General features: G+C 41.8%; 1 protein-coding gene across 2 annotated transcripts; it reads left to right on the forward strand.

Annotated features, from left to right (window-relative positions):
* Positions 1–14,490: 14,490 nt before the first annotated feature.
* LOC149015741 (uncharacterized) lies at positions 14,491–37,795 on the forward strand. 2 transcript variants are annotated; one of them, XM_089155244.1, is made up of 9 exons: positions 14,491–14,688; positions 30,131–30,514; positions 30,624–30,788; positions 30,883–31,041; positions 31,942–32,106; positions 32,297–32,413; positions 32,521–32,628; positions 32,749–33,317; positions 35,721–37,795. In XM_089155244.1, the coding sequence occupies exons 2-8, from the start codon at positions 30,131–30,133 to the stop codon at positions 33,193–33,195; spliced, it is 1,545 nt and encodes a 514-aa protein (XP_089011370.1). In that variant the 5' UTR covers positions 14,491–14,688; the 3' UTR covers positions 33,196–33,317; positions 35,721–37,795. The 2 variants fall into 2 exon arrangements, with proteins under 2 accessions (XP_089011370.1, XP_089011371.1); XM_089155245.1 differs by having other exon boundaries at positions 35,728–37,795.
* The last annotated feature ends 34,294 nt before the right edge of the window (positions 37,796–72,089 follow it).

Below are 72,089 nucleotides of genomic sequence, written 5' to 3' on the forward strand. Positions count from 1 at the left end.
TCACACAACATTTATGACGAATCGAGAAAGCTATTGTTACAAGGTTATGCCTTTCAGATTAAAAAATGTTGGGGCAACATATCAAAGGGCAATGAATAAGTTGTTTGCTAATCAGATCGGAAGGAATATGGAAGTTTATGTTGATGATCTTCTCGTAAAAAGTCAATTCAGATCTGATCATCTCACTGATCTAAAAGAATGCTTTGATGTACTCAGAAGGAATGGAATGAGACTTAACCTTGAGAAGTGTGCATTTGGAGTTTCATCAGGCAAATTCTTGGGTTATATGGTCACATAGAGGGGTATTAAGGCAAATCTAGAAAAAATTAAAGCCATTCTGGATATGTCAGCACCCAGCAATATAAAGGAGATCCAGAGTTTAACAGGAAGAGTTGCAGCATTGAGCAAATTCATATCCAGATCGGGGGATAAGTGTGCACCTTTCTTCAAGGCGTTGAAAAACTTAAATGCACTTAACGAATTCAGATGGTCAGAGGACTGTCAAAGTTCGTTTGAAGAATTAAAAAGGAGGCTGACCACTCCGCCAGTTCTATCTTGGCTGAAGTCAGGGGAAGCCTTGCAGATATACTTATCTTCTTCGAAAGCAACAGTAAGTGCGGTATTAATCTGGGAAGAAGGTACGGTCCAAAATCCTATCTACTTTGTAAGTCATACATTGTTAGATGCAAAATCTAGATATCCAAAATTTGAAAAACAAGCCTTAGCTTTGATAATAAGCGGCCAAAAAGCTTAGGCCCTATTTTCAGGCTCATCCAATTATTGTTCTTACTAATTGGCCTTTAAAGAAAATATTACATAAGCCTGATCTTGCCAGGAGAATGGTATCATGGGCAGTAGAATTGACAAAACATGATATAGACTACAAACCCAGAACTGCGATAAAGGCACAAGTCCTAGCTGATTTTATTGTTGAAAGTATTTAATCACAGGAAGATCAGACAAATTCTATTGAAATACCTACTGGATGGATTCTTCATGTGGACAGATCAAGTCATTCTCAGGGATCGGAGGCAGGCGTGATTTTACAAAGTCCATTTGGATTTGTAATTCAGAATGCTCTTCGATTTAACTTTCATGCTTCAAATAATGAAGCAAAATATGAGGCCCTCATTGCGGGATTGCGACTGGCCAAATCCTTATGTGTGCAAAACATCGAAGTTAAAAGTGATTCTAAGCTGGTGGTCAGCCAAATTACGGGAGTATATGAAGCAAAGGATGACAGGATGATCAGATATCTTAAGAAGGCGCTGGATTGTAAGGGATGGTTCCAACAATTCTCAAAATCAGAACACGATGGCAGATTCTCTAGTGAAGTTAGCATCTGCCAAATTTACTTCTCTACCACAAGCTGTATATATCGAAGAGCTGGATATTCCGGCACATTTGGAGCCAGAGATAATGGATGGATCCCATTATACAATACCTTAAAGAAGATTTTCTTCCTGAAGATAAAGAAAAAGCTAGAACGTTGAAAAGAAGAGTTGCAAAGTTTATTCTAAAGAATGAGCTATTGTATAAAAGAACAATTTCTTGGCCACTTTTGAAGTGTTTAGGACCATCCGATGCACAAGATGCTTTAGCAGAGGTTCATGAAGGAATCTGTGGGAGTCATCTAGGTGGAAAAGCTTTGGCCTATAAAATTTTGAGGCAAGGGTTCCATTGGCCACGAATGCAAGCTGAAGCAATTGAATATGTAAGGAGATGCCATCAGTGCCAAATTCATGCTCCAATCCAGAACCAACCAGCAGAACAACTGACATCAATTCTCAATCCCATTCCATTTGCAATGTGGGGGATGGATTTACTTGGTCCATTTCCTATTGCGTCTAGAGGAAGAAAATTTGTGGTAGCCGCAAACCCGCGGATGTGACTCACGATCCATGGTTTTAGTCTATCAATAATAATAAATACAAATCGATAATCAACAATTGCATATTTCTTCAGTCCATCTCCATTATCCATCTCTCAATGTAATATCGAGTTTGCGGAGCATATACTAGATATCTTCATCTTCGGGAGGCTTCTGCTCTCCAAGTCCATGACCACTTCTCCACATCAGCTTCAAACGAGAGGCTCTTTCATACGAATCATCTCCAACTTCCGACGTTGTGCACTATCTCGTACAGTTTATTAATACATACAATGAAGGAATGATTCCAACGAACTCGTAGGAACAAGCAATTCTCATATATTGTCAATACAATCCACGATCACATATGAAATGATATGGATGATATGCGTTGATGCTACTGATCTAACTATGCAAGTCTCTATGGTGACATGCTTTAAGATTACACCGCCCTCCTTTGGGTAAGTCTCATCACTCATCCCGCCTTACCTCTCGTGGATCCGGGCGGGGTAGTCCACCCGCTCTCAAACCGTGTCTGGTTGTCAACACTCTCTCACCACGACCATTGGCAATGAGTCCCGCATGTCGGGTTTCTAATCCATGCAAGGTCATATGGTAACATACTATATGAAGTCCAGATACTTCCCCTTGGCCCAACCAACTCGGTTCGTCCTTCGCAACCTAGGAGTGTGAATCCTCACTGACCGGCTACCTCTGTTGGACTCCACTCCTTAACCCTATGGTCATCCACATATTATTGGGGCGGATGCTCTCTGACTCCTCGCGACACCCGGTCCGCTCCCCGGACGTCCATGACCCAACCCTAACATATGCACCCTACCATTACATGACCATGTGCCACCGAGTCTCCCACGGCTGTTACCGCTGTTGGTGAACATAGTCACGTCACCATTGTCACGGGTCCCCGGCTTCATTCCCCTGCGGGGTATGCTGTGGGGTACCTAGCCTGCATTCTAGACTCTCCTAGTATGTCATCCGTAATCATGATAGTGTTGGACATCCGCTGTGTCCCATTCCCACCTTCCGATTCCCGCCAAGATATCCCATGGAATACCCTTCCATCACAATCCACTACATCACTCTTTATCATTCATGAACAACTGTCAATATCATAAAGATGAAGTACATCGGAATACCACAACGCGTATACTAGATTCACATGCTTTATACAATTCGCAAGATACATGATCAAAGAATAGTATAGAACCGACATCTGTATTGTATTGCATATTAGTGCATGTCCTTACCTGTATTTAGTAAAACTCCTCTACTTGAATTCCGAAACTATTATAGACTTCTACTTGAAACGAGACACCTATATGAGGGTTACAAGATATATAGTCACATAAACCAAATTGAATCAAAACCGAATCTATTTGGTCATCGTTTACCATGTCCGCTTGTGCCGGTCGCTTAGGTTAGCGACCGCCACTAGTGACCGCCCACAGTGAGCTTCATTCAAACTCGGGCTTCGATTACTCGATTTCAATCCGGTTTTCGAGTAATCTCATCCTAAGTCTCGAATTACACTCCCTGCCGGGTGCAATCCCCTATCTCTGGATTATCCCTACCCTCTCCTTTTTGGTTTTCCATCTCCGTCTGTTCTTTATTTTTCTCTCCGGATGTGTCCGGGTTCCTGCGGGGTTCCTCGGATGTGACGTTGCTCTCCTCCCCGCCGGCCTCCTCCCCCCTCTCTCCCTCTTTCATCTTCCCCGCCCTCTTCTCCCTTCTTTTCTTTACTTCCTTTTTGTCTCGGCTGGCTCCCCCCCTCTCTTGGCTCTTAGTTCGCCCCCTGTCCGCCCCTGTTTGCCTCGGTCTTTGCTCTGGGGTTGAAGACCGTCACCACCCTCTGGGGAGTCTGTCCTTCTCATTGGTTTGTCGAGTTGTTTTCATCATTGGCTCATGGTTTGATCCAGGTGTTTTTCTCTCTGTCTGTTTATGTTCCTTACCCTGAGGTTTCCCTCCTTGGGTTACGTTTCCTCTTCGGTTTGTTGGTTTCGATCTTTGCTGGGTTGTCTTGATGATCTAGTCTCATGATGAATCATGGAATAGTGGTTGCGTGCATCTCTTCTTCCCGTCTCGCCGGTTTAATCCTTTGGTTACTGGATCTGGTTGTGATCGTTTGGTTACACAATTCCCCGGCCTCTTCCCCTGGCTCCAATCTGTTTGGGAAGTTTCCAACAATAAAAGACATAGGTTTCATATATGGTTACCTCTCATAAGAGTTGGTTACCTCTCATGAGAGTTACCCATAATTATTCTCACACCCCAGTGTGGATCTCTTGTTTTCTTGTTTAAGGGTCTACTAATGAGAGAAAATAGGTTCTCAATTAAAGTGAAGGGAAACAAATTCAAATCATACAATTAGGGATTTACTAACAGAATCCGTGTATCCCACAAAAAGACTAAGGAGAATAAAGATTCACCCTTAGGGCAGGAATTTACAATCGAAAGGTTTTGGGAGGGTCCAATGAATTAATAGAAAATAAAAGGGTTGCCAATTGTTCCAAAGAAAAACAAGGATCAACTCCTCAATCATGAGGACACAGGAAGGTCATGGTAATAATATGAGACCTTCCCCACATAATAAGATAGGTAGGAAATTAGGGAAAGTATCATTAAGAGCTTTGGTGGAACCAAAATCAAGGATCATCGCCATATGGCTTCAAGATCATAGAGTGAATTGGGGGATTCACTCTAGGGCTAAAAGAATTAAAGAAGAGGTCATTACAGTAGTGTAATACCCTTCTCATGATCAGAAAATCAGAGTAGAGAAGAAAGAATGAATTAAAGAAGAGCATTGAATACAACCTTTTAGAAGAGAACCGTGAGAAACCCACATACTTGATGATCTTTCTGGCTTCAAGGAGAGGTTCTAGGGATCTTCCCACGTTCTCCCAAGGCTTAGAAACAGATTGAGGTGAAACACTTGGAGTTCCCCCTTTTAAATGCACAAAGAGTTCAAGAGTTACTAGGGTTTCACCAAACCGACCAAAATGACCCCGTGGTTGATTGGTTGCAAAAGAGGAAGTTCAAAGGTCAATCCCACACTATCTAGGGTTTAGAAACATGGTGGGAATAGTTTACCACGAAATTAAAAGAATAAAGCTTTTGAAAACCTTCAAAACAGATATTTACCAAAATGCCACTGCCTGGCACTTGTTCAAAACAAGGATTTAATGGGCCAAACTTCAATATTTTTGGATGGGCTTCTTTCAATACATCGTACTACTTACCTAGTATGGAGGGATGTCTTCAAACCAGGTCCAACTAAGCTTTAGGTCCACCAACCAAGTTCTTCTTCACAAATAAATAGTTCAACACCAAATCAAGTAAGGTTTCCATAAGGAAACACCATCATCAATATCCATGGGTTTTGGGTCAAACACCATATCTTCTACTGAGACGGCCCACAAAGACATCTTCCTCATTTTCAAAGATAGTGAAACTGAAATCACGGTCAAACTTCAAAGTCAACATTAAACAACCCTACTTCCGCAACAGTCGGGTTTCCGGGCTGGATTTGGGCTGGGTGTCACAGAGATAACTAACAGAACTCTCTTACAGGGAATCAAAAGAAGGCTAGATGAAGCAAACAGCCTATGGGTTGATGAGTTACCTCATGTGTTATGGGCATATAGAACTACAGTTAGAACACCAATGGGAGAAACACCTTTTAAGTTGGCGTATGGATCCGAGGCCTTGGCTCCAGTAGAGGTAATCGTTGGGTCAGATAGATTAGAGAGGTTCGATCCAGTAACTAACGAAGAGGGACTGAGGGTATATCTAGAGTTTTTGGATGAAGTTAGGGAGAGGGCTCTGTATCGAAATATAGAGTACCAGAGGAGAACAGCGGCATACTATAATGCTCATGTCAGGCCTAAATCTTTTAAAGTTGGAGATTTGGTCTTGAGGAAAAAATCAGCATCAGGCCCGAGAAATTGAAAGCTCTCTGCAAACTAGGAAGGACCATATGTGATAACAAAGACTGTGAGCAAAAACACATATTGGCTCAAGGATGTTCATGGAAGCTGTTTGAGGCAGCCATGGAATGTAATTCACCTCAAGAAGTATTATCAATAGAAAGGGAGTAGAATTTTCTGATATTCTTGAAGAAATTATTTCTATCCACCATTGTCACCAAAAGATTCTTCTTCAAATTGCGCAAAAGGTCTTTTTCATCGAACTAGTTTTCTGATCATGCTTTCTAAAGCTGATCCAAGATCATTCCTTCCGAGGGTGATCCACTGATCCCGGCTTTCCGAAGTCAGGCTCTAGTAAGCCAGCCTTCCAAGGCCTAATTATGCTAGTTGATCACGGATCATTCCTTCCAAGGGTGGTCCCGACTTTCCGTAAGTCAGGCTCAAGTAGCCAGCCTTCTGAGGCCTGGTCATGCTTTCCAAAGCTGATCACAGATCATTCCTTCCAAGGGTGGTCCCAACTTTCCGTATGTCAGGCTCAAGTAGCCAGCCTTCCGAGGCCTGGTCATGCTTTTCGAAGCTGATCACGGATCATTCCTTCCGAGAGTGGTCCCGACTTTTCGTAAGTCAGGCTCAAGTAGCCAGCCTTCTGAGGCAACCTCTAGAGGCACGATGCTAGCTTAATCATGGATCATTCCTTCCTAGGGTGGTCCCGACTTTCCGAAGTCAGGCTCAAGTAGCTAGCCTTCCAAGGTAGCCTTTCGATCAAGGTCAGAGGAGTTGATCAAAGGGATTTCTCACAAAACATGTTATATTGAAGATTCTAATTAAATTTTATCTGTTAATTTTTCCTAAGAATACTTCATCAGCAACTGATTAAAGATATAGCAACGGATCAGAAATACAACAAGAGGTCAGAAGTATAGTGTGTGATCAGCTGTGCAACAAGTCAAGGATTGCTGCCACTTTTCATGTTTATGATCAACGTTGCAAAGGTTCACTTCAAAATATTATTTAATCAAAGCCACAGGGAGCAAAAGAAAAGAAAGGGAAATTCTATTGATAAAAAAAAAAGGAGATTAACAAAGTCAAAGCCATTGTATCAAAAGGTTAACAAAAAGGTATGTTAAAAAGACAAAGGAAAATATTCACTTAGACATCTGGGTTTGCTGGTGGACTGCTATCAGTAGCAATATTCTTATCATCTTTTGGAGGCGACTCATCATCATCATCATCATCATTGGAAGAATAATTGTTGTCAGAGCTGACAGTCTCATCTTTCTCAAAATCCACGTCATCCTCATCATTAGCATCTTCTGAAGAACTATCACAGAATCTGGATGCTTTAAATTTCTGAGATCAATAAACTTTCTAGATGGGAGAAACTCTGGAGGCAACAGCTTGAAATCCACATTGGGGCAAATTTTTAGAATTTCAAAAAAGATTTGATTAGAACAGACCTTTACCACGTTCTTGCATAATCCAAGGAAAGCTGGATTATCTCCTACCTCCTCCATTGATGAGGTAACTAAACTAAGGACAACCTGATGTTCATCATGAATTCTCTTCTTTTCTAGTTCAAATCTTTTCCTTTCTGATTGTATGTCTTCAAGCATAGAAGTTTTATCCTTCAGAGTCTCATCCAAAAGAACATTCAGATTTTCTTATTCTTTAGAAATCAAATTTAAAAAGACCTTGAGATTATCTTTTTCTGCAGAAGCCTCACAAAACCTCAATCCCAAATTGTTGTTTTGATATTCCAAATCAGATTTTTCCTTCAAAACTGAATTAAAAGCTTTCTAATGATACTCGTGTGCCAGCTCCCAAGTCTGCTGTTAATTTTTCAGTCCTTTCAAGCTTCTCTAGGAGCTCACTTTTCTCTTTCTCAAAGCCTTTCAACCAAGCAAAAGCCTTGGCTTATTTTTCTCTAAGATCATCTCTCTCAATTGTAGCAAGTCTAGCCCTTTCCAGAGCATCATTCTTTAATATTTCGATCTGTAGAAGCTCATCTTTGTGGTTTAAAACAGAGATCCTTAAAAGAGAAACTTCTTCCTGCAAGTCAGTGCATAGGTCAGAGCAGAGTTGGAAATCATTTTGTAAATCATCTATTTCATTGCACAAATCCATCTCTTTGAATTGAGCAGCTGTCAATTTTCTCTCTGAAGATTTCAAACTATTTTTGGGTTCTTGTACCTCATCGATCAGTTCAAAATTCCTTTTGATCAGATTGTCATTTTCCATGGAAAGAGTTTTTTCTCTTTCCAATACTTCAGAGAAAGCATTAAATGCAGCACCAAAACATCTGCAAGCAAAATAATAAGGACCAAATAAAATGAATTAAAAATCACCAATAAATCAATTTCAAAAAGAGAAGTAGAAATTAATTCCTTACCCCCATGCATGAGAGTAAAGATCAGGATCAGTCATACGAGTTGTCTCTCTTTTATCACGTGGGATTCTACCCTTTGTTCCCCATTCACGGGCAACTTCCCAGTTATGGCTAGCTGTATGGTTCTCCTTCAAGTTCCACTCAGGATTAAAATGATTCCCCGAATCAGCAACACTCTGGGTATCATCTAACTGATCAGGAATTGGGTGAGGATTGGCGGCCTCAATTATATCATGAGGACCAACATTTACAGCCGCATCATTCGAGTCAACTTGCATATCAAAATTTCCGGCTGCAATGTTCTCCTGGTCTCCAAGACCAATTGGAGGACCAGCTAGCACATTGGCTTCAGGGGGAGCAACATTAACCTCAAGGGGAGCTGCATCAAAAGCTTCTTCATTTGGTGGGATGTTTTGGGCATTTTCTTCATCAATAACAGGAGCAATACTAATGTCTGGAACAACATTATTCACAGTAGGATCTTGTAAGGGGAAAGCAAAAGCAGGAGTATCATTCACAACAACATTCTCATTTGAGGAATATTTTCAAAAATATTCTCTCTAACAATAGTTTCCAAAAAAGGATCAGGCACAGAAATATTCTCATCAAACAACTAATCAACAATTTGTTTAATAATGTCACCGGCGCAGTGAGCAAGGATATCTTCAGCAATTTTCTTCAAATGGTCAAAAGATTAATCAGGAATTTCCTTACCTTGATCTTCATTCTCAACCATTTCTTCTGGGAGAATAGAAGCATCATGGGGTAATTCAGCTGATGTAGGAGGAGTGCAAACTTCTTTCCTGGGAGGAAGTATAGGCTCTACAATTTCTTCAATAATATTATCAGTAGCAGTGGGGGCTTCATCCTGAAGATCACTTTTTTCAATAGGAATTTCAGCAGGAACGGAGCCAGATTCTTTCTTCTTTCTTTTCTTGGGACCAGACAATTCCTGACCAGAAGCAGGACCTGTAGACCGGAGTCTACATCTCAAAGTGCTGGAGGTCCTGGAGGTTCTTGTCTTTACAGCAGGATTGTCACTAGCGACTATTTTGACAAACTAAACATCAGGATTTTCTTCACCAGTTTCTTCTCTAACAGTGTCTTCTGGTGCCTGGTTTGTTTTTCCCGACCCAGGCGGAGATTTCTTCTCAACAATCTTTTTCTTGGAGGGTTTTTTATGACTACGGTCACTGGAAGGACGGATGGCAACATGCTTTCTCTTCTTAACAGATTTTTCAAGTTTGAGATCAGGCTTCTTTTCTTCTGAAGCGCCTTTCAAAGTTCGGAGATGCTAGGGACTTGATGAACAATAGTTCCTATATATATATATGTATATGTAGAGAGTGAAAATAAGGTCAAAAAGAAGACAAAAAGTTATATTAATAAAGGGTCTGACAAGATAAAGATTTCAACTGACCTGCAGGATGATTTGGGGGCTGAGCACAGTAACTTTAAGATTATGAAGGATGGTTTGGTTATCAAAAAAATTGCGATTTTACATAAAAGATGAACCACATATCAATGTTCGAGTTAATGATGATTTGACAACCTGAGGTTACAGTTTTTGAAAATCATAATTTTTTGGGAAAAGTTATAAGATATTGATCCAATGACGATTAGCTACGTGGAAGAGGAGATATAAAGGTTAACATGGAATATCAAGAGTCGATATCCACGGAGGAAAAATATGAAGAAAATCTTTATTGAACGATCCTGATTCAACATACATAATCTTCTAGCCAGAGTCAAATACAATATTCTGGAGTTGCTTGGAAGTAAGATTCAAACCTCTTGACCAGAGTCTCGTATGAGTTTGACCTAATCAGCAGGCTTGGGGGCTCATGTTGAGACTAAAATATCCCAATCCCAATTTAGGCCGGTTCTCTCTAGACCAATGACAATTCGATTGGGTTCAATTAATTAAACAAAGTAATCTATGGGTCCACCCAAGATCTACGAAAAAAGGCTAATCATAGCCATCTAGTCATAAGCTACAATCCGACGGTCACAGTTGAAAACACAACAGGCGGGAAAATCTATATAAAAAGGAGCAAAGAACTCGTCGAAGGTAAGTCTCTTAGATCAATCCAAACATTGGATTCTTTTCCTGGTTTTACTCCATTAGAACACCTCAGAAGCTCCTTTGAGCTCTGAAGCATTGTCTTCATAAATCTGACTAGACCGTCGGAGACGCGATTCCGATCAAGACGATCGGCTCCGTTTCTCATTGGTGTTTCATTTTCCAGGGAACGAGAGACTAGTGGAGGAATCAAACGAATCAGATCGATCCAGATCTGAAGAGCTTGGTGCGAAGATTACGGTTCAAGATCTCCGACAAATTTAGGAACAACACTAGCCTATGTTTGTTTAGGGTTTCTTTGGTAAACTTTGAATCTATTATTTGGCTTTTCTCCAGAGTTTTACGAAGTTAACTAAGGTATGGACGTTCGTTTACAAATAACTAAATTACAAGTTTGCTAATATTGGAATTGAATTGCATGATCATTCTACTATTTTTAGGACTTGTTTGTAATTATATTGCTACTATAACTACAGTAGGACATTGCTCATGTAATTCACTTATTTATATTGAATATGAATGATTGGTTATTACTCATGTGAATGGTTTATCAGTATGATTATGAATGACTGAATTGAGATGTGATTGCCTAAGTTGTAAATGGGGAATGGGGAATGTCTTTTTGACATTTCTCTCTTTGGACACCAGTGGAGGTGGTATGGGACGCTTTCCTATGGTGCCCCTTGACGCTTTCCCTAATTATTGGTTGACATACCTAAGGCTTGTCTAGCAGTGTTTGGCTAGGATTACCCTATTATATCAGACCCTATCGGAGGGGAATTGAGACCAAGTGACTCGTGGCAGCAATGGGGATTTGTGAGCGCTCAAGACTGGCAATCAACCTGTGAGAAGACATAAATCACATTGTGATGGGCCATTCATTGGTAGGGTTGCATTTAGTACACTTGGGCTCATGGGCGCTCAAGATTGTAACCAACCTGTGAGGGGACATGAGATCTTCTCGTCTATTATTTGTGGACGACCAATAGGGTTAAGAGTCCGTAGTCCGAGTTGGTTAATGCCATAGGATACGATGACTCTAGTGGGCAAAATACTGAAAAGGATCGCGAGAGGCAAGGAATGGAAGTATCTAACCCTAAGTTGATATAACTAAGTAGATGACTTGCATTGGGCTAAGATTAACCCTAACATGCGCCAATACTCAGACCAATGGTGGTGAGCGATAGTGTTGACTTAAACCCCAGCCATGGAATGTTCGAGAGGGATGCAGGACCCAATTACCACCGAAGAACCTAAGATACCGAGACGCTTGAGGGAGAGTGATTTGAGACCTACCCAGAGGAGTATGGTGCCATGATTTAAAGCATGTCTACCACTAGAGACCAACATACATAGAGTTAGAAGCATACTTGCATATTTGTCTTATATCATATTGCATCCTGTATGTTTTGCTATCATGTTATATGAGTTGTTTGTGGAATGAACTCCCTTGCTGAGTTCTTTTGAACTCATCCTTTTTGGAACAAATTTGTTAGATCTTTCTACAGGTACTGATGATTATAAGAACCAGTACTACGAGACCATATCGGATGACTCATACGGTTCCCAAAGTGCTAACTGTTATGACTAAAACGGTGAAGACTACCAGTGTGAAGATGGAACTTATCAAGATTAGTCGGACTTTGTTGCTTGTGTGTCGGCGTTGGGATACTGAAGTCTTTACGTTTGGAGATACCTTTTATAGATTTGAAGAGACTTATAGAGCTTCAAAAACCCTAAAAACCCAAAAATTACATATAAGCCCCTGTCACTAGGTAGTTACTTGGCAATCTAACTTTTCTCTCAAGCCTCTACTAGAAGTCATCTCCACCCTCCATCTGATCAGATGTGCATCTAAGGACTTTGAAGCATCCACTATCTCTTTAGGTATGGATCAGCTATATAACCCAACACAATGCTTGGGCAATGGTAAGACTTGAACACTCTAGCCATTACTCCTCTATAATCATTCTTGAAAAACATTCCTTCCTTCGTCTCCTCAAGCATTTATTCCTCAAGAGGAGTCTCTGGTTTTCTTACTTGGACTGATTTAATTATTGGAGGTGGCTTTCCATCCCCAAAGACAGCCCACTCTCACCATTGTTTTAGTCTTAGGAACCAGATCCAGATCAAGAACGAACCAAGGAGCTAAGAGAACATTTTTCACCCCAACAAGAACCGTCTTCAACTTGGGTTTGAAAAATAGAGATTTAGTATTAGATGGAGCAATTGATGAAGAAAAAAAAAGAAAGCAATGGGGATTTGGGAAAGGGTCTGATTTTATAAATTAATAAACTTTAACCCCCTAAAAATGTAAATAAAAAATAATATTTACAAGTAAACCCCATCCATTTTATTCTCAACCGTTCAATCCTATTTTGATTACGTATCACAATTACCACTGGTGGCAACTGCGGCAAATAAAAATCCAACTTAAATAGCAAGCGCAAGCATGTGGCAGCTGCGGCAAATAAAAATCCAACTTAAACAGGAGCTTGTTAGCGTTGGAGCAGATAAAAATCCATAAATGGAGATTTTAATAGTATACCAAGGTAAATATAGGGTAATTTTCATCTGGACCCCTTGAGGTTTGGTCCAAGTCACTTTTAGTCTGAAAAAAAAAATCTCTTTGCATATGGCTCCCCTGAGGATTCTAAAAATGACTATTTAAGGACAAATCATAATTTGATGACCAAAATACCCTTATGGTGCAATGGTCAAGATTGTACCATTTATGTCGTTCCAATCTAACGGTTTATATTAAAAAGGCAAATTTTAATTGTTAATATTTTTATTTTATATTGAAGGGTCTTAAGAATTCAAATTTACAAACTTATACCCTTTGATTAAAACTCAATGCAATCCCATTCCCATTACAAAATAAAAAAAAGCCATTAATTAAAGGGTAAAAGAGAATCGATTTCTAATGGCTTTATCGATGGCGAAGATAAGAAAGACGAAGAAGAGAGACGAAAATACTTGCATCAACGTAGATCTCCTGTGTCTCCATGAGAGCAGAAAATTCTTCTTCAACAGAGCATTGTATTGTTCAATAAGTAAAGGAAATCCCTTCTGCAAATCCACCATTTTCCCTTTCTTACTCTTCTTTCACTCTATCTCTCTTGTTCCTTTTGAGATTCTTATACTCTTCTTTCACCTTTTAAGGAAAAAGATGCAACCCTAACGGAAATTGCAGAACGGTATCCAAAGTCAAAGTTCTTCTTCCAAAGATGCTTCTAACCCGGTTTTATACGAACGTGTTCCGGCATTGTCAGGTGAAAACTAGGATAGGTAAATTATATTTCGAAACTAGCGGCAAAATCGAGCTCTTACGATGTATTGATTACGGTTTCTATTCAAACGCTCGAACGGCTTTAGTTGATTCAGGATAGAGAGTGGAAATGGAAAACCTCAACTTCTGGATTTGGTTTGACTCGTAATGGAGGTGAGATAGATCCCATGAGTTCATCGAAATCTTTGAAGATGAGTCGTAGTTCAGAAGCTTCAAGATCCGGGAACCAGGATATTGTTGATAAATTTGGTTTTGAGAAAGTAGAAATGGTTTTAACTTGAAATGGATTGTAAGATTGGAGAAGGAAAAAGGTTGCTTATTTAAGTTTAGAAAATGAGGGTTTCTGAGAGAAAAGACAGGATAACGAGGATACCTTTCAAGCCGAACTCCAGATCAGAAGCGAAAAGCAAAAAATGAGGAGATCACGCATGCTAGCAAAGCAGGTATTCTGTTCACCTTTTGTGAGTTCCCGTCCTTTGCCTTTTTATTTTCTATTCTTGATAAAGAGTAATCACATGCCATCTGTGTATATTGATGTCGTAAATGGCTTCTTCCACTGTTTGAGTTTTAATCAAAGGGTATAAGTTTGTACATTTGAATTCTTAAAACCCTTCAATATAAAATAAAAAGGTTAAAATTACAATTATAATTTATCTTTTTAATATAAACCATTAGATCGAAATGACATAAATGGTACAATCTTGACCATTGCACTATAAGGGTATTTTGGTCATCAAATTATGATTTGTCCTTAAATAGTCATTTTGAGAATCCTCAGAGAGCCATATGCAAAGAGAATTTTTTTTCAGACTAAAAGTGGCTTGGACCAAACCTCAGGGTCCAGATGAAAATTACCCGTAAATATATATGTCAAGGGTATTCTTGTCAATCAAAAGGGTAAAAAGTGGAAAACTCGTAGTAAAAATCGGTCGGCAGTTCAAACTGCGTCTTTTCCCTGGACGAACCTTCAACCTAGCCGCTGTACTTCAGAAAGGGATATCTCTTCATTATCTTCTATATATCCGGTGATCGGTTCATCCAAATTAGATTCCCTCCATTTTCTTCGTCTCGGCGTCTCCTGTTAATCGGATTGCGAGAAGCAGAGCCGTCCAGGTCAGTGAAATAATTTGTTTTTCCCTTTAGGGTTCTTCTATGCTCATAGTACTCTTCTTGTTTTCGTCTTTTCCCGAAATTTATCAGTTGTGTTTTTCCTCTTTATATGGATCCTTCTCTGTTCGTATTTTGTTGTTTTTCCATAACTGATATTTTAAATCGAATCAACCTGATACAGCCAAATATATGCGCAATCCGTAGTCGATATGGGTTATCCATCGATTACTAAGTTTTATATCCATGATGTATAGTGTGTGAACGCGTTGTTGGTTACGAATCGAGAAAGTAATAGAGACAGGGACTAAGGGACCTACCGTTATTTCATACTTCAATGAGTACTGAGTAGTGAATTCATCCCACCCACCTTTCTTTAACCGGGTTCTGTTGTCTCTTCACAAGGCAGAATTTCATGAAGATAAGCTTTGCCTAGAGATTGGGGAAAAGACTGGATTTTTATTGCTTTTTATCAGAACTATTTTGACATTGTGATGAAGGATTTCTTTTCAATTGGAACGGAGAGAAAGAAAAGAAAGGTCGGCTCAGCCACAAGATCAGCTGTCTGATTCAAATTCACGTTGAACCAATTGCAAAATCAGCCAAAATCACTAAAATCAGGTTGAACGTTATATATCAGAGCCAAGCAGAATCCAGAATTTGATTCTGCTGATTCCACGGATTCCAATTCAAATCTACTGACATTATGACATGATCTTTATTTTGTGTATTTCATGAATTATATGATGGATGTTGTTTAAGTATCTCTTTGATAAAAAAATTGGGCTAGAGAATGCTATTACTTTGTTTATTAAGTATTATTTCTTATTTGGTAGCCATATTAAACTCATATTTCCTGCTCATTGCCATACGTATCTTATTTTCTGCCTGATTTTTGCAATTGTTTATTGATTTCTAGCCATTTAATTTGGGTACATATCTAACTCATATTATTTGCTTTTTTTAATTTTTTTTGGATGAATGAAATAATCATTAACCAAAGCCCCAGAGTGGGGGAAAAAAAAGAACGTAGAAGAGAGAGAGAGAGAAGTGGGGAAGAGGGAAGATTACAATAGAAGGCAATAAAAAGGATCCTAAACCCTGGGAGACAATGATAAGCATGTTCCTTGGAGCCAAAACTGGGGGATGGGGGAGAGTTTGCAATCTAGCTGAAGCTTCAAAGCAGATGGCTCTCTACATCAAGTCTATGGATCTAGATTTGGAGGTCCATCTCCTAAGGTTCCACTCCCACCAAAGGTGAGAGATCAAGGTGTTGAACACCAATCTGCCTACAATATTGCAAATGGAAGATCTTGCAAAATGTCTATAAGATGAATTCCAATTTCTAGAGAAACCATAGGAGCTTCTGGAGTGAGGCCAAATGGAAATGATGGCTTTTGCCTCATAAGGAGTGAGAGAAACGATAGGAGAAGAGGAGGTGGTCTAAATCTTTGGGGTTGTTCCAGCCAATATTTGAAATTTCGTTTTGTTTTTCCATTTTGACTTTGGACAAAAATGGCGAAACACCAAAATTTCGGTGAAATTTGGTGGAAAATTGTACTAGATCTTGATGGTAGATTTCAGCCGGGGGGGGGGTTATGTTGTTTTGGGTTGGCTTTTTGGTGTCCAATCTAACTTGAGGCCAATAGACACAATGGAAGTGTTATTTTTGCCTTAAACCTAGCCTAATGTGGTGTTCTTGCTTGGCACATACTTGGTTATATGTGGGCGAATCTGAAAGTTTGAAACATGCATTTTTACAATTGTAAAGATGAATAATATGCAACATAACACCAAGAATTTCATTAAAATGAAACAAAAAATACAAGTAGAATTCAATATAGAAGTATGTGTTGGATTGTATCCGTCCCTTGGGTCATGAAGGAGTACTTTGAATACTCGACATCAGTAGGTCATGACATGTTATGAATGAAGTTAACCATATAGTTGGTCATTGCCCTTCTATAGGCAGCATCATCAACATAAAGTAGATATCGTACCCCTAGGGTTGTGTCATACGACCATGGACTATAACCCGGTGGCTTAATTGGCATAACTGGCTGTGATGATCCTAATGGATATCCAAAGATGGAGTCCACAAATGATGCATCTGATCCATCCCCATACCCATATGCAGACATGCTGCTAGAATTAACTGATAAACCACTATATGCCCCACCATATCTATATCCATAAGCCCCATACGGTACAACCATTCGGAATTTTCAAAGTGTCACCAACATTCCAAATTATTGAAAATTTTGAAATTTCACCGGAATTACTGTTTCGGCGAAACTTTGCAGTTTCGAATTTAGACATCCATTTCATTTTGGTGACTACCGAAATTTGCTGAAATTTTGCAAAATCTTGTACTATGGTTCTAGCATAGGATACAGTTAGGTTAATGTTAAGGTGCCGGTGGACAAGGAAGGCTTGACTGGGAGGCAATACTTTTTTTTTTTTTTGGTCAACGGAGGCAATACTTAAGAGCTCTCCAGGCAATGAAGGTGGTGCAAACCCAGATATAGGGCTAAGGGTATTTGAGTAATTTCCCTAAATTTAATGTCTGACCATGAATTCCAGAAATGAAGAATGAAAATCCTAGGGGTTTATAGGGTGTTTTAGTACTTTAAAACTCTGCTGTAATGTAGTGATGGATCTGAAATTTGAACAAAAATAGAAAACTAGGGTTTCTAGGTATTGCGGTTAGGATAGGATAAGCTCTACCCTTTCGGTTTCTATAGATTCTGAACTGAATTTCAGTGATTCAAAGGCTTGGGTAGGTCTGAAGATAATAAAGTTAGGGTTTTTCAAAAGTTGGATAAGTTGCAGAATTTCTAGGTGAAGGAGATGAAGTGCAAGATTTTTAGAAACTTGAGAAAACAAGGTCTAACTAAGGGATGCACTGCAGGTTTAATTCCTAAAGGGTGGTGCAACCCTAAAGGAGAAGAAAGGGAGGTTTAAGGGGCTGGGATTTGAATTCTGCAGGAGAAGGGGTCCTAAGGGTGCCATAGGTAGCAGGAGGCGTTAGGAGACTTAAAGGTGCTAGGGCAGTGGGGGAGGGGCTGGGTGGTTTGTGGGGCTTAGGGGAGGTGGTCAAGGGAGTCGTGGAGGGTGGGGGATGCTGCTGTTGCAGTGCAGCAGCAGGGGGAGGGGAAATCCTAGGTTCACAGGTTAGAGGAAGGGTGGGGACGGCTTGAACTTACTTGGGCTGTTGTGATTGCTTGAATGACTGCTTGATGATTATTTGTAAGCTGCTGAAACTTGTTTATTCACCCGGGCCCCCCTAAACTAGGAACCCGGGTCCTCAAACACAATAAACTTTGTTAATCATCAAAACTGAAAAATTACATAGAATGCTTGGTTATTTATGTCTTTCAAATACTTCTATTTGGGAGGGAATCCTTAATAGACAAGGAGCCTGCCACTTGACCAAAAAACTCCTAAATTGACTTGGAATCTACTAAAGACACATGCTAATAAGTAGACTTTAACTTAAATAAGCACATGCTAATTTAAGATAAAACTTTGAATCAAAATAGAACTCCTTAAACCAAACCAAACTCAACTTAACTCAGGTATTTGAATTCAAATAAATTTCTGAAATATTTTGGAAATAAATTTGGAATTAGGGGCGTGGGTGCAAAATGCCCAAAATACTTCAAAATAGGGGTTCGACCAAGTTAGGGTGGCTTCTTGGAGCCATCTTGGGGCCCCACTTAGGGTTTTGATTAGTGGGGGTCCTTGTGTTCACATTAGCTCTCCCCTTCTTGAAGACATTTATGACAAAACCAGAATCTCCTATTGAGGTGCAGCCATAGATGAGAAGATGAAATAGGGGAACTAAAGAAGAGAAGAAGAGGAGGCAGAAACGATTCTGCTATAGCATCGTCTTTGTCCTCAAGTTCCTTTATTATAGTTGAATATTACAGCCCTACCAAACCCAAAATCGATGGGAGTTCAGCTGATGTAAACCCAGATTTAGGGTTAAGGGTGGTAGTGGAATTTTCCTAAATCTAAGGGCTGCCCAAGAATTTCCAGCAAAAGAGAATGGTTTTCCTAGGGTTTATAGGGTATTTTATTATTCTAAAACCCTGCTGTAATGTGAACTCAGATCTGAAGTCTTAACAAACATGTCAAAAAACCAGGGTTTGGGTGTTTTAAGGCTTCTAGGGTTGAGTATGGAATGAGTCAAGGGTTTGGTTAGGCTAGAACTAACTCTGATTTTGTTGTTTTACAACTTCAGATTTAATCCTTGAAGGCTATTGTTCAAATTAGGTTTCTTTCTTGGCTTAGGACTCTTGGTCCAATCGGGTTGAAATTAGGATGGAAGGTCACTAGGGTTAGGGGAATAATGTTCCTAAAGTCTGGGGGCAGATCTAAGGGTTAGATTTTCGTAGATCTGACCTTGAATTTAGGGTCTGAAAAAAGTCAGAAAATTTCTGGAAAATAAAGAAGAGGTATGTGGGGAGGTGAGGAGAAGCTTGCGGGTGGTCTAGAAGAAGAAGGAGGGCGTTAGGAAGGGGCTGGGATTGCTGTTGAAGATAGGCTGCAGTGAGAGTTGAAGAAGATGATGGAGGCTTGAAGAAGATGCTGGAACTTGAAGTTGATTGTTGATGAAGAACTCTACAAAAAGCCATGGCTCTCCCAAAGAGAACCACAATCCTGTGTCTCACACAACTTTAATTTTATTCAATCCAAAACTGAAAAATTACATAGAATGCTTGTCTATTTATAGCCTTCAAAGACTCTTACTTGGGTGGGAATCATTAGTAGTCAAGGATCCCACCACTTGACCAAAGCTCTTAAATTGGAATCTAATTACTTAAAGACATCAACCCTGGATTTGAAATCTACTAAAAAACACATGCTAAGTTAAATAAGCACGTACTAATTTAAGATAACTTAGGGCTCAACTAAGTAACTTTGAATCAAAATAAAGTTCTCTAAACCAAACCAAACTTAATTCGACTTACTAATTTAAATTCAACTAGAATTTTGAAAATAATTCTAAAATTTTAAAAAGGGGGTAAAATGCCCAAAATACCTCCAACTAGGGGTTTGGCTAGGTCATGGTGGTTTTTTGGAGCCATCCTGAGGGCCCCACTTGAGGTTTTGGCCGTGGGGTCTTTGTGTTCAAATCATCAACCTACTAGTTTTAGATACATTCTAAAAATAAACACCAGCTTGCTAAAGGCCTAAATCTATTCTAAAAAAGGAAATGCAACCTGCTAGAAAATTAGTGACAGAATCTTCACTTTCTAATTTTGTAGAGCACCTAAACTTTCTAGTTCTGTAACAAGGCTAGTGAGCTTGTTCTCCAAGATTTCTGACCGTCCTTTTCTATCACACAAGAATTGCAACACCCCCCTCAAGCTGGAGAGTATTGATCACAAACTCATAGCTTGCGGTTCCTTCCACAAAAGCTGGACCAGGTAAGGACTTAGTGAAGATACCTCCAACTTGTTTAGCAGAAGCAACATGGGGTGTAGTTATCACTCCTCTCATAACTGCGTCTCACACAAAATGCAAATTCACCTCAACATGTTTGGTCCTCTGATGAAACACTGGATTACTGACGATGTAGATCTTTGCTTGATTATCACAAAACTGGCTCTTCAACTTCAATACCAACTTCTTTCAGGAAGGACTTGACCCAAAAAAATTCTGACACCATGTGAGCCATAAAATGATGCTCTGTCTTTGCACTAGACTGAGCTATAGTAATTTGCTTCATACTCCTCCCGGTGACCAAATTCCCTGCAAGAAAAGTACAATAAGCTGTGGTGGACCTCCAATCATCTTGTGACCCATCCTAATTTGCATTTGAATAAACACACAGCTTCAGATGTGCTTTTCTCTTGTACACAAGCCCTTTTCCTAGAGCTGTCTTCAAATATTGTAAGATACGCATCACGACATTCTAGTGAGGCTTCTTAGGTGAGTGTATGAATTGGCTAACATCACCTACAATATACGACAAGTTTGGATGAGTCACAATAAGATATATAAGCTTTCCTACCAACCATTTGTATCATTGAAGGTTTGCAAAATCCTCTTCTCCGTCCTTAGTGAGTTTGATATTAGGGTCCATGGTTGTATCAACAGGCTTAACTAGTTTTAGTTAGCAAGTCCAGCACGTACTTTGGTTGGAAAAGGTTAATTCTGTGAATGCTCCGAAGAATTTCAATTTCAAGAAAATACTGCAAATGCCCCTAGTCCTTTATTTGGAACTAGTACTCAAAAATTTCTTCACTTCATCAATAATTGCATTATCACTCCTAGAAACAATTATGTCATCCACATAAACAATGAGTAACACAATTCCATTCATTGTCTTTTTTACAAAGACAGAATGATCCGAATGACACTAAGAAAATCCCACTTCAAATGATACTGAACTGAACTTTTCAAACCATGCTCTTAGAGATTGTTTCGGTCCATAGATTGACATGTGAAGTTGACATACTTTTGTAGAATTCCCCTCAAGTAACAAATCCAGAATGTTGCTCCATATACACTTTTTTAGTCAAATCTCCATACAAAAAGGCATTTTTGATGTCTAATTGACAAGAGGATGAGTCTACATTAGGGATTTCTGGAGAATTCAATCAACACATTCATCAGGAGATGAATGCTTTCAAGAAGGGGAGAATTGATGTGAACACAAACACCCCCCCTGGCCGAACTCTAGAATTGATGTGAACACAAACACACACCCTAACTGAACTCTAAGTGGGGCCCACTAGATGGCTCCAAGAAGCTCGCTTGAGCTGGCCAAACTCCCTAGTAGGGGTATTTAGGGCATTTCAGCCCTCTTTTATCATTTGGAATGATTTCCAAGTTTATTTTCTAGAGTTAGTGTTGGTTTTTATTTCTTAACTTGAGTTGTGTTTGAATTGGTCAGATTGTGGATAAGATAAGACTCTTGTATAAAGAGGGTTCTATATTTTAGGAGGGATCTTATCTTTTAAGAGTTTACTATTAATTAGAAGTTGTCTTGGTTGAGTGTCCCTGGGAGTTTTTTTTCAAGTGAGATTTCTTAGATAGAGTCTTAAGTTAGTCAGTCTTTTATTTTCAACATGTGTCTTTAATTGTTAGATGCCAATTCAAGAGTCAAGATTATGTGGTGGGATCTTTGTCTGTTAAGGAATTGATGTAACCTGGGTCTGGGGTTGGGGGTAATTAGCTAATTTTCCTAGACTTAAGGTTAGCCCAGGAACGTCCAGTGAAAGAGTAAGACTGAAACAGGGGGTTTTGGGGTTATTCTAAGGCTCAAACAATGGCTGCACTTGGGGACTCAGATCTGAAACTGATCCATTTTAAGGGTTGAAAATTCTGCAGAAAATCTCAATGAAGAAGATGAGTTGCAGAATTTTCCAGATTGGTGTAAGAAGGGCTGATTGCGCAAATACTTGTGGGAATAGGTTCTATAGCTTAGGGTGATCCTACGGAATGTTGAAAGGGATCTAAAGAGCTTGGAATCAAGGTAGAACTGGGGAGGGGTTGTGCTGTAACGCAGGGAAGAAGAAGGAAAAGGGGAGGGCTACAGTGGATGGGGGGAGGGTTAGAAGCTGGCTGAAACTGAAGGGAACGGCAGGGAAGGTGTGCGATAGGGGTGGGGCAGCTTTCTAATTCTAAGTTAGGGCAATAGGGAGAGGGACTATTCTTACTTGTAGACTAACAAAGCTTGCTGGAATTGTAGTGTGAATGCTTGAAGTAGAAGATGAAGAACTAGAATTGAAGACTCAATAACACAAACCCCTCTGCGGGTCACCCCTAGGGATCCCACGACCCTCTCTGTCAATTTTCTCAATCAGATTTATTCATCAAATCAAACCAAGTGTTTACATTGTCTCTAGGCTATTTATAGCCTTCAAAAACCAAACTAACTCAAGTTATGATTCCTTTAGTAATAGGGATCCAACCACTTTAATTCTTGGACTCTAAGTAACAAATACTTACTAATTAAGGACTCAATTAACTGACTTCCAAGCAGGAAACAACTCTAAAGGTAAGATCCCTTTGGATAAGGAACCTTATCACAACCAATTAACAAACCTTATCACAACCAACCAACTCCAACTCAACTGACTCTCAAGTAGCTCAGAATTGACCAACCCCAAATAAAAATCTAAAATTAGATCCTTGATCCTGGGGTCGAGGGTAGTAAAAGTGGACCCATATTCATCCATAAAAGGTTAGGGGGAAATGACCAAAATACCCCTAGGGTATTCAGCCAGCTTTAAGAGACTTTTTTGGGTCTGGTTTTTTGGCCCAATTTTAGGAGGTCCAACCTAGGTTACATCAGTTCTTCCCTTCTTTAAAACATTCATCTCCTAATGAATATGCTTGTCATGCGAATGAGACTCAACCCTTTGAAGGGCTTCCATGTGAAGTTCTCTCATCTTGCAGTGGGGGAGGAAGTAGCAGATGTGAAGCTGCCTGCACCTTTCCTTAACAGAACCTTGGTGAGATTGGATTGGTGGCAGTGAAATCTTCAATTCTAGGAGCCTGTGTGGGCCCTGGGAAGAAGGATCCAATCGATGGTCATGCCTTGTGAGCCTTTCTTTGCAACACCTTTATCATAACTATAGCTTTAGCTTTGAGGTGTGTAGTGTCTTCACCAAGAAATGGGAGACTCAAAAGAGGTCTAGTTGGCATGGGAATGGTGCTGGTATGGGCCTGATATCTGTCACCTCTGGTGGAGTGGGTGCCTCGACTTCTTCTTTGGTTGCTAGGACCTTAGCATCATGGGCTAGGGCCTCCTCTGTCTTGGCTTTGTCTATGTCAGTCTACTTTTCAAGAATTGGTGGCTTGTTCAAGGCTTCATCTTCAGTGGCTACTTCTAGAGGTGAACAAAGGACCTCTTCAAGAACTGGTTTAGGGCTTTGGGAGGCTGTATCTCCCCTTCTTTGAGGATATTCATGAGCCAAGTAATCCTTGTTGGTGTAGGATCCCTTGTTGTACTCTGTTCTAGGAGGTTGTGAAAAGTTTGAAGGAGAATTGGTGGTGGTGGCCCTTCTATGTACAGTCCTTCGATGGATGTGTACCTCTTGATTATAATTTTGAATGTAGTAAGGCTTGATGTGGCTAATATGGTAATCCATGTTTCATGCTTTTTTGTACCAATCCTGCTGATCTCTTCTATCAAACTTACTGAGTTTTTGGGAGTAGGGGAATGGTTGGTGTCGCTTGACTTGATGTTCTTGTGGGAAAAGTAATTGGCTCAACAACTCTGACATTTATTCCCAAGTGTTTGGTTCAATGTCTTTGATAAGATCCTTATAATATCTTGGAAATTAATACAAAGTTGCAAGAATTAACAAGATAGACTCTGGTTTCTATGGTGCTAGTCACCCCCACACCCATGGTGGGAGATCTCGCGAGATCTCGCCGAGATCTCGCGAGATATCTCGGTTTTTTCATAAACCGAGACGAGATCATCCCAAGTGTTTGGTTCAATGTCTTTGATAAGATCCTTATAATATCTTGGAAATTAATACAAAGTTGCAAGAATTAACAAGATAGACTCTGGTTTCTATGGTGCTAGTCACCCCCACACCCATGGTGGGAGATCTCGCGAGATCTCGCCGAGATCTCGCGAGATATCTCGGTTTTTTCATAAACCGAGACGAGATCAAGGGCGAGATCTGCGAGATGGGATATCTCGCTCGAGATCTCGCCATATCTCGCTATATCTCGCCATATCTCGCCATATCTCACCATATCTCGCCATATCTCGCCCCAAATCTCGCCATATCTCGCCCCAAATCTCGCCATATCTCGCTGGAACTCTCATTTTTTACCAAATTTTTTGTAGATTTCAGCCAAAGTTTCACTTGCAACTACTCTTAGCACATCTACAACATCAAAGAAAGCTCAATCATCCTCTACTTGTCTTATGAACTTATGCGTTAATGACTTATATAAAACTTCTAACGGTTGTATACTTTTATCATTCTATTCTCGAAAGTTAAGATTGTAATACTCATATGAATGTTATCTTGATGACATTGAAGTTATTTAATGTATTTGATACACATGATTTTCATTTATATGCCTTAAGGTTTTATATTACATGTTATATAACCTTGCATTCTCTAATCCTATAGCATTAATGGTTTTATATTATATGTTATATAACATTGCATTCTCTAATCATAGAGCATTTCGGTTTCACAATATGGGTAGACTTAGAAATCATACTTAGGGCTGTTTTCTCACAAATCCAAGGCCACTAGTGTGTTCAAAAGGCATCAAATAGACTAAATACCGAGTTTTAGCCTAACTGGGACCCTGAAACCCACCGAGATGGGATACCGAGTTGACCCAAAAAATGGCATATCTCGACCGAGATCTCGCCGAGATGGTCGAGATCTCGGTTTTTCATGGTAGCGAGATCTCGCTCGAGAGCGAGATCTCCCACCATGCCCACACCTCACGGTGTCCCTCAGCCTACGGCTGCCTAAGAAAGCTCTCATAAAATATTCGATGCCTCTCCACTCAATTGTCCCTCTCTTTATAACCTTCAACTAACCCTAATTCTCTCTCTCTCCTTCACATGGCCTCATCCTAGGGTCCTAACACTGCCGGCCCCTCGAAAATCAACTTGTCCTCAAGGTGATGGAATTGTTGAAGTTTAGTCGTGTGATGGTGCCACATCACCGTAATAATTCAACATCATCCTCCCAGGCTGAATAACACACCCACTGCCCAAAATCAGACTTGGAGCGAAGCACTTGGTTGGAAATTTTATTTTTCCGCCGGCAACGAAATCAATCCCCATCGCACCGCTGCAACTCTCACGAAGCCTGCGTGCCGTCTCGATTCTGCGAGGTTGAAGAAGATGATGCAACTCAAGAAACATTCTCAGTGAAAAACCAAGGGAACAATGCACAATATGCCGAACAATGGTGTGCTCCTGCATATTTTTTAGTCCAAGCGCCGTTGATGCAGGTCACACCTCAGTAAATAGTGCTGCTGTTGGAAGAGCTGAATGATTGGAAGCCCGAATTGCACTGGATGTTAATCGAAGGATGAGGGTTTCACTCGCCGTAATGGAGCATTGCATCTCCCCCTCAGTCGCTGCAGCCCCAACGTTGCCGCCTCCCTTTCCATTATGCAGTCCAGAGGTTGAAGACGATGGATTTTCCTCTTCTTGGCTCGGTGGGACCGCTGGTTTGGTGTATCGTTGGTTTGAACTGAGCCTTGGGTTGAGCCTTGGTCTGTTTGAGTTAATTGGGCCCAAATTAAAAATCAGAAGAAGTGGACTTTGGGGTAACAAAACGAGCCAGGCCCATGATAGATGTGTTAAATGGGTGGGGTCCAAATACAAACTATGGCTTGTAATGTGAGTGTTGTGTGGGGTGGTGTTTTTTTTTTTGTTGTGTTTGTGGTGTTGGTGGTGGGGGGGTTTTTATATTTGGTTGTTGTTTTTTTTTGGTTTGTTTTCTTGTTTGGGTTTTGTTCTTTTTTTTGTTTTTTTTTTTTTGTTTGCCCATGATAGATGTGTTAAATGGGTGGGGTCCAAATACAAACTATGGCTTAAGATAAATGGGTGGAACGTTGGTTTGATGGGCTGGATTGGGCTTTGGGTCTTGAAAATGGAATAGATTAAGAAATATGGGTTAATAAAATGTGATGGGCTTGGGGTTAAAGAGATAGGTTGGGCCCAAGGAGGTTTCTTTGGGAACCAGGCGGCCCAATCTTTATATTTGGTTCGTTTGGGCCCTATGTGGGAGGATAAGTGTACTGTAGTTGGGCCCAATTTAGAAGAACCTGTGCTCTTAAGGGGTGAAACCAACCCAAAACCCGGTATGGGGTGAACCAAACCAACCCTAAAAACCCTCCAACCCCACCATCGTCTTCTCCCATTTTTGCGAGCAGAGTTTGTCGCCGCCGCCTGCTGGTTTCCACCAAGCGTTTTCGTTCGTTTTCCACTCCACGACGTCGACGAGACTCCCTCCATCGTCATCGCCCCCATCCACGGAGGCTTCGCCGGAGCCCGCGCCATCCAATCAATTTCCCCTCTGTTCCAGCGTGGTGGCTCCATCATCGCTCCAATTCCAGCGACTTCGACTTCTTCTTCCTTTGCTGTAGAAGACTCTATCAAAGCTTCCCTGCAACAAATCCAGCTATTCTCAATGCTAGGAGGAATACGAATAGTGCCAATCGAGCCGATTTGAGTACAGGAGGATTCACCGATGTCAATCTTCTCGTTCGACTCCAAAGTTTCAGCTGCAAGTATTCTTGGATCTACTTGTGAATGATTCTCTGGTTTCACGAGTTTTTTAACATTGAACAGTTGAATTCTGGCCATTGTTTCGCCATTGTTTCTGATAAATCCAATCAAGTGCATCTCCATCCAAATGCTCGAGAGCTATTCCGAGCCAATATTCATGCTTAATTTGGTGTCGCTTACAAAAACATTCGACTTCATTCAACCATTCTTGCACCTTTCCATCACCAGAAAACAGAGACAAAGCCATTTCACCTCCCTAGATCGTTACAGCTCTGATGCCAGTTGATAAGATCCTTATAATATCTTGGAGAATTAATACAAAGTTGCAAGAATTAATAAGATAGACTTTGGTTTCTATGGTGCCAGTCACCCCCACACCTCACGGTGTCCCTCAGCCTATGGCTGCCTAAGAAAGCTCTCATAAAATATTCGATGCCTCTCCACTCAATTGTCCCTCTCTTTATAACCTTCAACTAACCCTAATTCTCTCTCTCTCCTCCACATGGCCTCATCCTAGGTTCCCACGACTCTCTCAGTCAGTTTCTTGAATAAAATTTACTCATCAAATCAAACCAAGTGTTTGCATCAACTGTAGGCTGTTTATAGCCTTCAAAAACCAAACTTACTCAAGACTCAAGTTAGGATTCCTTTACGAATAGGGATCCAATTACTTTAATGCTTGGACTCTAAGTTACAAATACTTACTAATTAAGGACTCATTTAACTGACTTTGAAACAGGAAACAATTCTAAAGATAAAGATCCTTTTGGATAAGGAACCTTATCACAACCAACCAACAAACCTTATCACAGCCAACCAACTCCAACTCAACTGACTCAAATAACTCAAGATTGACTAATCAAAATAAAACTATACAATTAGATCCCTGACCCTTGGATCTAGGGGAGTAAAAGTGGAACCGATATTCAGCACTAAAAGGGCAGGGAAAGTGACCAAAATACCTCTAGGGTATTCGGTCAGCTTTAGCAAACTTCTTTGGGTCTGGTCTTTGGGCCCAATTTTAGGGGGTCCAACCTAGGTTACATCAGGAATCCCACAGTGTTAAAGAGTCTTTTGAAGGCTATAAACAGCCTAGTATTCTTTGTATCTAGATTGGATTAATAAAATTTGTTCAAGAATTGCGGCCAAGGAAGGTGCAACAGGGTCCTATTTGGGTAGGACCTTGCAGTTATTTAGATTTCTCAAAGCTCTCTCTTCTTCCTGCGATCCAGCAAGAAATTCCAGCCAGTCTTCATCAAGTGGGTTGAACCCATACCCAACCCCAGCCCTACTCTCTTCTTTCTTTTCTTCTCTCTTTACCCTGGGACTTCTATTAGCTTCTGTTTCAGGCCAAGAAACTTCAAGAAAACCCCTTCTGTACCCAACAGTAGCACCAATAACCAATCCCCACCTCTTCAAAAAACCCTGCGGAACCCACCCCGGGCATTTTAGATCTTGCGGCACCTTTTTCCCCCCTTCCTTTCTCCCACAGCTCACTCTCTCTCTTCCAGACTTGCGGCAGAATTACAAGAAAGAAAAACAGAAAAGAGAAGAGAAGAAAAGAAGAAGAAAGAGAAGAAAAGAAAGAGAAAAAGAAAGAAAAGATTCGAAAGATTGCCCAAGTTCCATCCAAGAATTCACCAATCTTTTTTTGAACCTTTCCCATATCCCTAAAACCCCTTCCTTCCAGCTCTATGTTAATTTTGGGAATCTCAAACCAGCCCATATAGATTCTGTTCAAACCGTAAAACTATCCTCTCACTTTCTGTTACCCAAATCCCACAGCCTAGTCTATGCCAAGATCATTCCTAAAACCTTCCCACACCCTTAGGAAGTTTGATACAACCCATATATCATATTATAAAATAAATTCCATCTTGGGTGTGTTAAACCCCATACAATTTTCGTGTCTTCCCAAATAAGTTTTGTTGTTCGCCTCTTTATCTTGGATCCAAATTTAACCATCTTATTCATTAGACTCTGGAAGATTCTGGGGAGCCCTTAATTTTAGGGAAATCATCATCAAAACCCAAACCCTAAAATTGGGTTTACTTCTAGAAGTCTTCTTTTTATTGTCATTTGTCTATTCTTGGTGCTCTAAAATATGTCTGAACTTCTCTATTCATTTTTCTTGTATGTTTTTCCACCTGGTTCTATCCATGAATATTATTTCCCCACAGCACCCCTCCCAAAATAAAACTCTGGTTTATTTCCCCCGCTTGTTTGTGGCTCCAATTATGGTTTGATGATTTATTGCATTGATTATTTTGTTGTTCATGGCTTCATATTTAAGACCTAATTTGGCACCTATTATTTTGTGCATTGTCAAAGAGTGTGCACTTGTTGTTCCTCGCTTCATATTTAAGACCTAGCACTACATCTATTATTCTATAGATGGTGAAAGAACATGTGCTCACTCAATATAAGTTGTTACTTATTTAGCTAGGAAACCTTCTGTTCATTGCTTCATTAAATTTTTTCCTTTTAATATCCATGCTTATCATATATATGCTGCTTCCGGTCCTTGATTACAACCTTTCTCTTAGGTTTTCTTACTTCTGAATAACCTACCTATCAACCTTTGTTGGACCCCAATTCTGTAGGTTTCCCCTACATCAATGGATGTTTTCATGTCATTCAACAATGCTTTGTTCAAACCTGAATTTGTTGAATCATATACTAATGATGTTTCAGCCTTATGGTTTAACTTATAATCTGTAAATATTATAGATATTTTTAATTTGACTTCTTCCCTTTTGCTTTGTATTAACTTTCCGTGTTCTTTTTCTTTCTCTGTTGGTTGCATTGCAAGATTACATCAATGTAATGCTTGATAAGTCTATCATGGATTTTGGTTTATATTAGATTCTAAGCTTTACGTAAAAAGTGAAATTTATGTGCAATTGTTGCAAGTCCACCCCTAATATTTAATGCGTCTAAATAGATGAATTTGTAAAACAGATTTCCAATTCCATGGAGTTGTTAATTTTTCCTATAATCTGGAAATGAAATTCATGACTTTTGTGATACCATTTTGATTGGGGATTTCTAGATCCTGGAATCAAGATGCAGGTGGTCTCTTTCTCTCTCTCTCTTTTTGGGTCTGATATGAGCTTATAATCTATTTGGCATGGGAGCTACTTGGAGGTTAGATTCAGCTTCTGTAATCTCTTAATTCATTTTGCTTTTCTGCTGTATGTGCAGATGGTGGTGAGAGACAAGATGAAGGGGAAGCTCAATCTTGAATATGAGGAAGATCTACAAAAGCCCATAATTGTATTGACCAGTAGTGATGATGATGAGGCAAATGAAGATCTCAGCCTTCAAATTGTTGAAAAAGCAAAAATCCAAGAGATGAAGAGGAAAAGAAGAGAGGGTTTTGATGAATTTGAAGCCAGTGAGGGTGTTCAATCTGCTAAGGTGATTGACCTCTCGTCATCATCCTGTGAAGTCGCTGAAGTAGCGGCTGGTCAGTGTGGCCCCACTGACAGTAGAGATGTGGACTCAGTGGGGGCAGCGCCTGAGGTGAAGAAGAAAAAAAGGAAAAAGAAGAAGAAAATTATGAACATTAAACTGGAAGGATGGAATGTGAGGTTCATTCCTTTTCTCTCTTTAGTCTTTCTTGGGTATGGTTCAGTTTTAGATTGTGCATATTTGCATTGATGATTCTGGTTTTTATGTCGTATATTTTTTTTAGGTGAATACTGGTAGTACAGAAGACCATGCAGATACAGCTGAAGCTGTGGAAATTGTATCATCAGTTAAAATGGAAGAAGAAACCACAAAGTCAGTTGAAACGGTTAAATCCATGGGAAAAGAAGAAGTTGAAGTATCTGACAATATTGTGTTACGGAAGCTTCTTGTGAGTTGAGTTTTTTTTATTGTTATAAAAATCTGTGAGCTGACTTGATTTATAAGTGAATATGTTTCCCCCCTTTTTCTTGTTTCTTCAATAGCGAGGCCCGAGGTATTTCGATTCTCTTGAAGGTGATTGGCCTAAGTGCTATAATTGTGGCAAGGAAGGTCATGCTGCATTGAATTGCGTGTCACAGGAGAAGAAAAAACCATGCTTTATCTGTGGGAGTTTGGAGCATAATGCGAAGCGCTGCATAGAGGTATGCAGTACCCTTCTTTGACTACAACTTCTGTAGGAACATGAAATTTATTTTTATTGAGGGGTTTTTTTTTTGGGGGGGGGGGGGGTGAAGAACCATCCAGGAGGTCCAAACTAGAGACCTGGTTAGCATGGGCTTAGTAGCACCACTGTGCAAGAACATCAACATAGTGTAGCAGTTGCTGTTGGATCAACTAGTCTCTAGAATTGTTGAATGTGGTGTTAAAAGATCATTACCTTTTGTTAATGATCTTTAGGGATCTTTTGGTCATGGTTTTATGACGACAGAGCTGAACAGAAAGAAAAATCCACAAGGTATCAAAATGTAATGACTGTAGGGTGGTAAGGGTGGACTGTGGAGGTGATGCAGGTCCAGCCCCATCTGGAAATTTCAGAAAACTTTATGTTTGCTACTTTCCTATTGTTGAACATGTGAGGTTTGAATCTAAGAGATAGCTGGCCCTATGGTTTTAGAAGGGACTCCAAATTAATGAGTGAGGTGAATGCATGTGAGGTGTCCAGATGGCATTTTCCATTTGGTACCTAGCTTTGGGGTATTTCATCTTGATGCCCACATTCATATATGTAGGCTTACATAGATAAAGATTCACCTGACTCAACAAAGGGGGCCCAGGACCTATCCACTAGGGGGTTTCTTGTGCCAAGTCCTCCATGTGGCTTATGATAAGGCTACCAACAGAAGATTCATTTAATGACTGAGGCTGGACAGTCCCTGATTTCTGTCGGGAGTTTTGGAATGCCTAATCAATAGAATAGGAAAAGAAATTGATCCTTTGATAATCTTCTTTACTAAAAATTCTGTAGGATGATGAATTGACTTGCGACTGTTTTGTTTAGTATTTAATCGGGCAGCCATCGAATCTGTTCCAATGTCTTGCAGGGTCAATATTGCTACATCTGCAAAAGAAAAGGTCATCGTAAAAGGGATTGTCCTGACAAACACCAAAAAAAGAGTTTAGAGAGCTTAAATATTTGTCTAAAATGTGGAGATGCTGGGCATGATATGTTTTCTTGTAGGAATGGTTATTCTCCTGATGATCTGAAGGTCAATTAATCTTCTGACATTTCTTTGATTATTTTTTATGTGGATTTCAGATCCCTGTGTAGTATGTAATAGGCCTTCTAGTAGTTATCTTGGAATGGTATAGAGTTTTTTTTTTTTTTTTTTTTTTTTTTGGGCTGAGTAAGAGTTCAAGTTTCTTAATTTATCACTTTTACTTGGACCACTTGGACAGGAAATACAATGTTATACTTGCAAAGCCTTTGGACATTTCTGTTGTACTGATTTTATAGATGCTGGCCCAAGAGTTGTTTCTTGTTATAACTGTGGTCAGTCTGGGCACACTGGATTGGTAAATCATACTTTCCATTTTCCTTAATATACTTACATTATTTATTTAATGGGTTGTCTAGTATCAATAGATGGCTACTGGTTCTTAGGGTATTGCTATTTATGCAGGGATGTGCAAAGCCTCGTGGGGAGACCCATCCTGCAGGTTCGCCTACTGTATGCTACAAATGTGGGGAGGAAGGACATCTTGCACGGGGATGCACAAAGTACTCTGAGGTGGTTTGAACACCTTTTATTTTATTTTATTTTTATTATAAATTAGTGCATAAAGTAATCCTTTTTCAGTGAAAATAATTTATTTATCTGTTTATGGGTGGATCTTTTGTGTTTCTCCAGTCTGCTCAAAGGGTCAGTGGATTCTCAACACCTAGAAAGAGATTTCGCAAGGAAGGTAGTGACATTGAATTTAGATCTGCTCATAATCTCGGTAGGTCCTTCAAAAGGAAAAGCACCCAGCATGAGGAAATAGAAATTGCTGCATCGACAAAATCGAAGCGGAGGGGAGGGTGGATAACTGATGATCCAGGGGAATTGCTAAATATAAAATCCAAAGCACATGGTTGGAGGTCCCCTGCAACACCAGCCAAAAAGGTTCACAAGTTTTCCTATTCAACAGCAGGAGGTGACCCCTCAAGTTCTCGATCTCCCTGGAAAAGTTCCAAGCTTCCTCCTCTAACCCCCCCTGGTTCACGTGGTTCAGCAAACTCGCATCATCCCAGATTTTCCGCGTCAAGGTTTGGCAATTCCAGTGTGGGCCAATTCAGGAGAAATTATGATTGGTAGGAAGTAGGAGCTATTAGTTATTACTCCTTGATTACTGGTAGAAGCAGTAGAAACCGAACTTGCTATAGGAAGCAAAAATCCACGATTTTCCTGGTGGAGGGCATGAAACTTGTTGTAACCTTGTAAGTATATATTCTTTGGTTATTTCATTAATTGCTTTGGCGTGGTTCACACAGTCCTGTGGTTATATTCTTATAATCCATGTTGAAAAAAGAGTCAATTCTATACTACTTAAGTAGGGTTTTTTTTTTTTTTATTTTTCTGGGGTGGGGTGGGGGGTAGAAAAACTAAAGGGTTCCTTGTTGCTTTTTGCACATTGAACAAGTTGCAGCTACCTTTCCATTGGTTCTAGACATGCGTTTTGCCTTGAATCATAGGCATCCTATCCTACTTTCTTCAGAAAGGACACCATGATCCATTGAAAAATTATGGGAAAAAATGATAGATGTTTTCTAGAATCAGTTTTATTTTCTTTTCCTTGGTCCATCAAATGGTGAGGTTGAGAAGTCTTGGATTTTCTAGGCATTGCATGGGCATGGGAGTGGAGACATTTCGTATTTCAACACCCTGAATTAACCATCTCAGCATAAGAACATGTATTTGTTCAGTGTTTTGATGCACTAAACTTACCATAGCTTATTCTTACCCATGTATGATGTGTTGCATATGTGGAGACCTGGTTTCCTTCTCTGTCCTTTTCTCTCTTGCTGTAGTAGCATGTGTTGCACATTAGTTGGGCTTGGTTGGGACATTTATTCTTACTCTTTGTAGAGATGTCTAACAGAAGTGCATTTGGCACCGCATAACTTGTGGATGTCAAAAGTGTCCACTAATTCAGCTGTTAAGCTCACTTTGATCTCATACATTTGCTGAGGCCATTTGTTTGGCGGTGTGGGTGCCATCCCCATGCATTCACAGTGGAGCAGGGGTGGGGTTGGGGAATGAGGGTTCTTTTGCCTCCTGAAAAATTATTGAATGTCAAAGAAAACTGTTAATTTGTGCATGACCAATGCATCATGTGTTCTTGAGTTTGTACTATCGTCACTCACTGTGTTTTGGGCAGAGAACATTACTGTGTTTTTGAGTTTATAATATGATTAATCATGAAGCATGAATAATTCTGAAGCTATGCATAACTAAAAGAACTCAATCTCCCTGCCCTGATACATGATGCCATCGGCTGAGTTCCCTGTCCTCCCATGGTGAAGAGAGAAGCCCTTCATATATCCCCATTTTTTTTTCTGATAAGAAAAAAGATAACTTCAATTAGGTAAAGGTTTTGCAGTTACATCCATTATGAATCATAGTCTCTAAAGAGGGGAGTCCTATGTGATGATTTGTTAAACTAAGTAGCCAGATTTTTTGCCATATCCTTTCTTAGATTAACCTTAAGTTTGGTAGTTATAGGTAGAATATTTGTGAAAATAGGAAATAGAGAAGGGGATAAATTTTGTATCGCTTTTCCTTAGATCAGATATGTTGCCATGACTTCATCCCACCAGATTTGTTGGGGTTGTATTTGCTTCAGTTGTGCTGTCTTTATTGCTTTCCAAATAGCTTGTAGTAGGGTCTCCAGAAGTTATCCTTTGGGTAGTTAACGTCTATGTTCCCTTCCCACAGCAGTCCCACACTCCATTTGTCTCCTCCTAGTTCATCAGATAAGCCTACACACATAAGGATTGGTTAGTACCCAAAATTATTAGATGTGTTTGAGCATCTACAGGAGGGGGGGGGGATTGTGTTCTTTCCACATTGTTTATTTCCATTCTATTTTTAGGGAAAAGCTGTAATTCTCCAACACACCTTTTGATATTAGCAAATAGTTTTAGTGGGTTTGGGTCTTTATTATTATAGACCTTAGAATTTCTTTCTATCTTGATATGATAGCATGTGATTATAAATATGAAGAAGAAAAAAAAAACCATATTTTAGTCTCTTTGTCAAGTTCATGACGAACTAGAAAGGAATTGCATAAGTTAATGAGAGAGTTATTGTTTATCATTTCCGTTCTCAGTCCCAATGGTCCTGCTACCCAAATTCTCTTCGTCAAGCTGCATGAAAGGAAAATGTGCCAGAGAAATTCATCATTGGTATTGCAAAATTCACAGATTGGATCTATTCCTGCCCATTTAGAGGACTGAAGGTGGATCTAGGTCCATGAACTACAAGGGAGTGGGAGTTTAATAAATCAGGATTATTATCAATAGCATCACTTCACAAGGGTGAAGGAGAATTTAACCCTGATGTTATTTGAATCTTTCATTGTTATGTCTTACTTTCAATGGTCAGGGTTTCTGTATTATGTTTCTGTATTATTTGAACAATTTTCAATGCAACTACTGGAATATCAGTGAGTTCTTCTAACCATACAAGCATTAATTAATTGGCTGTGGTAGAACTTCCTCCATACTGAGGGATGTCTCATTGTGATGGGTGGATCCTGCTTTTGGCTTTTTATTCTTGATCTTTTTCCTTTTTGTTACATCTGTGTCACCCGATTCCTGATTACATTTGGGTTCTGCAAGGGTGCAGGTCGAGGTCTCCATTTGCTTCTGCAGGTGTCAATTGGAATTCAGTACATCATCAGATGAAGAACTGTTGAACTGAGGGAGGGGGCTGATTGCAGAACTGTTGAACTTCTGATTGTTGACTCCTTGCTAATTCTCGGGCTTTTTGGAAGCCTTTCCAATATTGATTTTTGTGGGTAATCTTCCAAGCCCTTCCCATAATGAGATAAACATCTGCAAATGTATTTCTATGTAGGTTTTTGGGTTGGTATGCAACCCTCCGTGCTTCATGCTTGATTGAAAGTTAGAAAGAATGACAGTTAGGAAGTTTAATGATAGTGTTAATATTTTGAATTTTCTGGTAAAAAAAAAAAAAAATTAAAGAAACAAAAAGAACATTTCTATCTAACAAATTAATAGTTAATTTTCTGGTATAACAATGGATAGAGAAAATTGGAAGAAAATAAATTTCAGTATATAGTAGTGATCCATTTTACGGTGGTGCGGCAAGGGTGTTAAGGTACTGAAAACGAAACTGCTACTATAAAATCGTTGTTTTGAACCGTTTAAAAAACGGTTTCTATTGCTGTACGTTATGGTAACGGTTTTGGGTGCGGTAGGGCGATATTATAATAGTATTGCATAAAATTGCTTGGCATTGTTTTTTGTACCGTTTGTATAAAGCTTTGTAGTGTTTATATTATTTTTGTATTATCTATACCGTTTATGTATTGTTTGTATATCATTCGTATAGTGCAACTGTACCCTACTGTTTAACTTTGTATATGTACCATTCGCATATACCATTTTTGTATTGCATCGGTGGGTTACGTTAAGGTCTTGTAAATGTAGATATTAAATGGTGTAGTAAGATTTTAGTTTTGGGTATCCATTTTCTTTACTGTAGTGAAAGTGTGCGGCATTGTCGAAATCGTATTGTTTGACGTCCCTGAGCATGACAACCAAACCATGTAATTTTTAATTCCACAACTGGATTTTTTTTTCTTGGTCGGTAGATTCACTAGAGAATTGTACTCCAACTGGGAATGGTTTTTTTTTTTTTTTTTTGTTGATACAATAGAATAGTGACTATGATTACATATTGTACACTTCCCATGGTTCTTGTAACAAGGCTATTTCAGCCATCCTTGCAGTGTAGTTTATGACCTCTTGGTTATTAGATGTGACAATCTCTATATTCTCTATATTAGAGGCTAACAAAAGTAGGTCCTGGACTGTTTCAAACGGCCATTGTTTTTTTTGATTTTGGTAAGAACTCCTAGACCTGCTCCTAGTTTGTTAGCATGCCTTCTAGCCGCAAATTGTATGTTAATGCAAATCTCATTCCCAAAGCTAGCCCCCTAGCAACTGTCGGTATAAACTTGTATCATCGGTATTTCCTGTTCCAGCAGTAGATGATCTTTCCGCATTGAGCTACTCCCCAGCATCATCCTGTTTCGTTATTGTATCCTTTATCTGTCCCTGTACAAAATAAGATTGTGAGATTTGTTGATATTATTGATTGTAGTTTTAAAAACTGCATTCCCCTATCATCTCTATTTAGAGATCCGGGTATGCCATTGTCTAAAGCCCCAGGTGGCTTTAGCTTTAGGTTATGACACCATTTATTAATGTATGATAACACATCTTTGGGATCCGCTTTAGCTTTCTTGAAAATAATTGCATTTCGCAGCCGCCACGCGCTATAGCAAGTCAAGAGCAACCCGATTTAAAAATGGGGTTGACTGCGTAACCCTATTGGAACTATCGAGACAGGAATATGATTGTTTTTTCATGCAAGTGTGTTTTTTGTAGAGAAAAAAATAAGGGATAGAAAGGTTTAAGAGAAAAGGAAAGGAAAATGAAATGTTTGTTGAAAAGTTAAAAATGTGTCTGATGATAAATAAAAATAATCTTATTTTTGTTATTGTCCTCTCTTTTTTAATAGAATCGTACAAACAGGACCATCAAAAGAGATTTGGAGGGAAATTTATCAGGTCCATTTTTGACAAGGAAATGAACCATCTATTTTTAATTATATGTGTGACATGTGTCATAACATCACATTAAATAGTTGAAATTCATTTATAAATGACACCAAAGAGTTCATTGATGTGACCGGTAAATGGATTTTTACTATTTAATGTGATGGTGGAACACATGTCACACATCTATAAGGAAATGAACTAAGGAAATGAACTGAATTGGAAAAGGATAAGGCTCTCTTAAACTGGCTTGGCCTTTGTTTTGTTTTCCTTCTTCGGATGAAACTAAATCGATTCATCCTCTTCTACTAAAAAACTATTCAAATGCTTAAAGAGAGCTTGGGTTACAAAGCACGGAGATTTCATTGATGTCCTTGACCGCATGGGAGTTTAGCTAAGTGAAACCAATTGAAAGAAAAACGTGCTAATGGACTTGTGAGTTGTGACAATGTCCTGGGTCCACGCAGTACAAAAATTGGATTGCGATCAAATCCAATTTTATACTATTGCTTTAACGGAGATCTTCTATTTTATTATTAAATTTTTTTTGGGTACTGAAAATGGGGATTAAATCGAAGAGAAACCATTAGGAGGCTGTACTGTTATCACTTATCAGCCTAGAAAAACTCATCTAAACTTTGAGGATGTTCTTGAAAGTATAGCAAAAGATTTTCTTCATGAGGTATAGGGATGTCAACGGTGCGCTTTTGGGTTGGGCTTTATGGTTTCGGGTTAAAAAACACTAAGTTCAATGGCTTGTTAATAAAATAATTCTTTTGGGCTAACTAACAATTTGGGCTAATAATTTATGAAATGCAAGAAAAAGAATAAAAATAAATAGTCGAACATCCTACAACAAGAACCAAAATTCCATAGAAAACAAAATTGTTGTTGATCAATTTTCATTAAAAGATGAAAAGTCATTCCACCCTCAGCCAAAACACAGCTCATTAAAGTTCAGTGCAGGCCGATTCGGGCTATAACGGGTCGGTGCGGTTCGGTTTTAACGGTTCGACTCCTGTTTAAATACAATATTTCCATGGGTTTCAACCATCTCTCTTAAAGCGTGGGTCAAAAACCTACCAGCTTTCCTTGAAATCGAAAGCCTGGCTTGAGAATTGAAATTACTTTTGCCAAATCTGATTCAACAAGGAGGGGCAGCATCTTTCTTTCAATTGCTCCACTGACGCCTTTGTGGATTGTATTAGTATATGACTCTGCTTCGACTATGCTATCTGCCGTCACGTATTGAGTGACGCCTCCCATAAATGCTCCATCCGAGTTTCTGTAAAGACCGCCCACCTAGGCATGACCCGGACCAATCTTACCAGCATCAACATTGCATTTATTACTTCCCACCCTTGGACGTTGCAATCCTTCAAATGTTCTTCGACTTCCCAGTGTGTCGTTGTAGCTCTGTTCAAATTCCAAGAAATGCAGACCTGGGCGTGATAATGCTTCACTATTTCAGCTCCATTTCCTCGTGATATGGAGAGATTATGATCAGACCGGGTTCATACCTGGTCCGACCCTCGACTCCGGTCGAGACGGAGAGATCCGACTCACTCCCGAGCGAACCGGATCCGGAAGATGGCTTGCTGAAGAAGAAAGCTTATTCGGCTGCAAGCGCGTCCTAATCCTACTTATGGATTAGGGTAATCACCCTAATAATGGCAAACTCGAATTGACGGCTGCGGATAATCATTATCGAAGGGATAATCATCACATAACCTAAAGGTTATCTCAGGAGTCCTCTACTAGTCCAAACTAGTAGAAGTCTATTGCTCAACGGATCTAACTGTTAAGATCCAACGACTACCCGAAGAAGGCTCAAGTGCATCCAACGAAGGAGATTCGAAGGTACACTCTATATAAACCTCACTACCATACAAGGTGAGGGGATCGAAAAGAATACTATCTGAGACTCAGGTTCAGATACATACTGATAGACCTAAACTATCGCCGATCTCGCTATCTAGATCACCTTTCCCGCTTCTTCATTCCTTAAGCTCTGCGCTTCTAGCAGAGCCGTTTGTGATTAAGTTCATCAACCGACTTAGCCTTCGGAGGTGGACTCCCGACCCCAGCGGTCGGGCCACATCTGACGCTTTCGTTTTGCAGGACATCACGAGGAGATCTAAGGGCTGAGCAGATTTTTGACGCATCAATTGGCGCCGTCTGTGGGAAACAACTTGAAAAGCCATGGTGACTAGATTAGCAGCCGCAACAGCCGCTGCACAACGCAATTCCGGTGTTCAGATCCCTGGAGTGAATAATCCAAATATTCCCCAGAAAGCCAAAATCCTATCAAGGTAGATGGTGGCCAGGAGGACGTAATCCTCCTCCCCGATACAATCCAAGATCAATTGGATCAGGTAAAGATTCAACTCTTGGAGGTGAGCCAAGCACTCCGCATGCTCACCGGGACGAGTGGTTTTACCACAAGAGCCCGATCGGCGCGATTCAGGGGAGACGTGCATTGCCACGTGATCGAGATTGGTGAAGACCGGAATATCGATCAGAATTTCCGTGAAGGAGACCGAGGACTTAGGAGGATCGATGATCAACCGAGGCGAGACGATCGGTTCGACAGACCGCAAGAGAGTACAACCGATTCAAACACAAGGTTGGATACAGGGGTAAGAACTCACTCACCCACCGTCGAAGAACCGTTCGTGATGATCGAGCGATTCGCGACGAGAGGAATGCTCGGGAAGGACGGGCTGTTTGTGATGATCGAGTAGCACGGGATGATCGTGTTAATCGAGGTCGTGATCATATTGTCGAAGATCACCCGACCTAGATTGGTCAAGAATTGGCCAACATCAATGAGAAATTAGGGCGAGTTGGCTAAGGGAAGAATAACCGAGGATATTTACTCGGTCATTCGGAAGACTCCCTTTGCCGAGCCAATTGCGGGATATCGTTTCCCCATAACTTCCGTTTGCCTACCTTTTCAACATTCGATGGCTCCGGAGATCCAACAGCTCACATCGGCTATTACCAACGAGCACCATGGCGCTTTCGGGTAATTCGATGAAATTTTATGCGGGGTTTTTGGTTCATCACTTACTGGAGCAAAGACAAAAGTGGTTTTCGAACCTCCCCTCGGAAGGATCGTAGAACTTTGATGAATTGGCGCGCCAATTCATAGGGCGATTCCGCAGTGGGAATACAGGTCAAGAAAACGGAAGAAACCTTGTTTATCGTCAAACAAGGAAAGAGCGAATCAATCGAGAGTTTCGAAAAGATTCAACAAAGTGACGATGGAGATAGAAAATTTGGATGAACAAGTAGCCAAAACTGCTCTATTCACGGGACTCACTAATCGGAAACTCCTGGAGTTATTACTACAGGATATGCCCGCGACTTATGCCGAGTTGGTACAGAGATGCCGAAGCGAAGCTGAAGTCATGGAGATTCTAGATGAGCGCCAAGGAGATAATAAAGTCTCCAATAAGGAAATGAAGGCTCCCGAGCGAAGCGAAGCCAAAGAAAAATGTTCGTGATCGGGTTGGAAAATCTCAGCCTTGGCGCCAAAGGTCCCCCGGTAAAAGTGAGTACACTCCATTGAATGCTCCTCGGGCTGATATTTTAAATATCCTCAAAAGAAAAAATATTTTAAAGTGGCCGCCTAAAATTCTTTTGAAACCCGGAGAGCAGCAGGATCGAGAAAAGTATTGCCGATTCCACAAGGACTATGGTCATTATACTAATGACTGTCGTCATCTGAAGGCAGATATTGAGAGATTAATATCTCGGGGACATCTCGTCCGGCCAAGTTAGCGTGAAGAAGGGAGGAGCCACGTGAGCCACGTGTGGCTGCTCCGAAAAGGGATCGTTCGGTTAGTTCGGAATGATCAAGGGAGGCCCCGAAATCTAGGAAGGGCAAGGAGGTGATTGAAGCTACTCGGTCACCAATCCTTACCATCTTCGGGGGACCAGAGCCCGAATCACTCCGGAGTCTGAAAACAAAATCCAAATTTGTTGGAATCGGAGAGACGCAGAAGCGGAAGAAGCTGAATGGTGAAGATTCTATCACCTTTAGCGAGGAAGACGAAAGAGATGTTTGTTTACCTCATGATGATGCTATAGTCATCAAGGTAGAGATTGCACGACGGGAAGTGCATAGAGTTTTGATTGATACAGTGGTCGCAGCTTGACCTAATTTCCTACGAAGTGTATCAAAAATTGAAGGTGGATCAGGACTTGATGAAACCTTCATCCACACATCTATATGGTTTTGCAGGGTCATCTGCATGGTGGAAAGGATCGGTCCAGTTGGATTTATCCATTGGAAGTTTTCCTAAGTAAACAACTGTCCGAATCAATTTTTTGGTGGTTCGGGAACTGCCAGCTTATAATATGATCCTCGGGCTACCATCTTTATCCAAGATAGGTGCTATTGTTTCGACAAAGCACCTCGAAGATAAAATTCCCGACCGATATGGGAATTGGTCAAGTCTCCTCTGACCAGAAGATCTCTCGGCAGTGTTATGTTGCCTATTTAAAAGACAAGGAGGGCCCGAGGAAGGTAACTGCCCTCCCCATAGAAGTTCGAGATGATCGGGAAGAGACAGAGATGCAAAGACCTGAACCAGTGGAGAAGCTGGAACAAATCCAGCTGTGTACCAAGGATGAGAAAAAGATTACTTATATTGGGTCTGAACAGCTGGAAGAATTTAAAGATGAGTTGAAGTTTTTTCTTCAGCAGAATAAAGATGTATTTGCATGGTCTGCTGAGGACATGCCCGGAATCGATCGGGCCATTGCAAAGCACAAACTCGGATAGACCCTAAGGCGAAACCAATGGATACGTAAAAGAAGAAATTTCTCCATTGAAAAGTATGAAGCCGTTCGAAGCGAAGTTGAAAAACTTAAGAATTCTGGTTTCATAGAACCAATTGAGTGCCCAACTTGGTTGGCCAATGTGGTAATGGTAAAAAAGAGGAATGGGAAGTGGAGGATGTGTACAGACTACACAGATCTTAACAAAGCTTGCCCAAAAGATTGCTACCCGTTGCCTCGGATTGACCTCTTGATAGATGCGACTGCAGGATATGAAACTTTAAGTTTCATGGATGCCTACTCGGGTATAATCAGATCCTTATGAATAAGGAGGATGAGAAGTATACGGCTTTCATGACTGATCGTGAGAGCTATTATTACAAGGTCATGCCTTTTGGCCTGAAGAATGCAGGAGCAACATATCAGAGGGCCGTCAACAAGATTTTCAAAGAGCTGATAGGAAAGAATGTTGAAGCTTATGTTGACGACATGCTAGTGAAAAGCTTTACAAAAGCAAATCATATTGCAGATTTGACTGAGGTATTCTCAGTACTGCGGAAACATCAAATGAAGCTAAACCCGGAAAAATGTGCCTTTGGAGTCTCCTCGGGCAAATTTTTGGGCTTCATGGTATCACGAGGGGAATTGAGGCTAATCCCGCCAAAATACAAGCTCGATTGATATGGAGGCTCCCAAAACTGTTCGGGATGTACGACGGTGTTTAACAGGGAGAGTTGCTTGCTTTAATCGATTCATCTCCAAGTCCTGGAGAAAAATGTTTGCCTTTCTTCAAGGCACTTAAAGACCCGAAGGGCGAAGAGGAAGCAAAGTGGATCAAGAGTGCTAGAAAGCTTTCGAGGAATTAAAAGAAGCACTTGGACAACCACCGATCCCGTCCGCACCGGAGAAGGGGGAAATATTACAGCTATATCTAGCGACGTCCCTTTCGGCGGTCGGTGCAGACTTGTTCGGGAAAAGATAAAAAACAAGGGCCGATTTACTATGTAAGCCACGTGTTGCTAGATGCGGAGACAAGATATTCACAGATTGAGAAGTAGGCTCTGGCTCTCATGATGGCCGCCAGGAAGCTAAGGCCATATTTTCAGGCTCATCCAATTGAGGTATTTACAACTTTTCCTCTTAGTAAAGTTCTTAACAAACCTGATTTGTTTGGAAGAATGGTGTCCTGGTCGGTTGAACTCAGCGAGTTCCAAGTGAGCTTTAAGCCAAGAACTGAAATCAAGGCTCAGGCATTAGCCGACTTTGTAGTAGAAACTACTGCACCAGGGGGAACCCACCATTGAGGATCCCATTATACCAACCACTTGGGAGGTATATGTGGATGGTTCGAGTAATAAAGATGGAGCAGGAGCTGGAATTCTATTAAAAAGTCCAGCAGAATTTATTATTCGATATGCTTTGAGATTCGCATGTGACGCAAGTAATAACGAAGCGAATATATGAGGCTCGATAGCGGGACTTCGGTTGTCAAAAGCATTATCTATTGTAGATGTTACTATTTATAGTGACTCTCAACTTATAGTCAACCAAGTCCAGGGGGAGTATGGTATTAAAGAACCACGCTTGCAGAAATATCAAGAGATAGTGCAGGCATTTCAAAACCAATTTCGGAATTTGAAGATATCTCGATTTCGAGGAATGAAAATTCAAAGTGGCGATGAGCTATCCCGACTAGCCAATGCCAAGGAAAAGAATCTAGACCCTTCGGTCTACATTGAAGAGATAACTTTTCCAAGTTATCATGAGAAAGAAATTTCTTATATTGAAGTAGAACGTTGCTGGATGGATCCAATAATCGAGTAACTAAGGGATGACAAATTACCTGAGGATCCAGTAGAGGCAAGGTTGATTAAGATTCGATCAGCTAGATTTGTCATTCAGAATGGGAGACTATACAAAAGATTTTATGCTGGACCCCTTATGAGATGTATAGGCCCCGAAGGAGCAAAATCAGCTTTGGCTGAGGTTCATGAAGGAATTTGTGGAGCTCACATGGGTGGACGAGCCCTGGCTCACAAAATTCTGAGACTTGGGTTATATTGGCCTAAGGTCCAAGAGGTTGCTATGGAATACGTTCATCGATGTGGTAATTGTCAAATTCATGCTATAGTATCGAAGCGCCCGGCGGAAACTATGACTTCAATTCTAAATCCCATTCCCTTTGCAATGTGGGGAATTGATATCATGGGCAAATTCACCAAGGCATCAGGCGGACGGGAATATCTAATAGTAGCAATTGATTACTTCACAAAATGGGTAGAAGCTGTGCACCGGCGGCAATTACTGAGAAAAAAGTGGAGAAATTTGTGCTTGAATCAATCATATATCGCTTTGGGATTCCAAAGATTATTGTCACTGACCATGGTACTCAGTTCGACTGTCCACAATTTGAGCAATTTTGCGGAACATATATGATCGAGCATCGTATGTCCTCAGTGGCATACCCCCAAAGCAATGGACAGGTAGAGGTTACTAACCGAACGCTACTGGAAGGAATAAAGAGAAGACTCGAAGCTGACAAAGCTTCTTGGGTCGAAGAACTTCATAATGTACTGTGGGCTTATAGAACTACGGTTCGAACACCCACAGGAGAAACTCCATTCATGTTGGCATATGGATCCGAAGCATTGGCACCAGTGGAGATAATGGCGGGGACATTACGGGACCGTGAGTTCGAGGAAAAAGCAAATGAACAAGGGCTGCTTGATAGTCTTGATTTGTTGGACGAAGTTCGGGCAAAGGCAATAGCACGAACTCAACATTATCAAAGAAGGATAGCGTCTCATTAAAATACTCGAGTGAAGTATCGTCGGTACTTAGCCGGAGATTTGGTGTTGAGAAACACCCTAGCTTCCGACCCGCGTCACCAAAGAAAATTAGACCCTTCCTGGGAAGGACCTTATATGGTTGTGAAACCGGTCGGTTCAGGAGCTTACAGGCTGAAGAACATCAACACCCAGAAAGAGTTGGATCGTTCGTGGAATGCTAGGCATCTCAAAAAGTTTTATCCTTGAGGATGATTTCAATTTTGTTCGCGATGTAATCATTTTCAACTCAATCAATGCAATTTTTGGCTTTCAACAAACTATCTTTTGATTGGGGGGCATCATACACCACATTCAAGAACAAGATCCAACTATAAGGCATCGGATGAAAATTCGTGTGGGTCCTTCAACACTTATGGAAAATTTTGGACTTTCTTAAGTCCAGGCATCGGATGAAAATCCGAGTGAGTTCCTTTTGCAAGGCGTCGGTTTAAAACCCGAGTAAGTTCCTTCAAGACTTATTGAATTTTTGAATTATCCTTAAGTAAAGGCATCGGTTTAAAACCCGAGTGAGTTCCTTCTCAGACTTATTGTATTTCTCCGGAAATCCTTAAGTAAAGGCATCGGTTTAAAACCCGAGTGAGTTCCTTCTCAGACTTATTGTATTTCTCCGGAAATCCTTAAGTAAAGGCATCGGTTTAAAACCCGAGTGAGTTCCTTCTCAGACTTATTGTATTTCTCCGAAAATCCTTAAGTAAAGGCATTGTTTCAAACAACTAAGACCTAATGCAACAGCAATTCAAGTGGCTAGCAAAGTTCAAGATAAAGTTAATTTCTTATTTCTTCAAAAGATCCAAAGAGGCCAGTATCAAAACAATTACAAGAGCTGGATACAATCTTCGGTCAAAAAAGAAAGTCATCATAGGTGACTGTTGAGAAGTTATACAAGATCAACGCGACTTTGCTAGAACAAACATATGAGTCAACCATTGGTGGGGATTCAAGGAAAAGAAGAGAAGAAATGAGGATTATAAAAATATTTCGGTATGCATAAAATCCTCCGCAATTTCATACTCTTTGTTCAGGAGAAGCATGGTCCTCGACCAAACTCGCATTCAGGACAAGCTCGTCATAATTGACTTCTTCCAGGGGAGAATAAACAGGAGAATCTTCCGGATAATGCATAATATCCGGATCGGAAGGTGGAGGATCAATCTTATCCTTGGTCCAATCGGGAGGAGGAATACCCAAGTCAAGAAATACTTCAGGATGGCAAACAAGACCGTAGGGAGTCGTATCAAAATGAGGATCCTTCCTTAATATTGATTCCCATACTTCGTTCTCACCATCCCGGTACGCCCGCAAGTTATAAGCATTCAGCATATCAACAAAAGGCTTACCGTGTAAATACTTGAAGACGCAGGCTTTGCAAACATCGTTGGAAGGGATTCGGGCAAAGGAATGACAGCTTGCCTTTCGTGTAACGTTTCAATCCTTTGGCTCCCGACTTTCCAACTGTTCGCTCCGTCGCCGGATCTTCTCCCCGGCATCATCCAAGTCCGACCGAAGACGACCAATCATCGAATTTTTTTCTCCCCGCCACCTCCCAAGTTAGATTCCGAAGGCGAGCAATCTCAACATCTTTAGCTTCGGAGATTTCTCGAAGCCTAGAAACTTCATTGCTCAATCTCTCGAGCCTAGTAACTGCTTCCACTTGGTTGTGGAAGTTACCAGCAAGACTCCTGCAAACAACTTCCGAGTTAACGAGGAGCAGAAAAGTAATTTTTCAGAATCAGAGGATAATGAAGAAAGACTTACATCACCAAGTGACTTCGTAAAGACTTCATCCGGAAGTTTGGAAAGAACTGCGCTCTCGAAGTCATTCGAGCAGCAAGACACTATTCCAACGCTCTGTCAAACTCGTTTGACACTAATTCAGCGAAGGATGAGAAGGATGAGCTACACCAAGAGAAGGATGAGCTGCATCACTTGTCACCCGACGGCGCTTCCTAGTGGCAAAATCCTCCAACTCGGAAGGAGAGGAGGAGGATGCCAAACAAGCACTGGAGTTGGAAATAGGAGCAGCACCTGCTGGGACCACACCTTCATCATACGCCAACATAGTTGCCTCAGATGCCCGAAGAGTCTCTTTCGGGGGTGCACCAACAGCCTCACCAAGCAGGGCGTCGGCAGCACCATCGGCAACGGAGTGATCAAGATCTTCCCGGGAAAGACGAGCGATCACTTCGGGCAAAGGAGGCGCAGGGACGACATCAATAGAAACCGTGGGAATCGACTTGAAGATTCACCGGCAGCAGATGCCGCCTTACGCTTGGAGGATTCATTAGCTGAAACCACCGCACCGCCCAAAACCACCACCGACGGAACGATTTTTTTGCAAGATTTTGCTCTGATAAAGTTCGGGTTGATCTTGGGAGCCACTATGCAAACAAACAAGCCGTATCGGTACAGAAATAAACGACAACAACAAGAGGGAAAACCCTAGTTTTTTATTACTTCCAACAAACCCAAATAACTAAACCCCAAGTATAACTACTGTGCAGTTTACTCAGGGGGGAAGTGGGGAAAGAGATGAGTAATCAAGAAACTCACTTGTTCAGAAGTTGATAGAGCTATTGTTGGAGTACGAGGAATACGGAAGCAGGCCGAAGGACGAAAGGTCGCTTTAACACTTTAGCAAATCTAACTTGCAGAAGACAGGATAGATGGAGAGTACCCACGAAGGCTTTAAATAGCCTCAGGTATTAAGACGACGGTTGAAGGCTAAGGACAACCGACGACCTAGATCGAAATGACGCTTCGAAATCCGCAGAAAACAAGATCAACGGTCGGAGGGATGCCACATGGAAACATGTGGAAGCGAGCACCTGATGCAGAGATACCTCCAATCATCGCACCGCCATTAAAATAATGGATGTATTTCCGATTCATTGAAAACAGTGAATGGTATACAAAGGCAAGAAAACGTTTGAGCTTCGCAGAAGGGAAACATGCGGACTTTGCAATAAATGAAGTAGTGGAGAAGATTAATGCATCTTCCCGAAACGCATCTTCACAATATTTCTACAAGATTATTATTCGGCGAGGAATGTAAAGTTAAGTGATGAGTTTTGTCATTAATACTTTGATATTCAAGGCAAGATTTCGGCAGGAGATGGGGAAATATAAAGGCCAACATGAGAAAGAAATGTCTATTCATTAAATAGAGGGTAAATCTGTACAAAAAGATAACTCCCTAAACCTTTTCTTCATTGTTGCCCGAGGGACCCTGGTCGGGAGGACTTTTCTCAGGATCATGAGAAGAGCCTTCCTCAAGAATGGCATCGGTTGAGTCCTCTACAGCAGCAACTTGAGACTCGGCTTGTGATTTCTCCTCTGGAAGTGCCGGCTCGTCAGCTAGGTATGCCTCCTATTGAGGGTCAGCTGGAAAAGGATCATCTTCTTCCTGAGCCCAGTCCGGGAGATCCATACCAACTTTCCCGAAGACCTCTTTGTGGCACACCTCACGAAAAGGAGCAGTGTCGAAGGCAGGGATTGATCCGAGGATTCGCTCCCAAACGTCGTTCTGCCCCAAGCGATAAGCTTGAAGGTTGTAGATACCTAGCAGCTCGGAGAAAGGTACGCTGTTCAGGTATTTCCGAACACACTCCTTCCGAAGCTCTGGCTTTATATGCTCGGGCTTGCTAGGGATTGCCAACTTTAGATGTTCTTCGAGCTCCCTACTTTTGAATTCAAGCCTGTCACCAAACAACGTGGCAGCTGCTTTTTGCTTCATGGCCTCGCGCTCGGCAGCAGCGGCACGAATCTTCGACGCTTCGAGGGCCTCCTTGAGGGAGATCACTTCTTCCTCATGCTTTTTCTACAGCTCCACGGCAGCTGCAGTCAACTGGTCTATTTCAGAATTGGCTTTTGCCAAATTCTCTTCACAGGTTTGCAGCAAGGAGCTGGTGCGACCAACCCGGCTCAATGCTTCCATGTGTTGATAAAAGCTCAACACAAAGCATTCCCGGGAAGGCGGAAAATATCGAAGAAGTCATAAGGAATTATGAAAAAATAACTAAGCAAGAAGACCGGTACCTTGTAGATTGACTAACAAGGGAGGTGTCATCCAGGGCTTCAAATTCCCCGGCGATCGAAGGAGCAAGACCGAGGGAGCTCCATTCTCGCAGCTTTCTCGGGATCCCGAGTCACCCCGTCGGTCAGCTTTAGGGTCCACTGGGGGGTGAAGACCTCCTCACCATCCGTTGAAGCTTTGGATTTTTTTTTGGAGGGAGCATCAATTGTGTCATGCCTCCTCTTGGTTCGGGCAGAGGAAGAGACATTAGACCTCTCCACCATCGGTTTCTTCCCTTTACCCGAAGCATCAGCCACGGGCCTGATATTCCTGATACCCCTATAAGAGGGGTCGGGAGAGGGAATAGAAGCCTCTTGATCTACGGTCAAGGCTCTGGGCGATCGTTGCTTGGCTGTCACAACGGCCCTAGCGGCCTTCACCCGTAGGCTTTCAGGGTTCATTCTTGGAGGCACTGCAAAGAAGAAGGACAAGAGTCAGAATTAAAAACATATCACTTCAGTCAAATTAAAGGATGGTGGTTAGAAGCTCACAATGAGCCAAGCCCCAGTACTGAAGGATGGAGTTATACTCCACTTCAAGTCCATGTATCTCTTGATACCACGGAATGGATTTGATCTTCCTGATGGCCACCTCGTCTTCTCTGGATAAGGGAAGGCCTCGGTTATTCTCGGAAGAAGAAGTACACCTCCTCCAAGTGGTTGGGAAGTTAAGATCTGATGGAGGCGCTCGACAGAAAAAGTATTGTTCGCGCCATCTTTTGTGGTTAGAAGGGCAAGTTCCTTTGACAAGGATGCTGCCCCTCCAATCAAGTTCAGCCTTATTGCGTTTGGACAAAAAAACCCATCCGGGAGGATGGGAGATAGAAAGAACATGAAAATGTACAAAGAGAGAAAGAGATGGCGTAATACCAAGTTCAAAACACAAACCCAAGAAGCCGACGATAAGACGCCAGCTATTGGGGAGGAGCATTCCGGGACAAATGTTCCAATGATTCAGAATTGTGGAGAACAAAGGATTAAAAAAGGGAAAGCGAACCCCGCTTTCCAAAGTGCATCTATATACAGAGAAAATTCACATGAAAGGGATGAATCAACCCTCTCATCAGGGTGGGGAGCCCTAACCTGATATGAGGAAGGAAAATCAAAATCTTGGACAGCTGAAAGAAGGGTTTCCTCATCGTAAATGGAGGGAAGCAGAGCCGGGTCCACCATCGGACCCGGAAGTTTGAGGCTGCCTAGAAGACTCGACAATCTTGGAAGATCCAGACTCGAGAAGGACAGGAGAAGTTTCGGTTTTTCTTTCAAAACCTTTTTGAGAAACTTCAGCGAACTCGCGCCAGAGGACAGTTAGGGTTTTGTTATCACTATCCGACTGTTCGGGAGCAGGAGAAGCAAAAGCCTCACTGCTATTACCAACACTGGGTACCAGAGAAGCCCTATCGTCCGCCATTACTTGTTTCAATAAACTACAAAAAGAAAAAGACCAGTAAACTTACTGATTCAGTGAGGCGGAAGCTTGAGAGCAGGAAGGCGCGAAGGCATACAACAAAGGTTCAAATTCCGGACAGGAAGAATGAAACCTACGAAGACAACGAACCGCTTTTAAAACTCCCGCACGAGTGTTCGGGAATCTGAACGATCGAGATTGATTCAAAATCAGCGATCAAGATTGAAAGACGTTTTGAAAGTTTGAACTCACGAATCCGAAATAGGCGTTCGGAAACCGTCGCTTGGATGACGTGAGCCACCACAGATCAACTGCATGGAGATATGTGGCCTTACACTCACAACGCTCGAGGAAAAGTGACCACCGCATTAAATGTGATATGACATTTAATGAAGCACGCAGAGATTATCACCTGACGACGAACCCAGTTAAAAACCAAGCCCTCGGGATCGACCGAACGCTTGGTCTGGGGGGCTGGTGATATGGAGAGATTATGATTAGACCGGGTTCATACCTGGTCCGACCCTCGACTCCGGTCGAGACGGAGAGATCCGACTCCCTCCCTAACGAACCGGATCCGGAAGATGGCTTGCTGAAGAAGAAAGCTTATTCGGCTACAAGCGCGCCCTAATCCTACTTATGGATTAGGGTAATCTCCCTAATAATGGCAGACTCGAATTGACGGCTGCGGATAATCATTATCGAAGGGATAATCATCACATAACCTAAAGGTTATCTCAGGAGTCCTCTACTAGTCCAAACTAGTAGAAGTCTATTGCTCAACGGATCTAACTGTTAAGATCCAACGACTACCCAAAGAAGGCTCAAGTGCATCCAACGAAGGAGATTCGAAGGTACACTCTATATAAACCTCACTACCATACAAGGTGAGGGGATCAAAAAGAATACTATCTGAGACTCAGGTTCAGATACATACTGATAGACCTAAACTATCAGCGATCTGCTATCTAGATCACCTTTCCCAGTTCTTCATTCCTTAAGCTCTGCGCTTCTAGCAGAGCCGTTTGTGATTAAGTTCATCAACTGACTTAGCCTTCGGAGGTGGACTCCCGACCCCAGCGGTAGGGCCACATCTGACGCTTTCGTTTTGCAGGACATCACGAGGAGATCTAAGGGCTGAGCAGATTTTGGACGCATCACCTGGTTTGGTGGACCTTCCTTCATGAATCACGATACACTTGATTTCTCCAGTTCCACAGTAAATACATGGTGCATGCAAATTTGGTCGCCCATCCTTCATTCCACTTTACTGTTGCCCTACAGATATTAGCTTGCAGCCATTCTTTCTGATCACATATGAAAAACCACATTTGGTGGGATTTTTATTTGCGGCTATTCAAGGAGCTTGCTGACAAGGGGTTGATTTTGTAAATTTTTAAAATAAAAAAGTATTGAAGGTAAAAAATAAAATTTCACCAATGGGGGTTGGTCCAAGTGGTAAGCAGCTTGGTCCTGCTTAAGCAAGGTTCCGGTATCGAAACCTTGTGGATGCAAAAAATTCTTGCTGGGAGACTCACCCACCACAGCCAGGTGTGCGACCCGGGTCAAACACTGAATTAGTCAGGGCAAACCTTGGAGACCTGGGTCGGCAACCAAAAAAAAAAAAAAAGAAAAAAAAAGAAATTTCATTTACATTTTAATTTCGTTGGATTTTGTTCTTGATATGGAGAAAATATGATCGAACCGGGTTCATACTTGGTTTGATCCTCGACCCCGGTCGAGACAGAAGGAATCGACTCGCTCCCGAGCGAACCGGATCCATAAGATGGCTTGCTGAGGAAGAAAACTTATTCAGCTACAAGCACGCCCTAATCCAACTTATGGATTAGGTTAATTACCCTAATGATGGCAGACTCAAATTGACGGCTGCTGCTAATCATTATCGAAGGGATAATCATCGCATAACCTGGAGGTTATCTCAAGAGTCCTCTACTAGTCCAAACTAGTAGAAGTCTATCGCTCAACGGATCTGACTGTTAAGATCCAACGACTACCCGAAGAAGGCTCAAGTGCATCCAACGAAGGAGATTCGAAGGTACACTCTATATAAACCTCACTGCCATACGAGGTGAGGACGGAGATTCACATACACACTGGTAGACGTAAACTATCAGAAGCTTACGATCTAGATCACCTTTCCTAGTCTTTCATTCCTTAGCTCTGTGTTTCTAGCAGAGCCGTTTAAGATTAAGTTCATCAATTGACTTAGCCTTCGGAGGTGGACTCCCGACCCCCGCGGTCGGGCCATGTCTGACGCTTTCGTTTTGCAGGTCATCACGAGGAGATCTAAGGGCTGAGCAGATTTTGGACGCATCATTTGGCGCCGTCTGTGGGAAAGACTTGTAAAGCCATGGTGACTAGATCGGCAGCAGCCGCTGCATAGCGCGATTCCGGTGTTCAAATCCCTGGAGTGAATAATCCAGACGTTCCCCCACGAAGCCAACATCCTATTGAAGTAGATGGTGGTCAGGGAGGACACAATCCTCTAGATACATTCCAAGATCAATTGAATCAGGTGAAGATTCAACTCTTGGAGGTGAGCCAAGCACTCCGCGTGCTCACCAGACGAGTGGTGTTACCACAAGAACCTGATCATCGCGATTTAGGGAGACGTGCATTACCACGTGATCAAAGATTGGCTGCAGATCGGAATATCGGTCAGAACTTTCGTGAAGGTGACCGAGGACCTAGGAGAATTGACGATCAACCTAGGCGAGACGATCGGTTCGACAGACTGCAGGAAAGTACAACCGATTCAAATACAAGGTTGGATACGGGGGTTAGAAGTCACTCACCAACTGTCAAAAGAACCGTTCGTGATGATCGAGCCGTTCGCGATGAGTGGAATGTTCGTGATGGACGGGCCCGTTCGTGATGATCGAATAGCTCGTGAAGATTGTGTTAATCGAGGTCGTGATCATATTGCTGAAGATCACCCGACCCAGATTGGTCAGGAATTGGCCAACATCAATCAAAAATTAGGGCAGTTGGCTAAGGGAATGATAACTGAGGATATTTACTCAGTCATTCGGAAGACCCCCTTTGCCGAGCCAATTGCGGGATATCAGTTTCCCCATAACTTCCGTTTGTCTACCTTTTCTACATTCGATGGCTCCGGAGATCCAACAGCCCACATTGGCTATTACTAGCAGACCATGGCAGTTTCAGGTAATTCTGATGAAATTCTATGCAGGGTTTTTGGTTCATCTTTAACCGGAGCAGCACAAAAGTGGTTTTCGAACCTCCCATCTGGAAGGGTCGTAAACTTTGATGAATTGGCGCGCAAATTCATAGGGCGATTCCAGAGTGAAATACAAGTCAAGAAAACGGAAGAAACCTTGTTTACTGTCAGACAAGGAAAAAGCGAATCGATCAGAGAGTTCCTGAAAAGATTCAACAAAGTAACGATGGAGATAGAAAATTTGGATGAGCAAGTAGCCAAAACTGCTCTATTCACTGGACTCACTAACCGAAAACTCCTGGAGTTATTACTACAGGATATGCCTGCAACTTATGCTGAGTTGGTACAGAGATGCCAGAAGTAGGCCGAAGTCATGGAGATCCTAGATGTGCGCCAAGGAGACAACAAAGCCTCCACTAAGGAACAGAAGGCTCCTGAGCAAAAGCAGAAGCCAAAGAAGAATGTCCGCGATCGGGTTGGAAAATCTCAGGCTTGGCGCCAGAGGTCTCCCGGTAAAAGTGAGTATACTCCATTGAATGCTCCTCGGGCTGATATTTTAAATATCATCAAAAGGTGAAATATTTTGAAGTGGCCACCTAAAATTCCTTTGAAGCCTGGAGAGCAGCAGGATCAAGAAAAGTATTGCCGATTCCACAAGGACTATGGTCATTATACAAATGACTGTCGTCATCTAAAAGCAGATATTGAGAGATTAATATCTCAGGGACACTTGTCCAATTTTGTTAGCAGAAGAAGGGAGGAGCCACATGAGCCACGCGTGGCTGCCCCTAAAAGGGATCATTCGGTTAGTTCAGAACGATTAAGGGAGGCTCCGAAGTCTAAGAAGGGCAAGGAGGTGATTGAAGCTACTCGGTCACCGATCCTTACCATTTTCGGAGGACCAGAGCCCGAATCACTCCGAAGTTTGAAGACAAAATCCAAATTTGTCGGAACCGGAGAGACGCAGAAGCGGAAGAAGCCGAACGATGAAGATTCTATCACCTTTGGCGAGGAGGATGAAAGGGGCGTTTGTCTACCTCATGATGATGCCATAGTCATCAAGGTAGAGATTGCACGCCGAGAAGTGCATAGAGTTTTGGTTGATACAGGGCAGCTGACCTAATTTCTTATGAAGTGTATCAAAAGCTGAAGGTGGATGAGGACTTGATGGAGCCTTCATCCACGCATTTATATGGTTTTGCAGGATCATCTGCGGTGGCGGAAGGATCTGTCCAGTTGGACTTATCTATTGGATGTTTTCCTAAGGAAACAACCGTCCGAATCAATTTTTTGGTGGTTCGGGAACTGCCAGCTTATAATGTTATCCTCGGGCGACCATCTTTATCCAAGATAGGTGCTATTGTTTCGACAAAACACTTGAAGATAAAATTCCCGACTGATATGGGAATTGGTCAAGTTTCCTATGACCAGAGGATCTCTCGACAATATTACGTTGCCTATTTAAAAGACAAGGAGGGCCCGAGGAAGGTGACTGCCCTACCTATAGAAGTTCGAGATGATCGGGAAGAAGCAGAAATGCAAAGGCCTGAACCAGTGGAGAAGCTGGAACAAATCCAACTGTGTACCGAGGATAAGAAAAGATTACTTATATCTGGTCTGAGCAGCTGGAGGAATTCAAAGATGAGTTGAAGTTATTTCTTCAACAGAATAATGACGTATTCGCATGGTCTACCGAAGACATGCCAGGAATCGATCGGGCTATCGCAGAGCACAAACTCTAGATAGATCCTAAGGTGAAACCAGTGATACAGAAAAGGATAAATTTCTTCATTGAAAAGTATGAAGCCGTTCGAAGCGAAGTTGAAAAACTGAAGAATTCTGGTTTCATAGAACCAATTGAATGCCCAACTTGGTTAGCTAACGTAGTAATGGTAAAAAAGGCGAATGGGAAGTGGAGGATGTGTATAGACTACACAGATCTCAACAAGGCTTGCCCTAAAGATTGCTATCCATTACCTTGGATTGACCTCTTGATAGATGCGACTGCAGGATATGAAACTCTAAGTTTCATGGATGCCTACTCATGGTATAATCAGATCCTTATGAATAAGGAGGATGAGAAGTTCACGGCTTTCATGACTGATCGTGAAAGCTACTATTACAAAGTCATGCCATTTGGCCTGAAGAATGCAGCAGCTACACATCAGAGAGCCGTCAACAAGATTTTCAAAGATTTGATAGGGAAGAATGTTGAAGCTTATGTTGACGACATGCTTGTGAAGAGCTTTACAAAAGCGAATCATATTGCAGATTTGATTGAGGTATTCTCAAGACTACGAAAATATCAAATGAAGCTGAATCCAGAAAAGTGAGCCTTTGGAGTTTCTTCAGGCAAATTTTTGGGCTTCATGGTGTCACAGAGAGGTATTGAGGTCAATCCTGCCAAAATACAGGCTCTGGTTGACAAGGAGGCTCCCAAAACTGTTCGTGATGTGCAGTGTTTAATAGGGAGAGTTGCCACTTTGAATCTTTTCATCTCCAAGTCTGGAGAAAAGTGTTTGCCGTTCTTCAAGGCACTCAAAGATTTGAAGGGCAGCAAGGAAGCAAAATGGACCAAAGAATGCCAGAAAGCTTTCGAGGAGTTAAAAGAGGCACTGAGACAACCACCGATTTTGTCCCGACCAGAGAAGGGGGAAATATTACAGCTATATCTAGCGACGTCCCTTTCAGCGGTCAGTGCAGTACTTGTTCGTGAAAAAGACAAAAAACAGTGGCCGATTTACTATGTGAGTCACGTATTACTTGATGCGGAGACACGATATTCGCAGATTGAGAAGCAGGCTCTGGCTCTCATGATGGCCACCAGGAAGCTAAGGCCATATTTCCAGGCTCATCCAATTGAGGTATTTACAACTTTTCCTCTCAGTAAAGTTCTTAATAAACCTAATTTGTCTGGAAGGATGGTGTCTTGGTCGGTTGAGCTCATCGAGTTCCAAGTGAGCTTTAAGCCCGAACCGCAATCAAAGCTCAGGCACTAGCTGATTTGGTAGTAGAAACTATTGCACCAGTGGAGTCCACCATTGAAGATCCCATTATACCAACCACTTGGGAGGTATATGTGGATGGTTCGAGTAATAAAGATGGAGCAGGAGCTAGAATTCTATTGAGAAGTCCAGCAGGATTTATTATTCGATATGCTTTGAGATTTGCATTCGAAGCAAGTAATAATGAAGCAGAATATGAAGCTCTGATAGTTGGACTTCGGTTGTTAAAAGCATTGTCTATTGTAGATGTTACTATTTATAGTGACTCTCAACTTATAGTCAACCAAGTCCAAAGGGAGTATGGTATTAAAGAACCACGCTTGCAGAAATATCAAGAGATAGTGCGGGCATTTCAAAAGCAATTTCAGAATTTGAAGATATCTCAGATTCCAAGGACTGAAAATACAGTGGCAGATGAGCTATCTCGATTAGCCAATGGCAAAGAAAAAAAATCTAGACCCTTTGGTCTACATTGAAGAGATAACATTTCCAAGTTATCATGAGAAAGAAATTTCTTATATTGAAGTTGAGCGTTGCTGGATGGATCCGATAATCGAGTATCTGAGAGATGACAAATTACCTAAGGATCCGAAAGAGGCAAGATTGATCAAGATACGATCGGCAAGATTTGTCATTCAGAATGGGAGACTATACAAAAGATCTTATTCAGGACCCCTTATGAGATGTATAGGTCCCGAAGGAGCAAAATCAGCTTTGGCTGAGGTTCATGACGAAATTTGTGGAGCTCACATGGGTGGACGAACCCTGGCACACAAAATTCTAAGACTTGGGTTATATTGGCCTAAGATCCAAGAGGCTGCTATAGAATATGTTCGTCGATGTAGCAACTGTCAAATTCATGCTACAGTATCGAAGCGCCCAGTGGAAACCATGACTTCAATTCTAGATCCCATTCCCTTTGCGATGTGGGGAATTGATATCATGGGCAAATTCACCAAGGCATCAGGTGGACGGGAATATCTGATAGTAGCAATTGATTACTTCACGAAATGAGTTGAAGCCAGCGCCCTGGCAACAATTACTGAGAAAAAAGTGGAGAAATTCGTGCTTGAGTCAATCATATATCGCTTTGGGATTCCAAAGATTATCGTCACTGACCATGGTACTCAGTTCGATCACAACAATTTGAGCAATTTTGCGGAACATATATGATCGAGCATCGTATGTCCTCAGTGGCATACCCCCAGAGCAATGGACAAGTAGAAGTTACTAACCGAACGCTACTAGAAGGGATAAAGAGAAGACTCGAAGCTGACAAGGCTTTATGGGTCGAAGAACTTCATAATGTACTGTGGGCCTATAGAACTACAGTTTGAACACCCATAGGAGAAACTCCATTCAGGTTAGCATATGGGTCCGAAGCATTGGCACCGGTGGAGATAATGGCGGGGACATTACGGGATCGAGAGTTCGAGGAAAAAGCGAACGAGCAAGGACTGCTTGATAGTCTTGATCTGTTGGACGAAGTTCGGGCAAAAGCAATAGCACGAACTCAACATTATCAAAGAAGGATAGCGTCTCATTATAATACCCGAGTGAAGAATCGTCGGTACATAGCCGGAGATTTGGTGTTGAGAAACACCCTAGCTTCCGACCCACGCCACCAAAGAAAATTGGCCCTTCCTGGGAAGGACCTTATATGGTTGTAAAACTAGTCGATTCAGGAGCTTATAGGCTGAAGAACATCAACATCTAGAAAGAGTTGGATCGTTCGTGGAATGCCAGGCATCTCAAAAAATTTTATCCTTGATGATGATTTCAATTTTGTTCGTGATGTAAACATTTTCAACTCAATCAATGCAATTATTGGCTTTCAACAAATTATCTTTTGATTGGGGGGCATCATACACCACATTCAAGAACAAGATCCAACTATAAGGCATCGGATGAAAATCCGTGTGGGTCCTTCAACACTTATGGAATTTTTTCGGAATTTCTTAAGTCAAGGCATCGGATGAAAATCCGAGTGAGTTCCTTCCGCAAGGCGTCGGTTTGAAACCCGAGTAAGTTCCTTCAAGGCTTATTGAATTTTCGAATTATCCTTAAGTTAAGGCATCGGTTTAAAACCCGAGCGAGTTCCTTCTACAAGGCATCAGTTTAAAACCCGAGTGAGTTCCTTCTCAGACTTATTGTATTTCTCCGGAAATCCTTAAGTAAAGGCATCAGTTTAAAACCCGAGTGAGTTCCTTCTACAAGGCATCGGTTTAAAACCCGAGTGAGTTCCTTCTCAGACTTATTGTATTTCTCCGGAAATCTTTAAGTAAAGGCATTGTTCTAAACAACTAAGACCTAGTGCAACAGCAATTCAAATGACTAGCAAAGTTCAAGATGAAGTTAACTTCTTATTTCTTCAAAAGACCAAAAGAGGCTAGTCTCAATATCAAAACATAAGATTTCAAGAGCTGGATACAATCTTCGGTCAAAAAAGAAAGTCATCATCGATGATCATTAAGAAGTCATACAAGATCGGCACAACTTTGCTAGAACAAACACATGAGTCAACCATTGGTATGGATTCAAGGAAAAGAAGAGGAGAAATGAGGATTACAAAAAACATTTCAGTATAAAATCCTCCGCAATTTCATACTCTTTGTCCAGCTTGTCCAGGAGAAGTATGGTCCTCGACCAAACTTGCATTCAAGGCGAGCTCGTGATAATTGAATCCTTCCAAGGGAAAATAAACAGGAGAATCTTCCAGATAATGCATAATATCTGGATCGGAAGGCGGAGGATCAATCTTATTTTTGGTCCAGTCAGGAGAAGGAAGGCTCAGGTTGGTAAATACTTCAGGATGGCAAACAACACTGTAGGGAGTCGTATCAAAATGAGGATCCTTCCTTAGTATTGATTCCCATACTTCGTTCTCACCATCCCAGTACGCCTGCAAGTTATAAGCATTCAGCATATCAACAAAGGGCTTACTGTGTAAATACTTGAAGACGCAGGCTCTGCGAACATCAGTTGGAAGGGATTCGGGCAAAGGAACGACAGCTTGCCTTTGAGGTAACGTTTCAAATCCTTTGGCTCCTGACTTTCCAACTCCTCACTCCAGTTGCCGGATCTTCTCCCTAGCATCATCCAAGTCTGACCGGAGACGATCGATCACCGAATTCTTTTCTCTTGCAACCTCCCAAGCTAATTTCCTAAGGCGAGCAATCTCAGCATCTTTAGCTTCAGAGATTTCCCGAAGCCTGGAAACTTCATTGCTCAACCTATTGAGCCTAGAGGCTGCTTCCACTTGGTTGTGGAAGTTACCAGTAAGACTCCTGCAAACAACTTCCGAGTTAAAAATGAGTAGAAGAGTAATATTCAAAATCAAAAGATAATGAAGAAAGACTTACATCACCATTGACTTCATAAAGACCTCATCGGGATGTTTGGAAAGAACTGCGCTCTCAGAAGTCATTCGAGCAGCAGTGCACCATTCCAACGCTTTGTCAAACTCGTTTGACACTAATTCGGGCGAAGGATGAGAAGGATGAGCTACATCAAGAGAAGGATGAGCTGCATCACTTGTCAACCGACGACGCTTCCTGGTGGCAAAATCCTCCAATTCCAAAGGAGAGAAGGAGGATGCCAAACAAGCACTAGAATTGGAAATAGGAGTAGCACCTGCTGGGACCGCACCTTCATCAGATGCCAACATAGTTGCCTTAGATGCCCGAAGAGTCTCCTTCGGGGGTGCACGAACGGTCTCTGCAACAGGGGCGTCAGTAGCGCCATCAATAGTGGAGTGATCAAGATCTTCCTGGGAAGAACGAGCGATCACTTCAGGCAGAAGAGGCGTACGGGTGGCATCAATAGAAACTTTGGGAATCTGACTTGAGGATTCACCAACAGCAGTCGCCTTACGCTTGGAGGATTCACTAGCTGAAACCACCTCACTGGCCCCAACCACCGCCGATGGAACGATTTTCTTACAAGATTTCGCTCTGATAAAGTTCGGGTCGATTCTGGGAGCCACTGTATACACAGAAAAAACCGTATCGGTACAGAAATCCAACAACAAAAGCAACGAGGGAAAACCCTAGTTCTCTGTCAAATATGAATAACCGATTAAATAAACCCCAAGTATTACTACTATGCAGTTTACTCAGGGGGAAAGGGAAAGAGATGAGTATTCAAAAAGCCCACTTGTTTGGAAGCTGATAGAATTATTGTTGAAGTACAAAGAATACGGAAGCAAGCAGGAGGACGGAATGTTGCTTTCGCAAATCTAACTTGCAGATAGCAGGATAGATGGAGAGTACCCACGAAGGCTTTAAATAGCCTCAAGTATTGAGACGACGGTTGAGAGCTAAAGACAACCAATGGCCCAGATCGAAAAGACGCTTCGAAATCCACAACAAGCAAGATCAACGGTCAGAGGGAGGCCACATGGAAACATGTGGAAGCAAGCACCCGATGCAAGAATACCTCCAATCGTTGTACCGCCATTGTGATAATGGATGTATTACCAATTTATTGGAAACAGTGAATGATATACCAAAGCAAGGAAACGTTTGGACTTCGCAGATACCAGAAGGGAAATGTGTGGACTTTGCAGTAAATGAAGGAGTGGGGAAGATTAATGCATCTTTCCAAAATGTATCTTCATAATATCTTTACAAGATTATCATTCGTCGAAGAATGTGAAGTTAAGTGATAAGTTTTATCATTTATATTTTGATATTCAAGACAAGATTTCGATAGGAGACGAGGAAATAGTAAGGCAAACATGAAAGAAGTGTCTGTTCATTAGCAAGGAGGTCAATCTTTACAAAAAAAAAAAAAAAAAAGATAACTCCCTAAGCCCTTCTTCACTGTTGCTCGAGGAGCCCTGTACAGGAGGACCTTTCTCAGGATCCTGAGAAGAGCCTTCCTCAAGATTGTCATTGTCAGAGTCCTCTTCAGCAGCAGCTTGTGACTCGGCTTGTGACTTTTCCTCTGGAAGTGCCGGCTCGTCAGCAAGATATTCCTCATATTGTGGGTCAGCTGGAAAAGGATCATCCTCTTCCTGAGCCCAGTCTGGGAGATCCATGCCTAATTTCCCGAAGACCTCTTTGTGGCATACCTCACAAAAGGGAGCAGTATTGAAGGAAGGGATTGATCCGAGAATTCTTTCCCAAAAGTCATTTTGCCCCAAACGATAAGCTTGGATGTTGTAGGCACCCAGCAGTTTGGAGAAAGGTACACTGTTCAGATATTTTTGAACACAATCCTTTCGAAGCTCGGGCTTGATGTGCTCGAGCTTGCTAGGAATCGCCCACTTCAAGTATCTTTCGTTCTCCGCACACTGAAATTCCAGTCTGTCACCGAACAACGTGGCAGCTTCTTTCTACTTCTTGGCCTCGCGCTCTGCAGCAACAGCACGAGCCGTTGAAGAATTGAGGGCCTCCTTAAGGGAGTTCACCTCTTATTCGTGCTTTCTTTGCAGCTCCTCGGCAGCTGCCGTAAGCCGATCTATCTCAGAATTGGCTTTGGCCAAATTCTCTTCACAGGTCTGCAACAAGGAGCCGTTGCGACCAACCCGGCTCAATGCTTCCATGTGCTGATAGAAGCTCAACACAGCATTCCTGGGAAGGCAGAAATTATCAGAAGAAGTCATAAGAGATTATGAAAAAATAAGTAAGCAGGAAGATCGGTACCTTGTGGACTGACTAACAAGGGCAACATCGTCCAGGGCTTCAAATTCCCGACGATCGGAAGGTATAAGATTGAGGGAGCTCCACTCTGCAGCTTTCTTAGGATCTTGTGTCACCCTGTCGGTCAACTTCAGGGTCCACTGGGGGGTGAAGACCTCCTCACAATTCGCAGAACTTTTGGATTTTTTATGGGAGGAAGCATCAACTGTATCATGCCTCCTTTTGGTTCGGGCGGAGGAAGAGACATTAGACCTCTCCACCATCGGCTTCTTCCCTTTACCCGAAGCATCAGCCACGGGCCTGATATTCCTGATACCCCTGTAAGAGGGGTCGGGAGAGGGAACATAAGCCTCTTGATCAATGGTTAAGGCTCTAGGCGATCGTTGCTCGGCTGTCACAACTGCCCTAGCGGCCTTCACTTGCAGGTTCTCGGGGTTCATTCTTGGAGGCACTGCAAAGAAGAGCAAAAGTCAGAATTAAAGACGTATCACTCCAGTAAAATTAAAGGATGATGGTTAGAAGCTCACAATGAGCCAAGCCCCAGTACTGAAGAATGGAGTTATACTCCACCTCAAGTCCATGTATCTCTTGATACCATGGAATGGATTTGATCTTCCTGATGGCCGCCTCGTCTTCTTTGGATACGGGAAGGCCTCGGTTATTCTCAGAAGAAGAAGTACACCGCCTCCAGACAGTTGGGAAGTTAAGATCTGATGGAGGCGCTCGACAAAAAAAGTATCGTTCGCGCCATCTTTTGTGGTTAGAAGGGCAGGTTCCTTTGACAAGGATGCTGCCCCTCCAATCAAGTTCAGCCTTACTGCGTTTGGACAGAAAAACCCAGCCGGGAGGACATGAAAATGCACAAAGAAAGAAAGAGATGGCGAAATGCCAAGTTCAAAACACAAACCCAAGAAGCCGACGATGAGACGCCAGCTATTGGGAAGGAGCATTCCAAGGCAAATGTCCCAGTGATCCAGAACGGCTGAGAACAAAGGATTAAAAAAGGGAAAGCGAACCCCGCTTTCCAGTGCATCTATGTACAGAGAAAACTCACCCGAAAGGGTTGAATCAACCCTCTCATCAGGATGGGGAGCCCTAACCTTATAAGAGGAAGGAAAATCGAAATCTTGGATTGCTGAAAGGAGGGTTTCCTCCTTGAAAACGGAGGGGACAGAGCCAGGTCCGCCATCAGACCTGGAAGTTTGAGGCTGCCTAGAAGACTCGGCAGTTACCCTAGGAGTCTTGGAAGATCCAGACTCAGGAGGGACAGAAGGAGTTTTGGTTTTTCTCTCCAAACTTTTTTGAGAAACTTCAGCAAGTTCGCGCCAGAGGACAATTAGGGTTTTATTATCACTATCCGACTGTTCGGAAGGAGGGGAAGCAAAAGCTTCGTTACCACTACTATTACTAACACTGGGTACCAGAGAAACCCTATTATCCGCCATTACTTGTTTCAGTAAGGTAAAAAAGAAAAAGACCAGTAAACTTACTGATTCAGTGAGGCAAAAGCTCGAGAGCAAGAAGGCGCGAAGCAGACGACGAAGGTTCAAATTCTAGACAAGAAGAATGAAACCTACGAAGACAACGAACCGCTTTTAAAACACCCGCACGAGTGTTCGGGAATCTGAACGATCGAGATTGATTCAAAATCGACGATCGAGATTAGAAGACGTTTTGAAAGTTTGAACTCACGAATCCAAAACAGGCGTTAGGAAACCGTTGCTTGGTTATGTGAGCCACGACAGATCGACTGCAAAGAGACACGTGGCATTACCCTCACAACGCTCGAGGAAAAGTGACCACCGCATTAAATGTGATATGACATTTAATGAAACACGCAGAGACTATTGCCTGACGAAGAACCCAGTTAAAAACCAAGCCCTCAGGATAGATTGAACGCTTGGTTTGGGGGGCTCATGATATGGAGAAAATATGATCGAACCGAGTTCATACTTGGTTTGATCCTCGACCTCGGTCGAGACAGAAGGAATAGACTCGCTCCCGAGCGAACCGGATCCGTAAGATGGCTTGCTGAGGAAGAAAACTTATTCAGCTACAAGCACGCCCTAATCCAACTTATGGATTAGGTTAATTACCCTAATGATGGCAGACTCAAATTGACGGCTGCTGCTAATCATTATCTAAGGGATAATCATCGCATAACCTGAAGGTTATCTCAGGAGTCCTCTACTAGTCCAAACTAGTAGAAGTCTATCGCTCAACGGATCTAACTGTTAAGATCCAACGACTACCCGAAGAAGGCTCAAGTGCATCCAACGAAGGAGATTCGAAGGTACACTCTATATAAACCTCACTGCCATACTAGGTGAGGGACGGAGATTCACATACACACTGGTAGACGTAAACTATCAGAAGCTTACGATCTAGATCACCTTTCCCAGTCTTTCATTCCTTAGCTCTATGCTTCTAGCAGAGCCGTTTGTGATTAAGTTCATCAACTGACTTAGCCTTCGGAGGTGGACTCCCGACCCCCGCGGTCGAGGCCACGTTTGACGCTTTCGTTTTGCAGGTCATCACAAGGAGATCTAAGGGCTGAGCAGATTTTGGACGCATCAGTTCTATAAATGCAGTGATATCTGGACTGTTGGCGACAACCACGACTGCCACAAATAAAAATCCCACTTGGTGTCGTCTTGGCACGAGCCAACACAAGACTCCATGCGCTTACTAGCAGTTTCTGAGAACGAACATCATATTTTCTGGGTCTTCGAGACAGAAACTACAAAGATCGTGACTTGTTGAAGCCTCAGTCTTCTTAGTAGGTCATTTGTTAGCAACCGATCAAAGCTCACGAGCCACAAAAAATGTAGATTCTATAAGGAACTTTTAGCTTCCATAGCTTTTTCTAATAGTTGTTTGTTTTGGCCCAAAAAAAAAAAGCTTTTTCTAATATTTACTTCCCATTGCATTAGCCGGTACCAGGTCATCATTGAGCACTTCATAAGCAGATCGAACTAAGAAGCACCGAGATGTTTCCATGTAAAACACACCGTAGTTACAGTTTAAATATGGGGAAGAATCTGAAGTTTCTGAGGAAGTTAAAAAAAAAAAGTTTATACTGGCATTTATTGGCTCATCCTATGGTATGAATATGATGTAGACAAATCAGACTTGGCTTCAATACTGGTATTATTATGTTCCCATCTAATTAAATTCGGATGGATCGGATAGACTTTGATGATAATTGGGCAGTTGTTATAAATAATATTGATTATGGATGTCTATCACCTCCAAAGGGACAATACCAAAAGGTCTAACTTCTAACTAAAGATCTCAACCACTTGAGTGAGCAACTTGGTGATCCACATTTTCATCCTATGCACCTTTTATCATGGGCATAATTTATCCTTCCATATCGTGGGTATCCTATTGGGTACAAGAATCAATTTAAATATCATATATTATATTTTCTTGTGGACTCTAATATTTCCATGTTAGAGAATATATTGTAATATCTTCACTTTTATTATACATAAAGAATGCACACAACATAATGTAATGGAGAAATTATTTTTATCTTGTCCAATTTTTTTTCTTGTCTTTTATATATCTCTTCTAGTTATCTTTTAGTTTTATAACATATTTTCTTTACAATATCAACTAAGGTTTGTAGATCTACCAACTAAGAAAATAGATTTTGTCTAAAAGTATTGTGATAAATATTGAAAAACCCAAGTTCCACCTTCTGAAAGTGAGTGGAAGTAATTATCTATTCTGGTGCCTTGACATGGAAATGCATCTTCAAGAGCAAGGTCTCGCTAATGCAATTATAGAAACTGAAACCTCAAATGAAACGGATAAAACAAATGAAGTAGTTTTTTTTTGTCGTCGTTTGTATGTGAAACTGCAAACTCAGTATTACCTGTGACCCTCAGACCTTGTGAAAAAGGTTGAAGGATAGGTATGATTATACCAAGGCTATTATCCTTCCTTAAGTATAGTATGATTGATAGTTCTTTCTACTTATTGAAGGGAGGAACTAGGGCAAATTGCACTTTTAGAATGGAATTTGGTTAGTCTTAAACAAGATTTTAATGATTTAATGAAAGACTCAAGTGGAAGCTCTGAGTCAGAGGGTAGCCAGCAACCTTCATTAGTTCAGTTTCAACCCTTTCCTCTACTAAAAGATTGCTTAGGCATGTTTACTTGGTGATACAGCGAAATTATAATCGAACCGGATTTGACCTTGGTTTGACCCTCAACCCTAGTCGGGAAGAAAGGAGCTGACTCGCTTCCAAGCGGGCCGGGTTCAAAAGATAGCTTGCTGAGGAAGTAAACTGACTCAGTCAACAAGCACGCCCGAATCTGTGATAATCTGAGTGGACGAATCGTCAAGGAGACGGTTAACAACACTTACGGGAGATACTGATCGTGATTATATGGATAACTACCATACAACGTTCATATTAACAAAAGAGTTATCTATTAGCCCAACCATAAACGGATCTATTCGTTAAAATTTGGAGGCTACCCGAAGAAGGCTCAAATACATCCAACGAAGGAGATCCGAAGGTATACACTATAAGACATCACCTACTCACAAGGTAGAAGATATATACAATCTGAATCGTATTCTCAATATTCATATTCATTCTTTTGCTCTGTGCTCAAGCAGAGCCGTTTATGATCAGCTCATCAACTGACTTAGCCTTCGGAGGTGGACTCCCGACCCCAGCGGTCGGGCCACATCTGATGTTCGTTTTTGCAGGTCATCCACAGGAGATCTAAGGGCTGAGCAGATTTTGGACGCATCATTTGGTGCCGTCTGTGGGAAACCCTTCAGAAAGCCATGGTTACTAGATCAGCAGCAGTAGCAGCTGCAGCGGCCCAGCGAGAAGCTGGTGTTCAACTCCCAGGAGGAAATAATCCAGAAGATATCCCTGAGGGAAGTTGACCTTATGAAGTACGAGAAGATGGTAGTCAGGGAGGTAATAATCCTCCTGATCCGCTCCAGTACCAGCTAGATCAACTGAAACTCCAGCTATTGGAGGTGAGTCAGACGCTTCGTACGTTGACCAGGCAAGTGGTGGCGCAGCAAGCACCTGATCAACGCAAAGCGGGAAGGCACGTAATACTGAGGGAGGAAATATTGACGTCACTCCCACCAGGACGTTCTCCACAAAGGGAGCGAAGACTAGGATGATCAAAATGTCGGGCAGAATTTTCGGGAAGGCGCCCGGAGACAAGAAAGGGAACTTAGGAGAACAGGAGAACTCCCTAGAAGAGATGAGCGGTTTGAAAGACCGCAAGGAAGCACAACTCATTCAACGACAAGGTTGGGTGCAGGAGTGCGAACTCACTCACCAACTATCAGGCGCGCGGTTCAAGATAATGATCGTATCATCGGTGATCGATCAGTGCATATTGGTCAAGAATTGGCCAATATCAATCAAAGACTCAGACAATTGGCAAGAGGGAGAGTAACCGATGATATTTATTCGGTTATTCGAAAGACTCCGTTTGCCGAGGCCATAGCCGGATATCAATTTCCTCATAATTTCCAGTTGCCAACCTTTTCCACGTTCGACGGTTTGGGAGATCCCATCGCTCACATCAGTTACTACCAGCAAACTATGGTTGTTGTGGGTAATTCAGAATCCTTTGTAGAGTATTTGGTTCATCTTTGACCGGAGCAGCACAGAAGTGGTTTTCAAATCTTTCATCGGGAAGGATCGTGGACTTTGAGGAGTTGGCGCGAAAATTCATCGGACGATTCCAAAGTGGAATCCAGATCAAAAAGACCGAGGAGACCTTGTTTACTATCAAACAAGGGAAAAGTGAATCGATTCAAGAATACCTGAAAAGATTTAACAGGGTCACAATGGAGATAGAAAATCTAGATGAACAGGTAGCTAAAACTGCTTTGTTCACTGGACTCACTAACCGGCGACTCTTGGAATTACTACTTCAAGACATGCCTACCACCTATGCTGAACTGGTGCAAAGGTGTCAGAAGCAGGCGGAGGTGACGGAGATCTTGGATGCACGCCAGGGAGACATCAAGGCCTTTACAAAAGAGCAGAAGGCCCCCGAAAACAAGCAGATGACGAAGCAAAATGTTCGTGATCGAGTTGGAAAGCCTCGCCAGGCATGGCGGCAAAGGTCTCCTGACCAGAGTGAGTATACTCCATTGAATACTTCTCGAGCTGACATCTTGAACATTATCAAGAGGCAAAATATCTTGAAGTGGCCACCAAAGCTTCCCACGAAGCCTGGGGAGCAAAATAGGGAGAGGTATTGCTGTTTCCACAAGGATTACGGTCATTATACCAATGACTGCAGGCACTTAAAAGCCGATATCGAGAGATTGATATTGCAAGGCCACTTGTCTAGTTTCGTCAGGGGGAGACGAATGGAACCGCGAGACACAGGTAACAAGAGGGAACATTCGGTAAGTCCAGAACGGCCAACTGAAGCTCCTAAATCTAAGAAAGGTAAGGAAGTGATCGATGCCACTCGATCACCCATACTGACAATATTTGGAGGTCTCGAACCTAAGTCACTCCGGAAGCTAAAGGCCAAATCCAAGTTCTTTGGAACCGGAGAAAAGCAGAAGCGGAAAAGGCCGAATGGTGAGGGTTCGATCACCTTCGACGAAGAAGATGAAAGAGGCGTCTGTTTACCTCATGATGATGCCATAGTCATCAAAGTAGAGATTGCACGCCGAGAGGTACACAGAGTGTAAGTTGACACAGGGTCTACTACATACCTTTTATCTTATGCAGCTTATCAAAAGCTTAAAGTGGATGAAGACTTAATGGAGCCGTCATCCACGCACCTATATGGCTTTGCTAGATCGTCCGCAATAGCTAAAGGATCTGTACAGCTCGATTTATCAATCGGAAGCTTCCCTAAAGAGGCTACTGTTCGGGTAAACTTCTTGGCGGTTCAGGAACTTTCGGCTTACAACGTCATTCTCGGAAGGCCATCCCTATCAAAGTTAGGTGCTATAGTTTCGACAAAGCACCTGAAGATAAAATTCCCAACCGAAATGGGAATTGGTCAGGTTTCCTCTGACCAGAGAATCTCCCGACAATGCTATGTAGCGTATTTGAAAGATAAGGAGGGCCCGAGGAAGGTAACAACATTACCAATAGAAACACGAGACGATCGGGACGAGGCAGAGATGCAAGGACCCGAGCCAGTCGAGAAGTTGGAAAGAATCCAGCTGTATCCTGATAATGAAAAAAGAATTACCTATATCGGATCTGAGCAGCTAGAGGAATTCAAGAAGGAATTGAAGTTTTTTCTTCAGCAAAACAGTGATGTGTTCGCGTGGTCTGCAGAGGATATGCCGGGAATTGATCGGCAGGTTGCAGAGCATAAACTTTGGATAGATCTAAAGGTGAAACCAGTTATTCAAAAGAGGAGAAATTTCTCCATAGAAAAGCACGAAGCCATTAGAGGCGAGGTTGAAAAATTGAAGAACTCTGGGTTCATTGAACCCATCGAATGCCCAATCTGGTTGGCCAACGTGGTAATGGTCAAGAAGGCAAATGGAAAGTGGAGAATGTGTTCAGATTACACAGATCTCAACAAGACTTACCCGAAAGACTGTTATCCGTTGCCCAAGATAGATCTTTTAATAGATGCCACCGCATGATATGAAACATTAAGTTTCATGGATGCATACTCGGGATACAACCAGATCCTCATGAGTAAAGAGGATGAAAAGTTTACTCCTTTCATGACTGATCGTGAAAGCTTCTATTACAAAGTCATGCCGTTCAGACTGAAAAATGACGGGGCTACTTATCAAAGGGCAGTCAACAACATATTCAAAGACCTAATCGGGAGAAACATGGAAGCATATGTTGATGATATGCTGGTAAAGAGCACTGCAAGGTCAAAACATATCGAAGATTTAGCAGAGGTATTTTCAATACTCCAGGAATACCAGATGAAGTTGAACCCGAAAAAGTGCACCTTCGGTGTATCATCTGGCAAGTTCTTGGGTTTTATGGTGTCTCAAAGAGGTATTGAGGCTAATCCGGCCAAAATACAGGCTTTGATAGACATGGAAGCACCCAAGACTGTTCGAGATGTGCAATGCCTAACGAGGAGAGTAGCTGTGTTGAACCGGTTCATCTCACAGTCAGGAGAAAAGTGCCTACCTTTCTTCAAGGCACTCAAAGATTTGAGAGGCAGTAAGGAGGCAAAATGGTCAGAAGAGTGTCAAAAGGCGTTCGAAGATCTGAAAAAAACACTGGGAAGACCACCACTCCTATCCCAACCAGAGAAGGGAGAAATTTTGCGACTATATTTAGCAACATCCCCCTCGGCAATAAGTGTGGTACTCGTTCGGGAAAAAGACAAAAAAACAATGGCCAATCTATTATGTCAACCACGTACTACTCGACGCGGAAACGTGATATTCCCAGATCGAAAAGCAGGCTTTGGCTCTTATGGTAGCGGCTAAAAAGCTATGGCCATACTTTCAGGCGCATCCGTTTCCTCTTAGTAAAGTTCTTCGTAAACTTGATTTGTCTGGAAGAATGGTGGCATGGTCGGTCGAGCTAAGCGAATTCCAAGTAAGTTTTAAGCCTCGAACGGCAATCAAGGCCCAAGCATTGGCAAACTTTGTAGTAGAAACTACTGCACCGATAAAGGGGATTGTCGAGCCTAGTATTTCGACCATGTGGGAGGTATATGTGGACGGCTTGAGCAATAAACAAGGAGCAGGGGCTAGGATTCTTTTGAAAAGCCTAGCAAGTTTTATTATTCGTTATGCATTAAGGTTCGCATTCGAAGCAAGTAAAAATGAAGTGGAGTACAAGGCTCTAATAGCTGGACTTTGCTTGTCAAAAGCATTGGCAATAGTGGAGGTATCTTTAGTGACTCACAGCTTATTGTCAATCAAGTACAAGGGGAGTATGGCATCAAAGAACCCCAACTACAAAAATATCAAGAGATTGTGCAAGTGTTGCAGAAAGAATTCAGGAATTTGAAAGTATGTCAGATCCCAAGAAAAGAAAATATAATGGCAGATGAGCTATCAAGACTAGCTAATGCCAAGGAAAAGAATTTAGACCCTTCGGTCTATATTGAGGAAGTAACATTCCCAAGCAATCAGGAGACGGAGGTATCCTATATTGAAGCCGAACAATGCTGGATGGACCCGATTGTGGAATATCTCAGAGATGATAAGCTACTGGAAGATCTGAAGGAAGCAAGGTTAATCGAGGTACATGCAACACGATTTATAATGCAGAGTGGAAGGCTGTATCGAAGGTCCTATGTTGGACCCCTCTTGAGATGCTTGGGTCCTGAAGGATCGGAAATAGCTCTAGCAGAGGTTCATGAAGGAATTTGTGGGGCTCATATGGGCGGTCGAGCTCTGGCCCACAAAATTTTGAGGCTTGGTTTGTATTGGCCGAAGCTCCAACAAGCTGCAGTGGAATATGTTCGTCGAT

The sequence above is a fragment of the Hakea prostrata genome, chromosome 5, assembly GCF_041222555.1.
Source record: "Hakea prostrata isolate BN-2017 chromosome 5, UWA_Hpros_2, whole genome shotgun sequence".
NCBI lineage: Eukaryota > Viridiplantae > Streptophyta > Magnoliopsida > Proteales > Proteaceae > Hakea > Hakea prostrata.

Bases quoted from the DNA above. Each gene is read 5' to 3' on its own strand.
- LOC149015741 (XM_089155244.1), top strand. From the start codon at position 30,131: ATGGTGGTGAGAGACAAGATGAAGGGGAAGCTCAATCTTGAATATGAG. The intron at 30,515-30,623 runs GTGAGGTTCATT...TATTTTTTTTAG, and splicing joins TTAAACTGGAAGGATGGAAT to GTGAATACTGGTAGTACAGA. The intron at 32,629-32,748 runs GTGGTTTGAACA...GTGTTTCTCCAG, and splicing joins GATGCACAAAGTACTCTGAG to TCTGCTCAAAGGGTCAGTGG.